General features: G+C 47.1%; 2 protein-coding genes across 4 annotated transcripts; one reads left to right on the top strand and one right to left on the bottom strand.

Moving 5' to 3' along the window:
* The first annotated feature begins 36,762 nt into the window (after nt 1–36,762).
* Nucleotides 36,763–61,638, top strand: CEP162 (centrosomal protein 162). 3 transcript variants are annotated; one of them, XM_078615531.1, is made up of 27 exons: nt 36,763–37,137; nt 39,153–39,313; nt 39,877–40,015; nt 40,819–40,995; nt 41,808–41,943; nt 43,068–43,144; nt 43,526–43,765; nt 44,179–44,388; nt 44,814–44,999; nt 46,176–46,260; nt 46,544–46,823; nt 47,656–47,863; nt 48,590–48,724; nt 49,713–49,843; nt 50,554–50,835; nt 51,193–51,315; nt 51,413–51,525; nt 52,342–52,453; nt 52,822–52,948; nt 53,065–53,228; nt 53,602–53,706; nt 54,069–54,299; nt 54,776–55,467; nt 55,928–56,069; nt 57,141–57,239; nt 58,202–58,336; nt 60,008–61,638. In XM_078615531.1, the coding sequence occupies exons 2-27, from the start codon at nt 39,251–39,253 to the stop codon at nt 60,206–60,208; spliced, it is 4,593 nt and encodes a 1,530-aa protein (XP_078471657.1). In that variant the 5' UTR covers nt 36,763–37,137; nt 39,153–39,250; the 3' UTR covers nt 60,209–61,638. The 3 variants fall into 3 exon arrangements, with proteins under 3 accessions (XP_078471657.1, XP_078471658.1, XP_078471659.1); XM_078615532.1 differs by having other exon boundaries at nt 59,893–60,120; XM_078615533.1 differs by having other exon boundaries at nt 58,643–60,120.
* A 1,704-nt stretch (nt 61,639–63,342) lies between these two features.
* On the bottom strand, nt 63,343–71,023 carry FBXL22 (F-box and leucine rich repeat protein 22). Its single transcript, XM_078615363.1, has 4 exons — nt 70,867–71,023; nt 65,127–65,362; nt 64,693–64,812; nt 63,343–63,854 (listed from the first exon to the last, which is right to left on the bottom strand). The coding sequence occupies exons 2-4, from the start codon at nt 65,351–65,353 to the stop codon at nt 63,437–63,439; spliced, it is 765 nt and encodes a 254-aa protein (XP_078471489.1). The 5' UTR covers nt 65,354–65,362; nt 70,867–71,023; the 3' UTR covers nt 63,343–63,436.
* Nucleotides 71,024–72,089: the final 1,066 nt, after the last annotated feature.

The raw sequence follows: 72,089 nt of genomic DNA, 5'->3' as shown, positions 1-72,089 counted from the left end.
CTACGAAGAGGCTATTGAGACCCAAAGTATATATTTTTAAAGAGAAACGTGGACTTAAACATGTATAACATGAAAGCGAGTCAGAGCGTATAACAATAACATGCATACCTATACAACAAAGGGCATGATAACACGATGTAACACAATTTTTGTTCCTGGGTACTAAGTGTTATTTTGTAATTGCTTACGCACAAACTTTGCTTTTGTGACCAGGACAGTGATATTTTGAAATGTACCTATTTTCAATGAGAAAACGGGCGAATGTATGTCTTTTCGTTCACGTAAAGTCAGAAAAAACTACATATGAATCAAAATTTACATGTATTTATACTAAAGTAATGCAACAATGACTACAACAGATTTATAAGTGAGTAGTTTTTCGAGATTTACGATTATAGTGTAAATCACTTTCACGAATCAGCCCCCTAATGTAGTCTCCCATCATGTTCTCGTTATACTGTCCTTGGTAGCGGCGTTCAAAGTTCAGTATATCCTGGTGGAAGCGCTCGCCTTGCTCCTCCGAGTACGCTCCCATGTTCTCCTTGAATTTATCAAGATCGGCATCAAGGATATGGACTTTGCGGGATATCCTACAACCCATTGTGCCGTAGTTCTTCACCAGAATCTCAACCAGCTCCACGTAGTTTTCGACCTTGTGATTGCCCAGGAAGCCACGAACCACTGCGACAAAACTGTCCCAAGCCGCTTTCTCCCGACTAGTGAGCTTCTTGGGGAATTCATTGCAATCCAAGATCTTCTTTATCTGTGGTCCGACGAAGACACCAGCTTTGACCTTTGCCTCAGACAGCTTAGGCAAGAAGTCTTGAAGGTACTTGAAGGCTGCCGACTCCTTATCTACAGCTCACAAAGTATGTGGGGAATAATCGCCATTTCTGTACTTATGAGGCATAAGCAATTAGGAAATCACACTACCGAGGAACAAAATAAATAAATAAAGTTGTTACACAGTGTAATATTTAGAAGCAACATTCAAAACGAATGAACATAAAGACTCGGCAATAGGTTAGGTAAAGTCCAAGCGTGCAGGCATTTAAACATGTTTCTTATTATATTACTTGTAATAGAGTCCAGCTGTGCCGCTGACAAGCAGAATACTTAAGGTGCGCACGGAGGTGCGATTAGACGCTTTGGGTGGCACCTTATAAAACTGACTGAAACCGGGCTAGACACTTCATACACGAGACATGGGAAATCAATGTGTCACGACTCATGCAAGAGCAGCCCCGGGATTATGTGCAGGTGTTGGTGCACACAGGTGCAACTCTGAATGTCTGCATGCGTGCAAGGCCGATGCTGCCTTCTTTTTGCAGAGCGCGAAAGTTGGCAACACGTGCTGGACGTTGAAGGGAAAATAAAATGACATGTCGTGAAGTTAAGACGCAAAAGCCCACGTGGCAGCCGGATTTACAATTAAATACAATGTCTACGTGCCGTGTCTCCTATATGGCACGAGACCATTAAGTCAGATGCCATGGCTTTTTTCTAAGTGACATCACCAATTACTTCAAAAACCAAATCAAAAAGTGGTTAAAAGGGTTTTTTTTTCATACTCAATTGAGCATGATCAAGAGGGTTTTTTCATACTCAATTGAGCATGCAGCCACGGTCATCTCCATGTCTGCAGCCCTGTGCCAGTGGTGAAAATCCCAAATTATTTTGGCAGGGTTCAGGATATATATTGATGTTATGTCGCCCCCTTAAATTCAACCCCTGATCAGGATAATTGGGTATGTACCCTTTTATCTGGCAACAAAACGGACACCTTTTTTTACAAGGAGTCATGTTTGCATTAACCACAATACCTGCAGTCGGAATGCAAACAAAAAACACAACTCTGATAATGGATGCACTGTTCTTGAAATTGATTGGTCCACACCCGGGACAGCTTTCCTTAGAGCCTAGTCTCACATGGTGCTGGACCAGATGACGCCAAAAGGATTTGAACGTTAAACCCTCCGATTGCAAATCGTGTTAACCGCACCATGGCAATACGGTTATAAACTAAAGTATTGTTGTTTTTATGTTTTTTTTAAATTAAGTTAATTATAAATCATTTCCGCACATGGGCATCAGAGAAGTATAATGTTCGTATGTGACACATGTCAATACAGTTATACGTTATGAGATGTATGGCAATTCACAGGACCCTTATATTTGGACTGCATGGGATGGCTTTTTGAGACGCATAATTCTCGACAGTCAGATTTGTGGATGCGTGGTGATGCCAGCCCCCTTTTTGTACTGACCCAGGGGCCCTGCATTTCAAGTGAACGAGCCTGAGATGTCCAAGCTCATGCCCCCTTCCTGACAGCCCCCCCCCCACCCCCAGCGTCCCTTACCTGTCATTGTTGTCCCAGGATCCGTCCTCTTTGCAAGGTCGCAGTCCTGTGGAAAAAGAACGCGGCCACAACTTCTGGCATTGTGAGATGTTCCCACTACTAGGTTGTGTTTTGTACCTCAGATGTGGCATCCGTAATACCCCACACATGACCCCACGGGACTGCACCAGGAGGGGCAGAGGCACTCCCTGTACCCTGCGTGTTCAACATCATCATTAGGCCATCCTTATCCTTCACTTTTCCATTGGAGTCATTCTGGACCAGCCCTCACTAAAGAGATTGGTTTGAAAAAGCAAGCAGACCCACCGCCCACACACACGACTTTTTTTGGCCCTTTAATTCTTTCTTGTTCTTTCTGCCTCCTTTTTTTGTGGTTGTTAACCCCTCCTAAGCCTGATTGAAAAGGCCCCGACATTCCGTCGAGGTCCCGCGCCGCGTGCCTTTCTTACAGCCCAGGTTGCCACGGCGACAGAGGTTTTTTTTTCTCTTCCTTCCACTGGCCGAGTTGCTCGTCAACCCACGGCAGAGGTCGCAAACGGGTTTTAATTCCTTACCCGTACCCGGCCGCACCAGGGTCGCAAACGGGTACCCGTACCCTACCCTACCCGATACCTGGCTACCCGTACCCGGCCGGGTATCGGGTAGGGTACGGGTATCGGGTACTCGATTTTGCGACCTCTGGGATGAAGCCATGTTGCAGGCGCGGGTGGGTTGATTCTAGGAACTTGAATTGTGAGAAGAGACAAGACGTTGGGAAATGAGTGACAAACGGTGACTCACCAGTGACTCACGGCCTACCCGTACCCGTACCCGGCCGCACCAGCGTCGCAAACGGCTACCCGTACCCGGCCGGGTATCGGGTAGGGTACGGGTATCGGGTACCCGGTTGCGACCTCTGACCCACGGTGCCGGTGGCTGCCGGGCGCGAGCGTGGTGCCACGCCGCTTATAACGCCGCCGTGATGCAGCGAATGCCTCACGGCAGTCGCGTCGCTACCTGGACCCGCGGTGGTGGCCCTGGCCAAGTAGCCCGTGCCGTGCGTTCTGTGTTTAGTGGTGGGATCAATGACGGAGGCGTGATTTTGTAAAATTGTCGGTTTCCAGGGCATTTGGGGCGGGCGGGGAGGGTAGGCGATGGATTTGTGTGTTTGGTTTGCATGGTTGTGGGGCCGTCCATAAATGACGTCACGCACTTGGGGGGGGGGGTCAGACATTTGTAACGATGTGTGACGAAGGGGGGGGTTTAGAAATGTGACGTCACATCAAAATGCGCAACTTTAAATAAATATAGACAACACGTTCTACTTAATTAAACAGACTTTTTAATAGACTTTGAAATACATGTTTTCTTCTACAACATCAGAGTGCATCGGCACATTAAATACGCACTACAATGACAATAGTTTAAAGCGATTTGAAGTATTTTTTTTTTGGGGGGGGGGGCAGAGCTTTGTGACGTCATATTTGAGGGGGGGTCTGACTTTTTGTGACGCCGTGTGACGAGGGGGGGGGGGGTAAAAAATCGTCCAAAATCGCGTGACGTCATTCCACGATCTGACACTTCGCACGGGAAATTCACGTTATGTACGTGCTTATGAAGCTCCTTGTTCTGCATATAAAACCGCACCTCCGATTAGCACGGTTGGCTACGTATATGGTGCGAAAGAAGTTCAAGATGCATAAGTACTGTACGTATATACTGTCTCGGTTTGCACGGTGGTGCTGTATTACTCACTGATGTGTTTTCAGGTTGCACTACGTGTTTGCCCCGCATGATGTCTGACGTTTCGCTCCACATGCTGGGAGCTTTTTTAGGCCTGAATTGAGAATTGCATTGAGCTGAGGGCAGAATGTGATCTCCGTCCAATGAAACAGCACACGAGCTTGGAGCTCGTGTGCTGTTTCATTCAGACTATGTCGCCTCGACGGACCTGGTTTTCACCTGAGGACGGCTGCTTGCGTTGTGGCCGAAACGTCGTGAGAATAATTTTATTATGTTTTATTTGTATTATTTTATTACTTCCCTTCTACGTGACTTTACCGAAAGAACCAAGAAGAACAACAACAACCACAAGGCAACTTAGATTAAGGCCATCATTCTAACTCCGTACTAGAACAAACAAACATGGCCAAACCAAAAAACTTTTCGAAATCTCCAAAATAAAGCCATAAAAGCAATGTAACAGTGATCATAGGAACTGTGACCGAATTTTCACAATAAACGACATAAAAAACATGTACCACCAATTCTAGATTTGAAGTTTTCGTGACTGCAAGGATTCATACTCTTACTTTTTTCGGTAAAGTCACGTAGGTAAAAAATGATACAGCAAATCTGGCTGTGACGGTCCCACCTGATGACGGAGACTTGTGTTGCCTCCGAAAAGTCGTTATTTTTTTATTATTTTTTTAAAATTAATTTTAATTTAATTTTTTACCTACGTGACTTTACCGAAAAAACTAACAGTATGTACCACCAAACCCTGCAGCAATAGCTGGCTGCATGAGTCATGAGTGTGTGTGGTGTGTGTGCGCGCGTCTTATAGATTGCATTGTCGCAATGCGGTGCCCCAGAAAGGTTGGAGAATTTTGGACAGCCGCTTGAAGGAAACTCGCGGTCAATTAGCGCTCGCCGCTGCCAAATATCAGCCCCGAAGCATGCGGTGTGTGACGTCACGCCGGCCTCGGGGAGGAAACCGCGGAGACACTTGGAGCCGAGAAGAAAGCCGGCACCCCCTTTTCTCCCTCTTCCTCCCCGAAGGATTAATCCAGACGAGCCAGTGACGCCGTCTTCGCCGCCGCCGCTGCACAGTAGCAGCAGTTGTAGGGGGACCGAGCCGAGACGCGTTGGAGCCGTCAGTCAGCCTTAGCGAGACGCCACGTTGTTGAAGGCTTTGAGTATAAAGCCAAACAGTGTCTCATGATCGCGTAGACGCAAGGGCTGGGGTCGGAACGTGGACATCCCCCAACGCGTGCATGTGTTGTACAGAAAACAACATTGTCTTATACGATGGGTGATCGTGCAGCCACGAGTGTACAGACTTGCCTCCTTCCCAACTCACTCTGCTCCCCTCCACGCATTCCCCTTCCTCTCCCTGCCCATCTCACTCTACTACCCACCACGCACTCTCCTGCCTCTCTCATCTCACTCCACTACCCTCCACACACTCCCCTACCTCCCAAGATCACTCTACTCCCCTCCACCCACTCCCCTACCTCTCCCTGCCCAACTCACTCTGCCCCCCCTCCACGCACTCTCCTACCTCTCCCCTCTCTCATCTCACTCTACTCCCCTCCACGTACTCTCCTACATCTCCCCTCTCTCATCTCACTCTACTCCCCTCCACGCACTCTCCTACCTCTCCCCTCTCATCTCACTCCACTACCCTCCAAGCACTCTCCTACCTCTCCCATCTCATCTCACTCCACTACCCTCCACCCACTCCCCTACCTCTCCCCTCTCTCATCTCATTCCACTACCCTCCACACACTCTCCTACCTCTCCCTGCTTTCTCACTCTGCTCCCCTCCACGCACTCTCTACTCTAGCCCTGTGTCGCTCATTCTCTCCTGCTGTCCCCAATCTGGAACGTTCTTTCACTTGCCATTCTGTGCTGTCGTCTCTTTCTTTGTTCCTGTTAAAATCAAAGCTCCAAACCTTACTTTGTTTTTCCTTTGCCATTGACTAACTGTCTCTTTCTCTCTCTAAATATATACAATTATCCGTGTAAATATAAATGTGTCTTGAAACCCGCCACAGCCAATTAGTAAGGGTTTCCCACGTTAACAAAACACGCCAATTCGTTACTAGTTCAGCACACCGATGTGTTGGCGAGCAAACCCACAACAACATTTACAATTCAAGTCCGACGTCTCGCCGGTAATTACAACCAGCATCATCAGGCGACAGCAAGAATTTATCAGTGCCATATATAATGATTCCCTCCTATAGCTAGGATGCCCACGTCCCAATGTCCTGTCCAGCTTCTTGAGATGGATATGCGACTAATCTATTTATACCCAACATTGGTTATAGGCAGTTTGAATTCACTCTCCATGTGGCTACACAGTAGGTCGGACAACGGACAACATTGTGTGTGTGTGTGCTGTGTGTGTGTCCTGTGTGTGTACTGTGTGCGCTATGTGTGTGTACTGTGTGTGCTGTGTGTGCACTGTGTGTGTGTACTCTGTGTGTGTACTGTGTGTGTGTACTGTGTGTGTGTACTGTGTGCGCTATGTGTGTGTACTGTGTGCGCTGTGTGTGTGCACTGTGTGTGTGTATTGTGTGTGTGTGTACTGTGTGTGTATGTACTGTGTGTGTACTGTGTGTGTGCTGTGTGTGTGTGTACTGTTTGTGTATTGTGTGCGCTGTGTGTGTACTGTGTGTATGTACTGTGTGTGTACTGTGTGCGCTATGTGTGTGTACTGTGTGCGCTGTGTGTGTGCACTGTGTGTGTGTACCGTGTGTGTGTACTCTGTGTGTGTACTGTGTGTGTGTACTGTGTGTACTGTGTGTGTACTGTGTGTGTGCTGTGTGTGTACTCTGTGTGTGCACTGTGTGTGTGTACTGTGTGTGCACTGTGTGTGTGTACTGTGTGTGTGTACTGTGTGTACTGTGTGTGTACTGTGTGTGTGCTGTGTGTGTACTCTGTGTGTGTACTGTGTGTACTGTGTGTGTGTACTGTGTGTGTGTGTACTGTGTGTACTGTGTGTGTGTACTGTGTGTGTGTACTGTGTGTGTACTGTGTGTGTGCTGTGTGTGTGTACTCTGTGTGTGTACTGTGTGTACTGTGTGTGTGTACTGTGTGTGTGTGTGTACTGTGTGTGTGTACTCTGTGTGTGTACTGTGTGTGTACTGTGTGTGCTGTACGCGCTCCTCGGCAGGCAGCTGTCTCCTTGTGCGGTTTTCGCTTCGCGCTACAACCGCGTAAAGCGAGGGAGGATTGCCGGAGTCATGAAATCGAAATATTTGCACACTCGTTCGATCGTATTGAGTCGCATTGCCGAAGTTTACTTGAATTACCTGAAACATGTTCTAGCGACTATGTTTGACCGACAAATTGTGTCACTCTCGTGGGGTCTCTCTCACTCAGACGGCATGGAAGATCGCTTTTTTCCCCTCTCACGATGTATCTTGAGATTTGAAGGACGCAGGCCTCTATCGTGAATGACCCCGCATCTCGTCCACCATCCGTCTCCCGGAGCAATGCAATCGTGGTGTCTCTCCCGCAAGACCGAGCGTTGTCGCACAGGCTGGGAATGATGAGTTGATATTTCGCAAATTCACACACGCTGGCGGTCGAACTTAAGGCAGAAGCTGCACTAGGCACGAGCGAGTTAAATAGAAGCGGACGGTCATCCACGCGCAGCTCGGGAGGGCCCCTATATTAATACCAAAAAGCACCAAATATCAGCTAGATTTTAGATCACAATACGCGCTGTATGCTTATTCACATACAGCGCCAACCAATCTCTCTCATCTTTATTTTGACTGCATCTCTCATCTCACTGCATCTCTATTTTCGTCGGCATTTGTATTATCCCACTGCATCTCTATCTCTCGTCCATATCTCTTCTGCCCCCTCAACAGAATTTATTTATTTTTCATTGAAAGGGAAGGGGGCGGGGGCGGGGGGTGGAGGCGCTCGACAAAAATAATATCTGTTGAGGGTCCACAAAGAGCCAGCAGCAGTAGCAGCAACGCAGGCTGGAGTCATCCCCTCTCCGTGTTAATCCGCAACATGTGGGTGACCTGGTTGTCAGTGTGTCTGTGCACGCTCCATGCGCCTGGCCGACACTGGGTTTTGGGTTTTGTTTGAACGTCTTCATTATGTCTTCTCTGAGAGTCCATTTAGCCTGAAATGCCAGAAGTGTAATCGGTACCGCTTCTTCTTATTTCGTACGGCTGCTGCTGATGTAGAGGGCAGTGCCACGACTACGATTTCACATTCAGGTTCAGTTTCAGTTCAGTTTCAGTTCAGTTCAGTTTATGTATTAGGTATAGCCCTGTGAGCCATTCGGCTCTTGAATCGGGTGCAACCGCAACAAACAAAAACATGAACAAGAAACATCTCAAAGTGACTACACGCAACAGAAAAATACAGGAAAAAACAGCAGAGTCTTCCAGAAAAAGCACCGCAAATCAACGCTGCGTGCAAAAATCCCAGTGGCGTGCAAGTCAAACAATAACAACCAGGAGATAATTTAGATTAAAGTTATCAGTCTAACTGGTGGTCAGGCCCAGACAACCGCATCTGGCTTGACCAGCCATAATCATCGCTGCGATGTCTCCGTCGTGTGTGTGGCTCGGGCATTGCGTCGTTGTACGTCGTACGGTCTGCCTTTGATGACCACAGTAGCGCACCAGAGAGTTTTTAATTTTCCATTTGTGCAGCGTCAGGTCTCCTGCACGTGGCACGGTACCGCCGCTGGGGAAGATGACGGGGAAGGTCATTAGACACCAGTCAAGCAATCATCATCAGGTATAATGAAATAGCGACATAAAATCTAACCAGAAAAACGATAGTCGCTATTTCATTATACCTGATGATGATTGCTTGTGTTGCAATCGAAACGTCGTATTCTATTATTTAATTTAATTTATTATTTTATCTTTAGACGTGACTTAACCGAAATAACCAAATAATAATTCCTGCAGTCACGAAAGTTTAAAATTAAGATTAGACACCAGTCACTCCAGTCACACGCTCGCCAGCATTTCAGCCCCTTCCTTACCACTTATATCACGACTGCCATGGTTAGTCTTCTGCCACTGATTCCTCCACCCATGTTGGGGACTCACTTTATCAGACTTCACTTTTGACTGAAAACTTTCGTGACTGCAGGAATTCGTCTTTCTAGCACACTTGTCTATTTCGTCTTCACCCATGACGCATTCAACCACCACAGTGCAGGCCCCCTCCGATTAGCACGGTTGGCGACATACGGTGCGAAAGAAGTACACACGCGCATGCAAAACACCTGCAAGGGATGCGTTGACTCTTATCTGTGTGGCGACATGGCCAAGCGGTAGCGCGTTCGCTGCTTGTTGCGGTGGGTTAACACATCCTCATGTGGATCCTGAGTTCTTAATGACGCTCTTGCGAGAAGGCATGCTGTCTCTTGGGTTCATCGGAGACGTCTTGAAGCATTATGGAGGCTGTGCTGCTGCACAATCCTGGATTCTGCCGTCTAGCACCTGTCCTGATTTACCCGAGGCAAGCTGTCCTGGGAAATCTGTAAGCCTCCCCGCGGCATTAAAAGCACCCGTTTTTGTCAGTTGTACAATAGCAATGCGCCCACTTTAGACAATGCAGTTGTACTTTATTCCAGTATGCCGAGATATTCTTCCCATTATACGCTCTGATCTTTTCTTGTTGTTGTCGTGGTACCTACTCACGCCGCACCATTGTGGATGATGTGAGTGGGATAATCCACATCCGATTGTTCTCTCGCTTTTTAGATCGACCCACGGCTCGCCGTAGCCGAGAGACACGGGGGGCGTGGGGGTGCCGATGCTCGCCTCGAGAGGCAAATGAGGATTTGGGGCCTGGGTCGTTTGAAATTAGAGACGGGCTCCAGAGCTACGTCCCGGACGGGCAGTGAAAGGCAGGGCGTAAGTTGAGAAGGCAGGTCAAATTGTTTCCTGAGCCGAGCCTAACTGAAGCCAAAGCCACCCAGATTAAGAGCAGGGCCTTGCCGAACAGCGCGGCAGATTGAGCGGTACGGCACACACGGAGGGCCTATGCCTCGAGCCCGGATTCTCTCCAGAGCCGAGGTGGTGATCATCAGCACTGGAGATAACTTTATATTATACATACATCTCACATTTGTCATGAACGCAGCCTTAAAACAACAACAAAAAGATAATGAGCCTTTGTTCTGGGCAATGCCCCTTTTTTTGAAGGTTTTTGTTTAATTTGTTCTGATGCACTGCTGTTGAAAAAATATCTGAAAAAAAGTTTTACTTATTTTAATATTTCGCTTCAAGTTTACTTTGTCACCTACTTATTGACAATGCAACAGACCAACGAACATTTTGCCAGGACGTCAACATTTTCCTTCTACTTTAATGTCTCTTTTGAAATTTTTTCAATGGCATAACATACCCATTTAAAGCATTACGCTTGCAATAATGTCCCAACATGTTCATGCTGCACCATATTCCAGCATATACCCAGTTTGTTAGTGAGGTTTTTTTTTTTAAACACCGATTTGGATTATACACCGAATTCAACGTGCAATGTTGCCGTGAGGTTGGATCCAACAGACACAACGTTGGCCAACATTTCACGTTTACTGTGCACAGCGACAATACACTACACTGACAAAACACGTGCATTTTTTATTTATTTAACAGTAACTTTTTTTAGTTTTTTTACCGGACACTGAGATGTGCGTGTTAACCGAGGAGCTCGTATTTGCCATCATTTCAATCTGCGTACAAGCGCGTGTGTGTACGTGCCTAGTTTTTATTTCTTGACAAGCCGCGTTACAACAAGCCTGCCTCGCCTTACGCCGCAGCATGTAAACACAGCAACAACAACACACTTTTTTTTTCACCGATTCAAATGTCACCTCTTTGTGTCGGCCCCTATTCAGCCCAGCGGGTTTTACGTTTGGGAGCCGAACGTCAGGTGTGGTCGTGCGCTTGTGACGTACAGCCCGCCGACGCGGTCAGCCGGATGAGCTCAGGTGCTGCTAAGCAAACAACTTCCCCCCCTCCTCCCCCGCAGGTATCAGCCTTTAAAATGCCCTCTCACACTGCCAAACAGGATCATTGGCTTTTTCTCGATGGGCAGAGGTGGGTGGTGAGTGGGGAGGATGGGGGGGGCGAGTGGAAGAGCAGTGGGGAGGGACGTGAGGGAGAGGAGGGACGTGAGGGAGAGGTGTGGTGATTGGGTCAAGGAAGAGAGTCAATCAGAGGCAGAAAGAGCCGTAAAGGATGGGCAAACATGGTGGAGTACTTGAATGACGGGTGTACAGGCGTGGGTCAGGCGGGCGAGTCAAGCCATGAACTCTGCGATTCAGGCTCTTGTCAAGAGGGGGGCTGGGTTTGCTTGTTCACCGCCCCACTCAGTGCAGTTTTGTTGTGCCGCGTCTTTCTCTCTCTTTCTCTCCACGTTGCTCGTTTGTATTCACCGAGCGAGGTGGCCGACTGTCGCCGAGTGCCTTCTTCCATGCACGATGCCTCCTCTCCCAGTCAACCGTCACAGAGAAGCGAGCGTGTCCGCACTGACGTCACTGGGCTCATGGCATGCTTTAAAACGTTGCCACCGAAACAATAGCTGGCAAGAGTTCACCATGGGTTTTTGTTGTTGTTGTTGTTGTAGAAAATGTTTTTGTTTCAGCAACGCAATTTCCCGAAATAAAACATCTCAGTTTTAGAGTAACAAAAAAAAGCGGTCAAGTTTGGCCAAGTTCCCAACGTGAAATATGTATCTACCGTGTTAATCTACCGTGAATCGTGTTATTGCAGAGGGGGGTTTTCAGTTTCGAGAATGGGACATGGGCAAAATATACACCATGGGACCTTTTTTGCCAGTATCAAAGTGTGAAAATAATAATCATATCTTTCATAGATAAACACCAATTCACATTTCCTGCGTTGTTTTTTTACATTTGTTGTGGTTACTCGCAGCGTCGTTGCATCGTCTCCCGTGGAATGAATAGAAGCGTCCTTCAATGGAATTGTAATTGTCATTTCTATAGGCCCAGTGGGCTGTTTTTTCTTCCTTTTTTTCCATTTGATCACGCGTTCCACACAAGGATCATTCAGTCCCAGCAACACCGGGCGGTTTGAGTTGTTCCAGTGAGAAAAACATAAACTGCTGTGGGCGTAAACAAGCAAAATCAATTTTGCAGCATTTACCCGCTGCTCAATTATTAATGTTTAACATGGCCAGTGTACATTTCAGCTCTGAGAAAATAGTGGGGGGTGGGTGGGGGGGGGTGCATGTTGCCACAGCCCACGGAGTTGAACGGCTCTTGAACGATATAGAAGAGTCCTTTAGTTAATGTAACTGGGAGCAACGTCAGAAAAAGGGGAGATCACAACGCCTTTGTTCAATCCCAATAAACCACACCGACGTGGTACGGGCACGTGGGGCAAACCACACGGGGCTAGAACATGTGCTACGTGAAGATAACCGTGGCAATTACGGATGGCACATTCGGTACGGCCACTGTTGGGCGTCGTGGGCGAACGGGCACCCGCAAAACCTGTTGAGAGATATTGCTAAGAAACACCCCACACAATGTTGCAACCCTGGTGAGCACACACAGACAAAGATCCCCTATAGCCTGAACAGACTGTTGGGGCAAGTGCTGTTAGCGAGCATGGCACACGTGTGGGGTGGGTGACCAGCACCACGCCCGGCCGCCTTTGTCTCCCCAGTGGCGATGTTTACACGCCGCACTATGTACTTATTTGAGGATGAGTCGACCTAGGGGAGGCCCAGGACCGGTTCAGATAATCGTCACCGGTTTTGGCCGTGAGCAGGAATCAAACTCGTGTCACCGGGTTCGTAGCGCAGCGTAGCGCAAACCGCTACACGACCGCTCCCACACACAGCCACGCACGGTCAACACACAAACACAGTCGGCACACGCAGTAATTCACGATAGCATTAAGCAAATAACGGGTCACCCGTGTATCAGTAAGCTAACCAAAAAAAAACCCACCACGCTCTCTGTGCTCTTGGCGATGCAGCCAGTCACGGTTGTGCGTCGTGTCCTCGTGTTGCGTTGCCTGCAAACAGTTCGAGGGGGGGGGGCGGTGTGGAGGGAAGGGGGGGGGCTTCTCCGTGTGGTGAGCGGCCACAGCTGGATTGCGTTTAATGAAAAAGCAAAAACATGTTTCGGGTGGATGTTTCATGCAGCCCTGCTGCTGCCCGCTCCCCCCCCCCACTCCACACAGCACACAGATTCCCAGTGACAGGCTACGATCAGTACGTAAAACAATAAACAGTTCGGCTTGCTGTTATTGAACAGGGGGGCCCCCATTGTAAATTACGGGGGAGGGGGGGGGGAGACGCTCGACTGCTTGTGCGAGTCCTCGCTACCCTCGACGTTGTGTGCCACAAGCACGGCCTTGTCTCGTGGGATTAATAATTCAATGGACGGGGGGAGGGGGTGTGGGAGTGTCACTGAATGTGGGGGGGGAGGCAATCGCACAAGTTGCGCCTCTCCTCCTCGTCGCGTTTGTCCATCGACGCAGCGAGCGGCATTTGTTCGGCACCGAAGGCCAAAAAGCTGGGACGCAAACTAGCAACCTTTGGACTCCGCGGGCGTGGTGGTGGTCGTGGGAGGGTGCGAGCGAGCGAACACACTCCCTTTGGGAGGCCTCCAGCGATCATGGTTCTGCGGACGGCAGGACTCGAACGTGAACAAACAATGACAAGGGGGCCCATCACGGAGGAGCACTGCCCGGCGGAGGGGTCAGTTTGGGGTTAGCGCCACGGTCGGTGGGAGGGGTCGTGCGAGTAGCTTGGTTGGCTGCTTCGTGCTGGTCAGTGATGGGGCCAGGGGTTTGGTTCGTTGGCGAAGTGGGCTCCAACCCCAAACTGCTCTCCCTCCCCCCATTGATTGTAATGTTTGTGGCTTTTTTAAGTTTTGGCCACTCACTGCCTGTCCGGCACGGCCAGGGCTAATATGAGAACCCGTCAAATTAAGGCACCCCTCTGCAGTGGACATTGCGTGGTTGGCATGAGTCCTGGTGCAAGGAATTAATTGTAGGTGACGAGATGTTAACTACTTCGCCTGGTATGCAGGAGGCCATGGGTTAGATCCCAACCCTGACGATGCCTGGTGTATAATTGGAGTTTGTGCGTTTCTCTCTGCACGTGGTCGCGTGGATTTTTCTCCGGTCCCTCCAGTTCCCCCCCCCCCACATCCCACATTTATAATCAACGTGCGTTTAGAGCATTTGTCTGCTGCTGCTATAAATGTCCACGCGATAAGCCACACCGTAAGATATATCATTTGTGATAGTCAGGTCGCATCTGAAAAAGAACTACGCAGCTCAGTGGGCCTTACCTGGTAAAATATAAAAAAGTGGACAAAACTAAATGCCCCCCCTCGACCCCCACCGCATTTACCTTTGGGCCCCTGGTACAGTTGCATCGCCTGCACACTCGATAGCTACGCCACCGACTCAGATGCTTCATCATGCCGAACCGTGGCTCCGTGGCTATTAAAGTAGCCACCCCCTCTGCCCTTCCTCTCGCTCACACACCACCCACACACACCACCCACACACATCACACACACCACACACACACCACCCACACACACCACACACACGCAGGACACACCACACACACACCACACACACCACACACACACCACACACACCACACACACACCACCCACACACACCACACACACGCAGGACACACCACACACACCACACACACACCACACACACACACCACACACACACCACACACACCACCCGCCCACACACCACCCACCCACACACCACCCACACACACCACACACACCACCCACACACCACCCACACACACCACACACACCACCCACCCACACACCACCCACACACCACCCACACACCACCCACACACCACCCACACACCACCCACACACACCACACACACACACCATACACACCACACACACCACACACACACACCATACACACCACACACACACACACCACACACACCACACACACCACCCGCCCACACACCACCCACCCACACACCACCCACACACCACCCACACACCACCCACACACCACCCACACACCACCCACACACACGGCCCATTGTTGACTTTCAGCACGAGTTTTGTTCCCGCGCTGTAGTGGACGGACGGAGTCGCTGACTCAGATGACACCGTAATCCCCGCGGGGCTGTGTAACGGGGACTGTCTGTAAATAGTTGCCGGCCCGGGGTCTTTACCTCTGCCCCCCCGCCCCCCACGGTTTGGTTACGTGATGGAATGCTGGAATAATAACGCGACCGGCAGAGGAAGTGTTAGCCGCGCGTGCTCTAAGCCGTGCGCCCTGGCATCGCGAACTAGTTGACTGCTCTGTACCAGCAGCATCACGTGTATATATTTGCATGTGTGTGTACATATATGTATGATGGACGTCTTTCCCACCCGTACCAAGTCAACCGCGCTAATCAGGTTTGTTGTGTGCGTGTGTGTGGAGCGGTGGCGCAGTGGTTAGCACACTGGGGTTATGAACACAGCATCCCGAGTTCAGTTCTCACTAACAGCCAAGAACAGTGAAGATGATCTGAACCAGTACTGGGCCACATCTAGGTCCACCCGGCCTCAAATGGGTACCTGGTGCGGTGTGTAAACATCATCACTGGGGAGACAAAGGCGGACGGGTTTGATGCAGGCACCCCACCTCCTCGAGTGCCGTGCCGGTCTTCATAGGTGCTCGCTAACAGCACTTCCCCAACAGTACCTTCAGGCTATACGGGGAATCTTTGTCTTTGAAGATAGGATGGAGCAGTAATTGGGTTGTTAGCAGTAAAACAACCCAGCTACTCGGACGTAGATAACATAATTTGGCGAAGCAATATATGAACAGGTTCTGAGCCACTCTTGGGTCGACTTGACCTAAAATGAGGATCTGGTGTGTTGTGAGCATTAGCACTGGCTAGATCAGTGTCCATTATGGGACCTCCATTGCCAGTGTCAGAAAAAAATGGGAAAACCTATCTTATAGATGAGTGTTCTTCGCTCATTTTCAGAGGGGCGGACACTTTTGCCAATAAGCCATCATCGGTGTGAGGGCCGCCACACATTTGAAACCAATAGGGGTTTGACAGCAGCACGATGATGATGATTGGGAGTTTTGTCACGTGTTGTGTATTGTCGGTGGCCGCACGTCACGGGCCCGCACTAAAGGCCACAGAGGCCGCCAGTAGCTCGCGGGCCTTGCAGTGAAGAACACTGGCCTAGATGAAGGTGGATGAGAGTGTGCTCTTTCTGACCCTACATTTGTGCCACGCTAGCCTTCATAGGTGCTCGCGAACATCATTGTTGACGTCTTTGTGTGTGCATATAACAGCGCCATGATCCTGGCAAGCTGAGTTTGATGCCTAACGTTGGCGGTCGTTATCAGAATCTAGCAGTTGACAGGGCAAAGGCACAGCAGGATGGTCAACATGAGCGCAGGAGAGACACGGGAAGCCACATCCAGGCATGCGCTGTGTTGGCCACAGAACCCACTCGTATGCCAAGTCGGCCTTAATCGGTGCCTTATAACAGCACTTAGCCCCTCACAGTCTGTCAGGCTAAATGTTGAATTCTTGACCCCTTTTTCCACTGCCACATGCGAGCCGTGGCAGCGTGGTTTTACACTGGATATTAGCGGAGCTGACCCAGAACCAAACCGAGAAATACTATCCACATATAACATCTACATCTGGTTCTGGGAAAAGCAGGGCTGGTTATAGTCATCATGCGTTCATTGTGTGTGGCGTCAGTTGCACGGCTCAGGGTCTGCAGTAGAAAAAAAACAACGTGGCGCTTCGTGAGCCCCACCAGGCTGACCCCCCAGCACGGCTCGGTTGTGCAGTGGAAAAAAAAGCAAGGTATCTGTGTGTGTGTGCGTATATGTGGATGTGCAGGTCGAATGGGGCAAGCGTGCACGCATGCGTATAATGATGTAATGTCTAAAATAGGCGCTAAAGCGGTCCAGGCCTGTAGGGCTGCATTAAAAAAAACACAGATTCCCATCACCGCCCTGCTGACGCTGCCTGGATGTGATTAGAGATCACCCAGTGTGTGAATGTCTGTGTGGGTGGGTGCGACTTCCATCTGTGTGTGACAAAGCATGCGTACGGGTTCACAGTAGAGGCTTCTATGGACACGCACGCACGTGTGTGTGTGGGCGTATGGGGAGCGGTGGTGCAGTGGTTAGCGCGCGAACCCGGCCACCTGAGTTCGATTCCCGCTCACGGCCAACACCAGCGAAGATTATTTGAACCGGTCCTGGGCCTTCCCTAGGTCGACTCAGTCACTAATGAGTACCTGGTGCGGTGTCTAAACATCGCCACTTGGGAGACAAAGGCGGTTGGGTTTGGTGCTGGCCACCCACCCCCTCGTGTGCCGTGCCGGCCTTCATAGTTTGCACGCTAACAGCACTTGCCCCAACAGTCTGTTACAGGCTATACGGGGGGTCTTTGTTTTCTGTATGCACGTGTGTGTGCTCATGAGTGAGTATAAATAGGGAGTGGTGGTTGCACACTGCATCACAGCCACAGCCATCGTGGTTTGATTACTGACGCAAGCTCTTGATAGAAAAAGTAGCTGCACATAAAGCGTTTCACCCAAACGCGTGAGTGAATGAAACAAAAAATACGCAGCGATTAGCGCGCTGCGCTATGAACCTGGCGTCCCGAGTTAGATTCCCGCTAACAGCCAACACCAGTGACGATTTTATATCTGAATCGGTCCTAGGTCGACTCAACCTCAAACGTGTACCTGGTGCGGTGTGGAAACATCGCCACTAGGGAGACAAAGGCGGCCGGGCGTGGTGCTGGCCACCCACCCCCTCGTGTGCCGTGTCAGCATTCATAGGTGCTCGCTAACAGCACTTGTCCCAAAAGTATGTTAAGGCTAAACGGGGGATCTTTGTCTTTGTACTTGACCTGTGTCTGCCCCCCCCCCCCCCACTAGATCAACTCAGCCTTAAATGAGGACCCACTGTGGTGTGTTAAACATCAGCACTGGGGAGACAAATGCGCTTGCCGTGTGTTCTTAATAGCCACACCGTCCCTTAGAGTGCCGTGCCGGCCTTCATAGGTGATCGCTCGCAGCACGAGACCCCAGGAGTCTGTATGGGTCTTTTGTCTTTGTACCTGGGTCGCTACGTGCTGGTGAAAGCCTGTGATCCAGCGCTTTGGAGACAAGGGTCGGTTGAGTACTTAGATTGGGCTATGAGGTGGCCAGAAGATATGAGATATCAGTACGGTACAGGAAATAAGATTGTGAACCGGTCTGTAAGGACAAAGCTCGTAACAAGACACAAAAAAAACAAGACAGCTGACATAACAGACATTTGCTGCTCAGGAGGTAGGGGGATTCAGACCAATTCTAAGCAACAAATTGAAATTCCTCGAGTAGTAAATGATAATAGGATGTTACACTTTAAGTAAAAAGGAAAACAAAACAAGATATCTGAAACCATATAGAGCGTGTTGAAGAATATTGGAAATGAAAAGTTATAAAAATGTTAAAAGATGGAATACACAGAACCACAATAGAACATAGAGAGCACAAGGCAAGTCATTATGAGGGTGCCAGAGGTGGGACAAAGTCATTGTTATGCAAGTCCAAGTCGAGTCGCAAGTCATCAAATTCATGACTCGAGTCTGACTCGAGTCCAAGTCACATGACTCGAGTCCACATCTAATAGGTGGGACAAAGTCATTGTTATGCAAGTCCAAGTCGAGTCGCAAGTCATCAAATTCATGACTCGAGTCTGACTCGAGTCCAAGTCACATGACTCGAGTCCACACCTCTGGAGGGTGCCACGGTTGCGAGATGCTAACTACCTCGCCTGGTCTACAGCAGGTCGTGGGTTCGATGCCGATCCTGAAGACTTTATATATTTGGAGTTTGTGTGGTTCTCCCCGTGGTCGCGTGGATTTTTCTCCGGGCCCTCCGGATTTCCCCTCCACATTTAGAAACACGCGTTTAGAATATTTGTCTACGATAAATGTCCACGTGATAAGCCACTTCGTTGAGCTATCATTTGTGGTCAGCTCGCTTCTGAAAAAGAGCTGCATAGCTCAGCGGTAAAATAAAAAGTTGGGCTAGTTTAATTTAAAAGTTGATTTGTGGGTTAGGCTATGTAACGATCTGACTAAATTCGTGTCATTAAGAACCCTCCACCACATGACCCAGCCAAACAAATTGGTACTTGTGCAAGCGTTCGACAAACCTCCACTTCGCGTTGTTTCAGCTCACCGGTAATTATTTGAAGGACAATCCTCGAAACCAAAGTGAGCGACAACACAAGTCCAATTTAAAGATGCCACGACAGGCAACAGGAGCGTGAAAGCAGAAAATAGTCGCATGGCTGGAAAGTAACAAATAGTCGTCCTTAGGAAGATGGAAACCATGACGTGTGATCGTGACAGATTCGGGAGCGATGGGATCAGCTCGCAGTGCAAGAACGCGATGGATCGTAGCATCGCAAGGCCCGCGAAGAATGTTGACAACGTGGGGAGTCCTTGATCCAGCAGTCGATACGCCGCGACTGGTAATGCTGATGATGATGAAGGCACGTGAGTGGTCTGTGGGTGCGTGGGTTTTACCTCCTACACAAAAGGAAACCCCATCCTTAATGGAATTGTCCAAACATCCCAAACGAGGAACCCTCCTGGACAAATACAAAACCCAAAAGCCTCGAGACTCGTGAGGCTTTTCCGAATAAACAAATGCCAGTTAATCGCTCGCAGGCTTGGCACCTTTCAAAATAATGGTTAGAAAAAGTACATATATTTAAAATGGCAACGGTGCAGCCCTGCAAATTACTTGCCCATTGCGAATGATGGATGCAGGGTATCCACAAGATGAAGCTTTAGAGGGGGAGGATTTTGGGTTTATCTTCCAAGCTGGCTTGGCGTATGAGAAGAAGTGAGGGTCCCCCACACTTAACCCCACCACATGTGACCTGTGCGTCGGCAAACTGTACGTGTGTATGTATGTTTGTTGAACTTCTTTCGCACCGTACGTAGCCAACCTTGCTCGTCGTGGTTGCGGCTGTGGTATACCAATTTGTACGGCTGGGTGAACAAGTGGAGGGTGTGTGGGTGGATGTGGAGGGGGGGTGTAAAGGAACCAGCAATTTGTTTTTATTGCCGAGCCGCGAGACCAAAACGAACAAGAAATGTCTGGGTTGCATGTCCAGCGTGCTGACCATTATACAGCAGCAGCAGCAGCGCTATATAGGATAGGCTACGTTGCAGCTGAAACAGCTATCTTGAGAGAGAGAGAGCAACGTAACGCCACTGTCATTTGCGTAGAATATCATCTAACTAAGACGACAACACTCCGATATAGTCTTAGCATGTGCACTGGCGTCTGAATGATCGGTATGATGTGTATGTACATACGTACATATAGGAGTGGTGGCTAAGTATCCCACCAACGCATTGTAACATGCATAAGGCATGCCGCACACGCGATATGCATCCCATGCACAAATATATACCATCAGAAAGGCAAGATTGCCTTATTGGCGACTCAACACACATCCCCCGTGTAGCCTCTAACAGACGATTGCGGCAAGTGCTGCTCATGTGCACCTACGAAGGCTGGCCCAGCACACGAGGGGGTGGGTGACCAGCACCACGCCCGGCAAGCCTTTGTCTCATACTCTTAGTTCTTTCGGTAAAGTCACGTAGGTAAAAAATGAAATTAAAATTAATAAAAATAAAACAATAAAAATCACGACGTTTCGGAGGCAACACAAGCTTCCGTCTTCAGGTGTCTCCCCGGTTCTGATGTTTACACACCGCACCATGTACTCATTTGAGGCTGATTTGACCTAGGGGAGACCTAGGACTGGTTAAAATATTTTCCACTAGTATTAGCAGTGAGCGGGAATCAAACTCAGGTTGCTAGTTTTGTAGCGTAATACGTTGACCACTACACGACCGCTCCCTATACCCACCCAATATGTACACACATAAATTATACATACGGACAAATATTCACACATGCACACACAAAGAGAGACTTTATTTTAGCACCTCATTAAATGGTTAATATTGACTGGAGGCATTTTAACAGCTCGTGTGAATAACTGTGAACAGTCTCGCAGCTAATAGTATGTACCCATGATTGTACATATAACTCATTTTGAGAGATAATATACATCAATGTGCTCCACACCTGCTCAAACATTGTCTCATTGCATCTTGATTTGAAGCTTTCGTGACTGCAGGAATCCATACTCTTTGGTTCTTTCGGTAAAGTCACGTAGGTAGAAAATAAAAATAAATCACGACGTTTCGGACGCAACACAAGCGTCCGTCATCAGGTGGAAAGCATGGTCTAAACCAGTTTTTACGTGATCTAAAAGAGTCTGCCTCAGCAGCAGACCATGCTTTCCCTCCTGATGACGGACGCTTGTGTTGCGCCCGAAACGTCGTGATTTATTTTTATTTTATTTTATACCTACGTGACTTTACCGAAAGAACCAACGAGTATGCTTTCATTGGGTAGAACACTTGTGCTATGAATCCCTTAACCTGAGTTGTATTATCAGCCACATCAGTGGTGAATCATCGCTGAACCGATCCTATCGTCCCTGGCTTCACCGACCCACATTAGCCAGCGTTATGAAGTGTCGTGAAATATTCACCCATAACTGACATGCTGTGGATTAAGGCAGGCCCTTATCCAGCGATGCATTAAAACAACTTTTGTTTGGGTTAGATCACGTAAATTATAAACCCCCAAAAAAAACGTTATTATAAATAATATTGGGTCGCGAAAGGCTGCGTGTTAAATGCCATTGAAAAAGAGCCGTGAATTATTATTGTTTTTACACAACCAACAGTCTGCAGTCCAAATCAAGTAGAATCATGATCACCAGCCAAACAAACTGTTTTACTCAAACCGTGAAGTCATCGTTTGGCCAAGGAGTTCATGCCTTGAGTTGGAAGCTTGGCACAGATTGTCTGCTTTTGTTAGAGACCGCTCTTTGTGCCGGTGGGCGCATCCTCCTGCGGCTGCAAGGACAGCTTCTGCCCTCGGAGCTCGGACGCTTGGGCCCACATGTGGAGCCGGCAATCGCTGACCTCTTTCATCATCCCGTGACCTTCGACCTATGACCACCCCCGACCCCGGTGACTCCAGCTCACCTCGCGGGGGTTAATTCCCCAGTGCTACCCCATTGTCGGCCCTGTGCCTGACAAAAGGCAGAGACGTTTGTACCGTGTATTTGTTTACACCCACGCTGCCACAGAGGAGCTGGAGTGCAATGGCCTGCCGTGCCTGCACAGTGTTATTTTATGAAAGTGTTTAATGGGATTCATATCGGTGTATACGTGTGTGTCTGTGTGCGGAGAGCAATGGGGAGCAGCGATGCAGTGGTTAGCACATTGCACTGTGGATGCCGGTCACCTGGGTTCGATTCCCAGCTACGGCCAATATCGGTTGCCAGTGACATCTGATTCTGTCCTGGGCCTCCCCTAGGTCGACTCATCCTTAAATGAGGAGTACAAAATGCGGTATGTAAATGTTCCCACTAGCAAGATGTTCTCATAGATGCGCGCTAGTAGCACCTGCCCTAACAGTCTAGGCTCTATGGGGAATCATCGTCTTTGGGCAGCAGTGGCATAGTGGTTTCTGCATCTTGGTAAGATCGTGGCAACTGAGGTTAACATCTTCTTGGTTCTTTCGGTAAAGTCACGTAGAAGGGAAGTAATAAAATAATAAAAATAAAAAATAATATATTATTATGTTATATTATGATTTATTTTTATTATTTTATTACTTCCCTTCTACGTGACTTTACCGAAAGAACCAAGAAGATGAATCCCTGCAGTCACGAAAGCTTTAAATCGAAAAATGTGAGGTTAACATTTTCACCATGCACAATACCAGAGGCTATTGCCATCTGAACCAGGCTTGGGCCATCCTTGTGTCAGCCTAAAACATATATTACCTGATTGCTGTGTGTGAATATCATCAGCACTGGCAAGACAAACAACAGCTGGTGCTGGCTCCACCATTACCGCGTGCCATAACGTTATTAATAGGCGCTTGCTAATAGCACTTGCTCCAGCAGCTTACACGGCCAAATGGGGAACTCCGTCTTTGTGTGGGGTAGGGTGGGGCGATGTGGGTGTGTGTGTGATGTGTCAGTGGTGGCCAAATTAAGTGGACACTGTGAGCCTCTTTAGAAAAAAAAAACACTTTTTTGACAGCCAGAACTTTTCTGGCACCATTCCAATTTTTTGCACAAATTTCTAAGCAACATTTTTTTGTGCCTTGAGACTCTTCGAGACTCTTTGAGCAAATGCTGAGCCACTGCATTTTCTTCCTTTCTTTCTTTCTTTCATGTGCGACTTTAATCTCTCTGAGTCGCGTGTAATGACTGTGTTCCGGGCAGATTAAATTCTTGGGGAGTGGTGGCTTGACTCACGTGCATAAATAACAAAGTTGTGATGACACAGGAAAGGAGCACGGCCTACGCAGTTAACACCACACTTTACTCGATGCACTCTGACCTGGCACTGCAGTGCACTTGCCCATCGCACCGCCCAGCCGTGCCTGGGCCACTGTGAAAGCTCATATTGCATTGACTGATTGGTGCGATGGGTAAGACTTCAGTATTGTCACTTTTAGAGTAGCCAATGGTATTGCAGTCATGAACGAATTTATGCTCTGGTGTATACTCACTTTAGAGGAGTGTGCTGTACTGCCCCCACTAAATTCGTTGCCTCATTGGGGCTGTAAGGTGATACGGAGATGATAGTAGAGCAATGGATTGAATCCATCTGTGCGGGAATTTTAGTGCCATTCATTTGAATACGCGATGTTTTCTGCTCACTCATTGAATGGCCCAGATATCCCAATGCAGGGCTTTGCTGGAAAAAAGTCTTGAGACTCAGCAAGGATTTTCTGAATAAAGAAAGAGAATGGTCATCATTATTATTGGCCGATATGCAGTGCATTGCCACCAGAAATACAGCAATACTCCAACCAATATCACTGCGCCCTGGCGCGTGTCTGATGACCCGATGTCTCCACATACATCTGATATGTGTCGTTGAGCCTTGATTTGTGTCTCGATGTCGTAAATTCAATCTTTGTCTGCCCTTTCGGCTCATGCCACGCATCCATCTGCCTTCGACCGTGCCCCCATTGCATGGCCATTGCGCCCGCACCGCATCCTGAAAGCCCCCGGTCCCTGAGTTACTGCGGCTGCCAACCAGGCCACGTCCTGCCACCTCCATTGCGATCCCCCGCAGCATGTCGGCATCCGCCGGAGTGACGCGGGTTCCCAGGCAAGCAGAGCTCGAGAGAGACACGGACACCGCGCCAAGGCTGATACCTCTGCAGGGCACCGCAAGAATGTGGTGGCGGGCCAGCACTGGGTTGATGGCCACAGCGGGCTAGGTTCTATAACCCAAGGTATGCGGTGTGCATGCATGTGTGTGTGTGCAATGGGCTAGTGGCTCAGGCTGACAGATTTATAAGTGTCGGTAAACAAATCCACGGGCGGCACCCATGGGCTCATAAATATTGGACAAAACCCCTGTCCAAGGCTGAGGGAGGAGGGAAGGAACCCGGGGTTAGGGGGCTGTGTGGGGAGGTGTGCAGGGGGTTCACGGTGGCTATGGGGGATGGGGGGAATTGAATTCCTGAAGTTTTTTCGGGGGGCATAGTTACGCGGCCGTTGCTATGATTTGAGACCCTCCCACACCACGAGCACTGTTTTCTTGTAAACCAGATTAATATCCGAGCACTCATGACACATCCGTTCATCTTTTTCAATTAAAACGCACTCCTTTTATGTAACCAGTCGTGGTTGTGGCCGCATGGGACAATTGTTATTATTATAACTCAATTGTGGGTAATTTATCAAAATTGGAAACTAGCCATGTGACCAGTCACCCAGATAAAATTGTGAAATGAGTAATGATACCAATACAAATTGGCATAGTTTTGTAAATGAGAATCATTTGTGTTCATATCACGGTGGGAGATTGCGTCCTGTAACAATCACCGGGGTTCGCTGGAAATCTTTCCGCCGGTTCTGTGCAAACTGGCTCAGAGGTGAGCTCACCGATTGCCGTGACATTGATCTGCCGAGCTGGAGGTCTAAAGAAGACGTGCTTGCGGAGGTGTTTACGTTAACGGCATCGTCATAGGTGATCGTGGATGAAGTTTGTTAAACCTGTTTGTGCTGACTCTGTTTACAATAATGTTCCTATTGTGGCATATTTGTCATTCCACGAGATGGATTCATTTTAATTTGGATGTTTGCAGCTAAGCAGTGCATCACCCTGTGCTGGAGAGCGACCCCAGAAGACTACGTCACATAACTCATTCTGAATTCGTTTGCATAGGTCTCTCTATTCACACGAGGGGCAGGCGTTTTACATGACCTGCAATTAGTATGCATCGCTTGTCATAAAACTGGCAATGTTACATCGCAAAGCTGAAATTTAGATAAACTAAGTTAACCCCCATATTTATTCTGATCGTATTTATTTCTATGCATTCATTGGTGACTTAGACTAAGACCATGAACTCGTTACACTGGAGAATCTGCTTTAATTACCGATGAGTGAAACCTGGAATCGAAACCAGAATATCAGAGATGCCCGCTCAATGCTTTAATTGTGAAAAATAGGTTAAAAAAGAAAACAAATCAATTAAATCACGACGTTTCGGAGGCAACACAAGCTTCCGTCTTGCTTCCGTCTTGTGTTGCCTCCGAAACGTCGTGATTTAATTTATTTGTTTTCTTTTTTCACCTACGTGACTTTACCGAAAAAACCAAAGAGTATGGACCCTTGCAGTCACGAAAACTTCAAATCTAGTATGTGAAAAAATTAACCGGTAAAACAAAGTTTTTCACTATAAATCCTTTATATGCGTGGCGGCTAGAGTCCTCTCGTCCTCTGGCTTGAGATGGCTGCCACCTATGGGTCAGATGATTGTCTGCCAGCATTAAGCAATTGGTAATTAAATATTTTAAAAAAATTCCCTAAACAGTGTAAAATTTTGGAATTTTTTTTCACGAAAATTAATTGTCACGCACAACGAGTCTGTGTGCAAAATGTCATCTCGATTGGATCACGGGAAGTGGGTTAAAAAACGACCGAAAGATTTGCACGGTCGTAAGCGCGCAAGCAAGCAAGCAAGTGAACTTAATATAAAGGATTTAAAAATAGCTTCATAGCTCATCGTATTCCTCCAGTATAAATATTCTGATTGTGAACTCATAGACCACCCGTTCACCTTTACTAACAACGTTCATAACAACTTTTAGTGTCGCTAATATGGACTCTTAGGCTCTCACAAGCGCTGGAAATGTGCATGCATTGATGGCGTATCAACGAGTGAAATATGTGCGCTGATTACTTCATTTCATGTCCATCGTACAAACTTGGTCAGCTCATTGACGACCATGTTTGAGTGCGTGCAGTGATGGTGGTTAACTCATCATCAGATGTCCACAGCTCCTCCAGCAGGTGACAGTGGAGCACGTGAGCGAGGCATTATCTGCTCAATCTTCACCGCAGGCGCAGTCTGGGCCTCGTCAAGATAGGGGCCCACTTTGCTCAAGTTCGCTTCGCACACTGATGTAAGTTAAAGAGGACATTTTTCACGATTTTCACGTTTCAGAAGGGACGGCAAGTTGGGTAGAATGTTAACAAAGCAGAGAAGGACAGCATATGATTGTTGAGTACAGGTGGCAATACAAATTATCCACACAGAGAGAGAGAGATACAGACAGTGACTCATCGCATGAAAATAAGAAAACTCTTGAGTCTGGACTTGAACAGAGCAATGCATTTTGTCGTGCAGGCGGCTGCCGCTGTTGCTGCTGGTGACACTGGCTCTGCCGCGCCTGCGAAGTTGGCTTTGGGATGCGGTGGGGCCCAAGCAGTGTCGGGTGACCCCTTTCCTCTCTCGCGGTGCGACGATGATGGGCCTGAAGGCGCGGAGGGAATGCACGCGCCGTCTCCCGTTACCGCTCGTTACCATGGCTGAGTGGACGCAGACACAACAATGCGAGGAGGGCCAGCTCTCGCGGGTCAGGGGGTCAGCACTCTTTCCTTTTTCTTCTCACTCTTCCCCCTCCCGCTCGCTCCATCGCCCATATCTCCATCTCCCCATCTCTCCCTTCACTTCTCACACCCATTCCTGCCTTTCTGTCCTCCCCCCCCACCACCACCATCCCTCTCTCTCAGTCTCCCTCCCTCTCTCTGCCTCTCCCATGCAGGATGTATTTTTTTCTCTCTCTGTGTCTCCCGCTCTCTCGCCCTGACCGATATCTCCAAATTAAACACTTTTTGTTTTATTTTACCAGGTAAGGGCCACTGAGCTATGCAGCTCTTTTCAGACGTTACCTGGCCACAAATTATTGTTCAACGAGATGGCTTATCACGTGGACATTTATTGTAGTCAAATACTCTCAACGCATGTTGATTCTAAATGTGGAAGTAAAACCCGAAGGACTCAGAGAAGAATCCACGCGACCACGGGGGAAACATGCAAACTCCAAATATACAGGCGTCAGGGTCGGGATCGAACACATGGCCTCCTGTTTACCAGGCGAGGTATTTAAAATCTCCACAACTGTTTTTTCTACAACAGAGACCTGGGCGAAGTGAAGGGAACATAAAAGCAAACTCAACAACGGTGCAAACAGATGCAAACAATAAATAAACAGTGTCATTAGATTGTGTGCCTGAGAATATTTACGTTGGGAGAAATAACACATCTTGCAGAATACACCTCCAACCCACTTCCCACAGTGCACCTGCCCAGCAGACCAGATTCCGTGGGATTGAACCTTTCAATGGAAAATCCTGGGCTGCTCAGGCAAGGCTCCCGCCAGCATCCATCACGTGGCCAGGGCAATAAGTCTGGTTAAAGCCCGCTCCTGATCCCCAGTGTCTTGCACAAAGGGCCGGGAGTGAAAGCTAATTTAGCGGCTCCATAATTACAAGGCATGCGCTGGAGGAGGGACCCCTTGTTATTAAAAGGCGATTGCTTGATGGCTGATACACTGCTCTATAAACAGGGCAGTGCAAGGAAATTAATATATTTCTAATTATCCCGTGCCGCTGTATTGCTGGTACTTGTAACAGGGACATCCTAAAATACTTTAAAAAAATTGCCTAACTTTTTTTTATTGGACTGATACCAATTATTACATCAGAATATGAATCTTTATTTAGACTGGAGGAATCCGATGAGATGTGCAGTGGGGGCAGGTCAGCAAGTTAAATCTACAAACAATGAAAAAAATACACAAAAGCAAGATAAGGGTAACAAGTGACAAAAGAGATTATTAAATATAAATAAAGTATCGAAGTACAAATTGCACAAGTCCAGACATTCCTGCCGATTTGTCAACACCAAATGCAAGCTTGGGCAAGGCAGCAAAACAACAACAAGAAAAACGGTCCCAGACCACCACAGTCTGCACGCTTTTCTATGCACTTGCACCAACATGGAACCAAGGTGAACATTCCATCCCGCTAAAAAAACGAACAAATACCTCTGGTGTGGCATCATCCCAGAAGAAAGCATGCGAGCATCCCACCCATTGTAAAAATAAAAACTCATCTACATTTAAGCAAGTTCGCTCAGAGTAATGCCCCCGTTCCATGACCTGGAGAGTGTCAGCCATTAATTTTTTTTTTTTAAACAAGAATTATTTGCTTACACAAGAGGTGTCAGCCTCACCTGGGTCTGCCCATTGGGGTGAGCAAACACTGCACTCCAGCTCCCAGCATGCCTCACTGACAAGAGCTCCACATAAATCACACGGGACATTTTTACAGCCAAGAGGTTTTTTTAAACGCTTCTTTTCCCTTTCCACCAAAAGACACTGCATGTGGCACGTGGCAACTGCGGGCGCACTCGCTCGGCATCGACCCGTGGTAGTCTTGAAACCCATCATAACAAAGCGATGCCCTGTTTTCACGTCTTCAACTGCAACATTCCCAACGACAAGATTTGACAGAATGTTATACAAGTGTTAGGGGCTGGGTCTCAGTGCCACATCTAAAATCCAAGTCAAACATGTCGTTGTGGCGTTTGTATACATTCGTGTACATGGGAATGTTGAACTTTATTCACATCGTATGTAGCCAACCGTGCTGATAGGAGATGCGGGGGAAAAAACAACAAACTAAACACCAAGAGCAGTTCTAAAGAAATTAGTTTTCAATCTAGATTTTCAAAGTGCATAGCTCCAGTGGCTTCCTAATATCGGAAGTAAGAGCATTCCAGACGGCCGCAGAAGCGCCTCCGAAAGCGTGTGACGCAAAGACCGTCTTATTCTATGACGAGCCAAAAACCGCTGCTGCGAAGTTGAATTTGTATTCACTACCCTTTTCGTGCTTTGTCCAGTTGAGTCAAGCGAACTTGTAAACAGTATTAATCGTGTTCCGGCTTGAGTCATCTCAATCAACCGCACTGGGCACAGGTAATAAAACAACACATGGGGACATTCAACACTGCGTCCCCCAACTTGATTTGATGTCTCGCCACTGATTACTCTATAGACTTGTAACTGCTTGTGAGTCACTTCCTCCAAACATTCGGTGCCGTATCGTGGCCACTTAAGCACATCGCTGCACAATTCCCACAGCTGACAACACTGTGGTTTGGAGGATTATAGGAACCGCCGCTTTCATTACTGGCAGCCAGTGTGGCGCTGACTAGCTTTACCCATTCCTGCGTGTCACCAATCCGTAATTTCTTCCATGCCTAGGCCTTCTTCCTGCCTCCTACAGATGCCCTCCCTCCAGCGCATACGCTCCTGCCCATCCTTGCGGTTGAGTCTGAAATTCTTGTTTTGGTTATTCTTGCTATCACATTTAATTCGAAACAACCATGAAACCACGAATAAAACCGATTTACCCTAATGCATACCAAAACCTAGTTTTTTTTTTATTTCAACTTACCTCCCATACCTTTCTATAATAGAGCTTCATACTTGGCTTAGCAGCAGATAAAATCCCCCATTATTCTGCCAAAAAAAAACTGACAATGCCACTCCCTGCTGCTTCTCCCCACAAGCAACGGACCCGTGTGCGTGCAGTTACTGGCCTGGACATTACGCAGAGGGTGGTCGTATCCATGAGGCATAAGCGTCCCAGGGTGCCTCCTTGCTCCTTTCACACATGGAGAGCTAAGGCAGAGACACGAGCATTGGAGCCACTGGACATCTTGCCGTGAGATGTTTGTAAGACAAGGCTAAGCGAACTCAAGTTGCTGGGTTCACAGCATTGTGCATTCACTGGGGGTGAGATTAAACGGCGCGACAGTCTAAAGAGGTGATATGAAGCAGATTAACTATCTTTGTACGTATGTTGAACTTTTTTCGCACCGTATGTAGCCAACAATGGTAACCGGAGGTTGCGGAGGAAGGACAATGCAACTTGTCAGTCTTCTATCGATTGCTAGACCGTAGTTTACAGTTCCAATGAACTCTGCTCACCGATGCCTCCACCCATGTTGAGGACTCGGTCTGCAAACAACTGTTTCGTGTTTTCCACACGGCGTTCAACCACCATACTCTTCACTGTCACAATTTTAAAACGTGCTGTTTGTTGCTGGATGCCTGGAGTTTCCTGACCTTTGGGCCTGTGCTCAGAATATATTGGGTGTAGAAGCTGCCTTGATGTGGCCAGCCATCTAACTATGGTAGCCACCTGTTCAGATTTTACCCGGACAGTCTGGGATTTGGCATCTGTGTTTGGGTGGCAGGAATTGATTTGAACTGAAATCCAGTCCTGGTATTGTGTTGAACTTTATTCAAGTTTATTGCATAGTTTTGATAGACCGAGGCTGACTGATACATTACGTGTGGGTTTGGTCTGTGGAAGAGGTGGCTACCCTATCATTCACTCACCCAGGAGACTCAGTGAATGAAACAATCACCCGGAAACAACGGATAGAGTAGGGAACGGGACCAAAGAGACAGTTTGCAGCAGTTAGAACGAGACTTAGGGTCAGGTGCTCCTCTTTCACCACAACTGGAGCGCCTCTCAAATAGGATGTACATGTGTACATGTACATCCTATTTGTGTACATGTACATACCTTGTGTTAATCCACTGCCGGGTTAGGGTCTCGCCACACCATGCAGGGCGTACGGTGTTATTACACCATGTTGGTCAGTGAGGTTTGTGAAGGTGGGGAGCATAGACGTGGCCTCATTGAAGTACAGTACAACGATGGACGTTGCTGCAGTGCTCTCTGCTGTCCACTTCGTAGCACAGCCCCAAAAATACATATCAGAGCCTGGTGTGCATCGTGGTCACCCATCGAATCACTCGGCTTTTCAGGGTCATAGCTGCTTAGATTCCGAGATCTGGTGAGATTGGGCCTGTTCAATGTGAGTTGTTCATAGGCCTCAACTGGCTTAATGCTCGATTTAAAGCTTTCGTGACTGCAGGGATTCATCTTCTGGGTTCTTTCGGTAAAGTCACGTAGAAGGGAAATAATAAAATAATAAAAAGAAAACATAATAAAATAATTCTCACGACGTTTCGGCCACAACGCAAGCAGCCGTCCTCAGGTGAAGACCAGGTCTGTCGGGGAGACAGCTGTCTGAAGACGGCTGCTTGCATTGTGGCCGAAACGTCGTGAGAATTATTTTTTTATTTTTATTTTTATTATTTTATTATTTCCATTCTACGTGACTTTACCGAAAGAACCAAGAAGATGGCTTAATGCTCTATAAAGGATGACCTAAAATAGTTGCACCATTCCAAATGCTAATTTCAATGCATTTAGAGGAAGGCTGAGCCCTTTCCTTCCTGGCAGTGTTCCCACGCCAGCCCCCTAACAATGAGCCAATCTCACCCACGTGTTACAAAAACATAATGTGGCTCACAACGTGAAAAGCCTGCCTTGTATTTACAATGTTACCGAGTGTATTTATTTTTCTTTACAGGATCCGGGCTGTTTTTTGTGTGCCATTAACGATGTGCTGCAGTGTGAAGCCGCTACACTCCGACTATATGTTTATTCTAACGCACTATGTGCACAAACCCAGCAGAGAGTGACATCATCGGTGGCCTCAGTTGCTGGGTGCATGAAGCGGGTTCAGCATCCATCATCATCCTCATCCACAAGCCACGTGTTTGCCTTTTGGCGGCTTGTCTTCATCTCAAAACGGCAGCAGCACCTGTCTCAAGTAGTGGCTCAGTCTGGCACACCGACTTGTGAAATGTTGTCCATGACATTGGAATTATCAGGAAGATTTGCGTTTCTGCAAAAGCTGTCGACACAAGTTCCCTCAACATCGTTTGATCTTTCGCCAAGTTAGTGTGCCATGTCTCGCCATCTGCTTTTCGGTATTCCGTTTTTCTGTCTTTCATGTGTCACTTTCCATCGAATCTGTTTTTGCGAAAACCTCTGTTATATATACGGAGTAGTATCTCTTGTAATCTCTCATTTACTTGATACAGCTATCGTGCTGTGACGGTTCCACCTGAAGACGGAAGCTTGTGTTGCCTCCGAAACGTCGTGATTTTCATTTTTATTTTTTTATTTAACTTTTATTAATTTTAATTTGAATTTTTTTACCTACGTGACTTTACCGAAAAAACCTAAGAATACTCTGTTGAGGTATCCTTCCTTGATATCCACGTCATTATAATCTGTTCTGCTTGATAATAAGACTTGCTGCCTCTTGTTTCATCCATTTGCTGACCGATTCATGTTCATACTTTGATTTACCAGTTAATTTAGAAATAGAAATGCAATTTTCCTTACGCACAATATCGTATCAAAGGTGGTGAGAAAATAGAATAAGTAAATACATTTATAATGGGTAACATTGCCCGTGGTTCAATTGTAAATAACAACAGCTTGATGCACTCATACTGATGAGACCATTATACACTGAAATGCTGAAGAGCTGTGTAATTTAACAAAAAATACAAAAAACCACGACTGCCACAATGGTTCCGCGTGAAAATGATTTAGTTTAAAAGCCACCACGCAAATCATTTCATCCCAATTGGGTAAGGCAAGAATATATACACTGTACATTGTTCTCACGCACAGGGCTGCTCGTCAATAAATGAGTAAATATATAACCGCATTGAATAAGCAAGCTGGAGAGAATGTTCCCACGAGATAAGGAGGTCATCTTGGCTCTTGCCCGCACCTTCTTAAAAAAAGGATTACATCCAAGGCATGGCCTCACATTCAAACAAAACAGCATTTATTGAAACCCAAAGCCAAGAAAAGTCAGCTAATCCTTTTGTGTTTATGTTTAGAGACGTGCATTAAAGATTTTAAAGTGTTTCCCCGTGGACGCAAGCCTCAAGGCGACTTTAATGCTAGTCATTTTAAAATGTTTCAGTCATGGGAGTGGCACAAATTGACACATGGGTGCATGCTTACGAATCCTGCCACACACGCCTGTGCTTTTATACGTGATCTCGTTGAGGAGGAGCCCTTGCATTTGAGAACATGTGCGGATTAATTACGTACTTTTTTATCTTTAAGAAAAGTGGGCTTCGGGCAGGATATGTCCCAAGAAGGGTTGATGGAAGTTGGCTGAGACTAAGTCACATTGGGGATCACCGTGGAGATGGAGCGATCGTATCATCCTGTGTGAAATCGCTAAGGTGGATCATTGCATGACAGGGTCGTGATAGATGGCTACAGCTCGGAGAGGGCTTCACCCAGAAGTGGACTGAACATGGCTCACGTTATAATGTCGGTACGTTGACACAGTGATTTGTGCACTGCAATATAAACCCGGTAGCATGAGTTTGATTTCTGACCATGGCTAACAGTCAAGTTCAAGCTTTTATACTGGTAGGAACCTCCTGGTTACACCAGCCCACAGGGGATTATTGTGTCCGTCCGTCGTGCAGGGAGGGGCTGGGTGGGGAGGGAGGGGCTGGGTGGGGATTGGAGGGTGGGGAGGGGCTGGGTGGGGAGGGTGGGACTGGGTGGGGAGGGGAGGGTGGGGAGGGGCTGGGTGGGGAGGGTGGGGAGGGGCTGGGTGGGGAAGGTGGGGAGAGGCTGGGTGGGGGTGGGTGGGGGGTGGGAGGGGTGGGGCTGGGTGGGGAGGGGCTGGTCACCCCGTGGTGCCCTTATAAAACTCAACGTTTAACCTACTCACGCCGGCTTGTGCCCGCCCTCACAGTGGGGCATATTTGCGGAATACACCACGCCGCCGTTGACCCTGGCCATTGACCGAGCAACCCAACGTTCCTACCAGCTCCCTCCGCAGGAATGTGTTTTTTTTAACCAGGTGAGAATTCTATAGACCAGGATAGTCTAATTTGCAAGTGACATGGGTCACCAACATTACAAAAGCAAGAAAATTGTATAATAAAGTAGAGCAATGAAGCAAATAGACATCAAAACCAAAACATAAACAACTATTACATGAGAAATCTAAAATATTGAACAAAGTTAGATTTTAAATTCCCTGAGGTGAAACATAATTTGCTTGGGCAAATCATTTTTCGACTGATCATAGTATAATTACAAAATTGAGTTGCACAAACATTAAACGGATTTAGGGTTATTATAGTTATCATATGTAAACAAAACAATAATGAGTGTCGTTGATGATAATATGAATCATAAAGTAAATGTGCAGACTGTGTCTCCTTCATATATTAGTCCCTCCACATAATTCAAACAAAGTATTTCTTATTTTTGGTTCTTTTCGGTAAAGTTACGTGAAATATGAACAGAGAACATCTTAAAGCGACGACGCGCAACAGAAACATCCTGGATAAACCAGCAAATCTTCCAGAACAAAAAAAAAACACCGCATTACAACGCTGTGTGCAAAAATCCCAGTGTGATGCAAGTCAAATAATAACAACCATAAGACAATTTAGATTAAAGCTATCAGGCCAACTCCGCAATAAACATGGCTCAACCATATGTTTTCGAAATCACCAAAATAAAGCTATAAAAACAATGTAACAACAGTAATCATAGGAACTGTGATTAAAATTTAACAATAAACGTCTGATCAGCAAAGCCAGGCATGCCTCAATCAATGACAGCGAACTGCAGATGTTACAGGCAAGGGGATATGGGGTTCCAATTCGACACGAAATCACGTAGAAATGCACAACCAAACGTAAATTTCAATCACAGTTCCTATGATCACTGTTACATTGCTTTTATAGCTTTATTTCGGTGATTTCGAAAACGTTTTTGGTTGAGCCATATTTGTTTGTTGTAGTACAGAGTTCGACGGATAACTTTAATCTAAATTGTTTTATGGTTGTTATTGTTTGACTTGCATCCCACTGGGATTTTTACACACAGCATTGACATACGGTGCTTTTTCTGGAAGACTTTGCTGTTTTTTCCTGGATTTTTCTGTTTGCGTGTAGTCACTTGACGATTTTTTTTGTCATATTCAGTTTTTTTCGGTAAAGTCACGTAGGTAAAAAATAAAATAAATGAAAACGAACTAAATGTTTAATAAAAAAAAAAATGAAAAGAACTACATTTTTCATTTATTTGATTAGATTTTTTACCTACGTGACTTTACCGAAAAAACCTAAGAGTATGAATCCTTGCAGTCACGAAAGCTTCAAATCTAGAATGTTTTTGTCACTTTAAGATGTTTCTTGTTCATGTTTTTGGTTGTTGCGGTTGCACCCGATTCAAGAGCCGAATGGCTCACAGGGCTCTACCTAATAAATGAAAACTGAAAACCATTCGCTTCATTGTGGAGAATATGAATAACAAGATGAATAAGCATACAATGTATAAGATGAAGATGATGTACACGTATATACTGTATATATAAGATAGCAAATTAAGTTCTAAGGAATGGACAGTTCAGTGTCAGAAAGTTACAACAAAAAAGACAAAAACCGATAGGAGTGCAAATTATAGGAAATATAACCATAAAAAGACAGTATATAAGGACAAATTGCACAAGTAAATGGTAGTGTTCATCTTCTTGGTTCTTTCGGTAAAGTCACGTAGAATGGAAATAATAAAATAATAAAAATAAAACATAATAAAATAATTCTTGCGACGTTTCGGCCACAACGCAAGCAGCCGTCCTCAGGTGAAGAACAGGTCTGTCAGAAAGGACGGCTGCTTGCGTTGTGGCCGAAACGTCGTGAGAATTATTTTATTATGTTTTATTATTATTTTATTATTTTATTATTTCCATTCTACGTGACTTTACCGAAAGAACCAAGAAGATGAATCCCTGCAGTCACGAAAGCTTTAAATCGAAATTTAAATGGTAGTGCTTGAAAGAGTAGCTTAGACACCCCATAAATAAGGCATCTATGGCTCCCTCTAGTGGGAAACTCCCCCAGAGCCAGCAATTGCAGGGCTGCGCCTTTGCCTTGACAAGTTACGCCGTGACGCGTTGCGTACGTCGCCACGCGGCTACGTGCTGCGTGATGACGTAATCACGCAACGCGATTGGGAGGTGGGGCGCGACTAAGTCACGTGCCGCTCTTTTAGCCAATCGCGTGCAGATGCCGGTGACGTCACGAGCGGCGGGTTTTTTCCCGCGAGACTTTCGGTTGTCAGGTCGTGAATCGATTAATCGATTACTGCGTGTTTAGGTTTCGGGTTGTCGATTCACTCGTGGGATCGTGGCGTGCGTGAGAGTCAGTTAACATAGAATAATTCGCCTCATATGCACCGATGGATCGGAACGAACGAGACAGGCAAAAAAAACCCGAGACAGTACAGACGCCACGGAACAAACTAGACGTGGGAATCGGTTGCGGAATCGATTCCTCATCAATCTTCAGATAATCGAATCGCGGGGGATGCGGATCGCCGTTTGTTTTGTTGAGCGGCCCCTCCCATTACAAACATCAACGTTAGTGACAGCCAACGTGTTAAAAGTGTCAATTACGATGGCAAATAGCCGCGTAATTAACACGCGTCGCCTTATTAAGTGTTAAAAGGGCGAAGCTGTAGTAAGGTCGTGGTAATATTAATATTTTGTTGGTGATAATAGACAGAGTACGCGCTCGCTCTCATCACAGTGAGGTGATGAAGACGATGATGATGGTGGTGGTGACGGTGTTCTTCATTTAACCAGGTGAGACACGCGTACACTCACTCCACTGCTGGACTAGTTTGAGGTGACTTTGCTATAGATGCCCCCAGGGTCTGGAATGTTATCGCAAAATAAACTACACCTCGGATCATTACTTACAAGACCTAGATTTGAAGCTGTCGGTAAAGTCACGTAGGTAATAAAATAATATATGAAAATAACTAAATTAAATGACAATGTGATAATAATAAATGAAAATAATTAAATTAAATCAAAATTAAAAAACTAAGTTAAATTAAAATCACAATGTGACGTGCGGAGCCATAGGAGTAGAGTACAATAATGTGGGTTTTACTGCACAGCAGCCTATAGCACCTGGTATATCGTACTGCGTTGATCACCCATCCAAGCACTATCCAGGCTCAAACCTGCTCAGCTTATGAGATCTGATAACAACAAGGGGGCTTGCTCTAGGTACATTAAACTTAATGGCCAACTTAAAAAAAAACACAACAGACTTGGCATCTACATCATGAGACCTCCTTTGCCAGTACCAAAATATAAGAAAGCTGTCTCTGGTGTGGACCAATCAGTTTAAAGGACAATGCATATTATCACTGTTTTTTTGTTGCATTCTGACCACAAATATTATGGTTAATGCAGACATGATTCTTTGTAAAAGGTTTCAGTTTTGTTGCCAGAAAAAATAGGAAAAAAAATATTCTTATTTTGGTACTGGCAAAGGAGGTCTCATGATGTAGATGTTTACCTCGAGCCCTCATTACTTTGATAGTGCATTGTCTTTGAGCTGTCCTCTGGTCTAGCACCGTTTGAGACGAGGCTCAAAAGAAAGCTGTCTCTGGTGTGGACCAATCAGTTTCAAGGGCAATGCATATGTTATCAGAGTGTGTTTTTTGTTTGCATTTGACCACACATATTGTGGTTAATGCACGCATGATTCCTTGTAAAAGGTTTCAGTTTTGTTGCCAGAACAAAAAGGGGAAAAACCTATTCTTAGACTTGGCATAATAACCGAACAGCCAGAGATTGGAGTACCGTACGTCCAACGCAGAGATGGAGCGTTGCAATCAATTCAGGTGCTGGGTGCATTGTTAACATCGCAGGGTCGTGGAAGGGTGCCGACGGTTAGGGGAGGCCTTCATCCAGCAGTGGATTGCCCATGGCTGATGATGAATAACGGACTTCAGCGTCAATTCCCACGGTTTGACAAAGGGATGAAGTACATTTAATCGGCCAATCTTTATTTTATGTGCATCGGTGCACATTACAGCAGAACGGGAACGGGAGAGGGAACTAGCATAACAGACTTTGCATAAAAACCAGACGTGAAATAAATCGGTAATTGATGTAATTTAATCAGTTGATGAGCCCACTGAATTGCATGCATTGCGTCCTTTTTCAGCCAGGTGAGAGCATTTATTGACGTACATATAATCAAATACCTGTCAACCCCTGATCAGTGACTACCTTATTACAGACCAATTCAGACCTTATTGCTCACCCTGTACCCTTATAAATCTCAACGTTCATCCTACAAAGTCCCATCACTAGGGGGAAACACAAACAAATATGCAATTTTTGCCGTATTTAAATGGCTGTACGCCGTATGAAAACTCAATTTCCCTGTACAAGAATAGGGGTGGGTAAACCATATGGGTTACCAGGTATGTAATCGGATCAGGGCCCGCACCAGTAAATGAGACCATAAGCCCAATACTCTGATCCCTCGAATGGTTTTTAGCCGCAGCAATTCTACCGGTTTGAATGGTGTATTGTTCTCCCCGTGGTCACGTGTACCGTATTTTTCTCCGGGTCCTCCGATTTTTCCCTCCACATTTAGAATCAACAACATCCGTTTAGAGTCTTTGGCTGCTATAAATGTCCACGTGATGATAATCCACTTCGTTGAGCTATCATTTATAGCCAGTTCGCTTCTGAAAAAATAGTCATACAGCTCAAGTGGGCCTTACCTGGTAAAATAAAAGAAGATTAAATAAAAGATTAAATATATAATCTTGAATTCGGTGCCTTTGTAGGTGGATGCTTGCCTTGGTTCACTGCCACCGTGGATGATGTGGCAGTGCCGTCGCTGCCGAGTGCCGAGGTGAGCAAGCAGCCCCTTTCCTCGGCCAACATGCAGCGTGGCCAGCTCACAAAGGAGGAGCTGGATGAGCAGTTTGAGAAGTTCATGAAGGAGGTGAGATTCTGCTGCTGCTGATCTGCGAGTCTTAAGAGCCGGGCGCGGTGGTGCACACCGATTGGATGCAAAGGGTTGGTGTATTCTAAAAATTGCTGAGCTAGATGGTGAAACGGCTGAGTCTCAACAATCACTCATTTTCAAGATTGTCAATAAAGTTTGGTCTATTGCCTATTCCCACAAATGAGTGTGAGTCTGGAGCTGATATATCTACCTGCAAATCTATGCATACAATGGGGTGACTCAAAAGTCTACACACAATGGTTCACAAGACCATTTTCTGTACTGCAATATCCTGGTCACCTCGCAGTTCAGCGAGTTTTAGAGTTTCACAAGTATGCAAGATCCACCAACTTTCACCTCCACAGATCTGCGTAGCCAGGCATGCACATTCACACCCTGCTAAGAATCAGAACTGACATCACGAATAATTTCAATTACTTTAATTCGTCCATTTGGTTCCAGAGAACAGTATTTTTACAGAGCATCGTGTGCGTGTTGCTTTCGATGTCACGATTGTAAAGTGGCTTGCGCATCGCTGCGACGCTTTGTGTCGTTTAAAGTCGCTGTCCGACGAATCTGATTTCACTCGCTCCGGGAGAGCGAGCGCCGTGGGGAGCCCGGAGCGCTCGCGCGACACAGCCTCAGCTGCTCCAGAGCGGCGGCCCTGGTGGAGCGATGACCGTGACGTCAATACCACAGGTCAGAGCCTATTCACTTCTTCACGTTCACCAACCTTAATTAAATCTCTCACACTGTCGCTCGAGAGCATCTTAAGTGCAAAACTAAGGGGCAGGGAGGAAGCTTACCGCCCAACATGGAACTCCTTCACTACCTCTTTTCGAGTGGGCATTATTCTTAAGAGCATTCATTTGGGCATTTAGGCACCCCCCCCTCCCTTTTTTTTACAGGGGTATCAGAGGTTAGGAAGACACCAGGGTTGCAGAGTTTATTGAAGCAGTTTATTGAAACATGCGGTTTAGACAGGTTTTCATTGCACTGTAATCCATAATTTGTTTGTGCCGGTGTCAACCTCCTTTCATATCCTCTGTGTACCTGAATCGTCTTGTTAATAAAATACTTTAGAAAAAAAAAATATCTCGCACTGTGATGGCTCTGGCAGCCAGTACAAGTTGTCCTATAGATTGTAAGATTGCATCTTGTGACTTTATTTGTTGAAAACAGCTTTCGTACAGCCAGGTAAAGTGGTCCAAAAAACATGCGGAGGTTGGCATCTTAGGTCCTAATGTAGTCATTCATTTATTGAGGAATACAGTGCATTGTCATGAGTTGGGGCCTCAATCGGATTCAATAACCAATTTTTTTCCTGTTTGCATTATCGTGTATGCGTTATTTCAACATTGTTGTGTCTGTGTGATCTAGCACAAGAAATATATCATTAGCATATAATTTTCATACGTAAACATGTATTTTCCATTCAAGATTCAATGCATTTATCGTGAACATAGGAATATATTTGTGTCGCTGAACTGTTACATGCTTAGGGCTGAGCGGGGCCACACGGAACTTCCTCAAGTCGTCCCGCGCCATTGTGGAGGAAGAGTCTGAAGATGAGGAGAAAGGGCAGCAGCAGCAGCAGAGCAGCCAGAGGCTTCCCCGTCAGGATGTCCGCAGGGGAACAGCTTCTGTCTCCATCAGTCGAGACAGCCTTGAAGTGGACGGTGAGCTTGTCCTCTGCACACCTTCACACGTGTTGAGAGTGTCAAGTGGTTAGATAGATGTGTTTGATCAAACCACACACTGTATGGTGATGTTATATCTTTGCTAACCACGCCAGGATTAACGCAAAGTATGGGTCTCTTATATTTTTTGTTGTATATTCATTTATGATGATTTGCAATTATTGTGATAGCTGTGGTTGTAAATTTGTATAGATTTGTAATTAATTATAATTATAGGACAATGCCTATGACTAAATTACCCTGAATGCACCCGATCTCATCCGATTTTAGAAGCTAAGCAGATTTCAGTCTGAATAGTGCTTGGATGTGCAACCACAATGCATATAACTGGTGTTATACACTGCTGTTGGGCTATGTTATGGGCAGCAAAGTGAAGAATATCAAGTGTCACACTGTAATCTTATGCTCTCATGTCTATGCTACGTTCACCAACCCACGATAACCAGTGTGGTGAAGTATGGTCACAACCCCCACAACCTGAACAGCATAGGAGAGCCCTCATCTAGCAGTGGATTGATAAAAGAGGGCTGTACATGTGCAAAACAATTATTAGGTGCTCTGCATAACACAGTGTCAGTTGGGCATGACAATGAACCTGTGTATTATGCACACAAATCACAAAGTCACTTTTATCGTTAGATTACGGAATAAGTCACAAGTGATATTTGCCACCAGTGTTGTGATCCACGAGTGAATATTTTTTTAAGTTCAGTTTTATCGTTTGAATGCGTGCGTGTGTTAATGCCGTGTGACCTGCGCTTGTGGGCTCGGCTGGGTGGCGGCTCGGGCAGAGGATGTGGCGGCGTTTGGGTTGGACACCCTGGAGGAGCAGGAGGAAAAGGAGCGCTTCTTTCGGGAGCTGAGTCGAGGCGGGGTATCCACGCCTCACGATCTCGCTCAACAGCACTCGTTGTCTTCGCCACCAGGGTGAGAGTTCCCTCCCACCCGTTTACTCTGTCCTCTTAAATTTCGATTTAAAGCTTTCGTGACTGCAGGGATTAATCTTCTTGGTTCTTTCGGTAAAGTCACGTAGAAGGGAAGTAATAAAATAATAAAAATAAAACATAATAAAATAATTCTCACGGCGTTTCGGCCACAACGCAAGCAGCCGTCCTCAGGTGAAGACCAGGTCTGTCGGGGAGACAGCGTTTGAATGACGCTGTCTCCCCGACGGCTGCTTGCGTTGTGGCCGAAACGTCGTGAGAATTATTTTATTATGTTTTATTTTTATTATTTTATTACTCTGTCCTCGTTTCTGAATTATCAGGAATTCTCAAAAATTTGATCCGAAGTCACTCAAGTAGAATAATAAAATAAGGTATTTGTGGGGTAGAGTACTGGTACAATGGCGAGTGCATCGCGCTACAAACTCGGTGGTTTGATATCAATGGGATCTTTTGCCAGTATCCAAAATGATGAATAATAAAAATTGATTTTAGCCTTTCTGGCAATTCCGATATATGCATTGTGGGGTTTGCATTGTCTTTCTACTGTTTGCCTTTTGGCGTTTTCTGGTCTTTCACTGGTGAGACAAGGCTGTCTCCAGTATAGGCCAATCAGTTTAAAAGAAAATGCATGTATGATCAGAGCATGTTTGTTTACATGTTTTGCCACACGTATGTGTGGTGAATGTCGACTTGATACCTTGCAGAAGGTATTTATTTGGGTTTGAACATCTTAACATCGGTGGTTTGAGCTTCGGTCAAGGCTAACATGAGATTTCAGTGACATTTGAACCAGTTCCTGCCTCCCCCCCTTCAACCCACACTGACCAGTGTGGTGAAGTCTGGTAAAATGACCCCCTTGACCATCACAGTCTGGTGAGGCATTCATCCGGCAGTGGAGTGGCATATATTTTGTAATATTTTAAATAAAGTTTGTGTATTTAAAATATTTTTTTTCGTTGTGCCTACAGTGGCACAAATACCATGTATTTTAAACACTTGATTCTTCTACCCTTTTCTGTTATGTCTCTGTCAATGACTATTTAAACTTTTACAGTGAAACTTTCTGTTGAGGTTATATTTGTATTCAATGTTTATTTCCTGCAGCTCAATACGAGAGCGAAGGCCCATCTCAGATGATTTTGACGACAGCCAGACAACAGTGAGAAGGACGTTCCCTTCAGGTAAAGTGCACTGGCAGCATTGATATCATCATCATTATCATGTATTGCTTTAAATTGCAACTCATGCAAGTACAAAACAAATCCCAATGTTCCAAAGAAATGTAAGAAGCACATTTGAGCAAAGCACTGCACATTGTTCCTGCACATGAACTTAGAATTGACACATTTTCCCAAGGCAGCCAAGGACATTGTATACACTGGAGGAAACACAATAAACGGACACATAGGACAAGTAATGCAGTGTAACATGAAGTGCAGTCGGTACTTTTTAAGTCATTTAATATTCATGTATTATTTAGTATCAAAACATTTAAGACAAGCTTTTAAAATCATAAACATTTTAATGAGGAAGCACCTTTCATCCTTTCGTATCTTATACAGGTCTGCACAGCGTTGACGTGGGTCAAGAAAGTTCGACGGGCATTTCTCAGGCTGCACGGGATGTTTCAGAAGCAGCAGAGCATCCGGAAGCAGCTGCAGCGGCAGCAGCAGCAGCAGTGAGACCTGAGATCACAGGGCAAGCAGACAGTCTGGGCCACCCCGAGAGTCCAGCTCCACCCATGAACGGGGGGCCAAGGAAGCCAATTGAAATCCCAGCACCGACCGGCATGCTGGCAAAAGGTTTGTGGTCTGAGGATAATGCACTGCTGTGATCTTTAAAATTTCTAGAATAAAATTGTCAGCTCTTCATCAATCCATTCAATTGCTGGATGCAGTCATGCCAGAGACAAAACACCTGTTATGCATGGTGGTTGCCCACCAAATCACTATCCAGGCGAAATCCTGCTTCTGACAACTAATTAGATCGAACGCATTCTGGGTAATTTGGTCAAAGGCCTAAAGAGTACTCCACAAGCTGGCATTGTTTAATATAGCTACCATTATTGGTAGTACATTTTGTATGTTAAGCTACATCACTGGGACTTCAAAATAACCCAACATTGTCTTCAAAAAGCTCATAAAGAGCACTTTATTTTTTTAAGTTGTCTCATACAGTACATTTATTTCTGTGTGTGTATGTATGTTATTTCCAGTTGCCCTTTTGGACTCAATGGATTCGACGCTGGACACTCAGAAGCTGCTTTTGGATATGAGGCCGACTCTGGACGATCACTATGAGGATGATTATGAAGAGGACGATCATGAGGGGGACAATCACGAGGAGGACAATCACGAAGAAGACGAACGTGAGGAGGGCAAGCATGAGAAGAGTGACACTCGCAATGCCTCTGCACTCACTGCAGGTGCTTGCTCCTCCTGGCCTTCACTCCCCTCGCCGCTTCACCCACACAGCGCTCTCGGTTGTGTTTGATAAACGAAACTATAGACTAAACAATTTTTATTTTATCAGCTAAGGCCCACTTAGCTATATAGCTCTTTTTCAGAAGCGACCTGGCCACAAATGAACGCCCTATGAAGTGGCTTATGTGGAAATTTTATAGTAGCAGCCAAATACTCTAAACGTATGTTTCTAAATGTGGAGGGAAAAACCAGAGGACTGGAAAAAAAATCCACATGGCCACGGGGAGAACATGCAAACTCCAAATATAGAGGCGTCAGATTCGGTATAGAACCCACGACCTCCTGTATACTAAGCGAGGTAGTTAATATCTCGCCACCGTGGTGATGTCTCTGATGCCCCTCCCCCAACCCATCCCTGCATCGCCAGGACCATGGCTTGCAGAGAGTGGCAGCGAACTGGACTCGCTGTGCCGCGTCTACAGAAGCGCTGGCCGGCTGACGGGAGGCAGCGAACCTGGGCAGCCGATGCGTGACCCCACCAGTCATCCCACGGGTCACCCTGCAGGGGCAAGCTTGCATGTACAGCCACATGGACTCTCTGCCACTGGCTCTGGTAAGTCTCCTTAACTGTCCTACTCTGGCTTCGTACAATGAAAGATTTAGTAAACAAATTATAGATTGTTAAAAGCAAAGTTAGAGTTTAGTTATGCATTCACACTTTTGAATGAACTTAACAATGTGAACCCATTATAATAGAAAACATACCGTTATGCATTTATTCTGCTCTAGATCCAACTTGCCAGTGTGTTTGCCCTTGCAGTTATCCATGTTTTCACGGATCAGCAAATCAATTCGTTTCTCACCGTTATTTTGACAGATTTCTTCCCCCCTTCCTGCCTCCAAAAATTCAAGAAAAATGTAAACAACCGATGTTTTTTTTTTTAACTACACGCTTCACATTTTACAAACGAGATGAAATTGCAACCCGCCATCTCAGCTGGCATCACGCCTGCAAGATGCTTTACCACGCATCCCTGCGGCGCGCGCCGGGCTGTGTGGGGGTTTGCGTTTCGCTCGAATGCACGTCCAGGGTGGGTATGGCGAGCAGCCCAGTTGCGCAGAAGCAGCATAAACCACCCCCAACTGTAACACCCCCCACCCACCCTCCGTCCCGTTATGGTAACAATTAAGAGGGGGAGTCTATCTCACGATCTCACCCCCTTAGGATCTGTCACCAGAACACTTTCAGATTATCTTAATAAAGTGTGGGTTTTATTATACGGTAAGCACACCCCTTGGGAGCGAGGATAGGCATCTGTATATCCAAAGTAGTGTGCTTATATATAGAATATAAACATGGGAGCATATAAGTACAACAATGGGGTTTGCTGTACTGCCCTGTGATTGGTTTCCCATCCAAGCACTGTACAGGCTCAAAATCCCGATTAACTTTTGAGATATGATCATATCAGGCACGTTCCAGGTGATTTGGTCATGGGAAATAGTAGTAGTAGAGCATTATCTATGATCAGGTAAGAGCTTGTTGTGGCCAGGAGTCGGTTTTTCAAGGGCAAACCGGGTAGAAGTTGGGAAAATGGAGTGGCACTTTATGGGCAATAGAGTGGATGTTTAATGGAGAGACTGGTTCCTGCTATGATAATATTGGGTTTCCACCACTGGATAAGGCTCTCATTGTTGACGAGTACTACCCGCATTGTTTACATTAGTAAGGAGACACTGTGACTTTTAATTTAGACTTGTCAATCACCCACCTATTATTTTTCTGCAGAGGAGGCTCCCACACAGGAAGAGCTGATGAGGAGAATTGAGAGTGGAATGCCGTTTGCGCGAAGCTTCGATCTGTTGCCTGCCAGGTAGGTGGAAGCTTCACTGCATTATTTATCTCCCAGCTCATGGAATAAAGGCATTTACATGTCCTTACCCCTATACCGTCCGTCTCCTTGCTCATGTTCATGGTTACGGCACACCCCATTTACATGCCAATTCCCATGCCCTCTGAGCCCCGAAATATGTTTTGCCCCCATCTTCTTCAGCTGGGCTTGTGTAACCCCCACTGTGATATAAAAAAAATCTTATGCTCCTCGCATTGGAAGGCTTGCCGACTACCGCAACATTGTCACGCCCGGTGCCATGCAGGTTGCACTTAGAGGGCCCCTCCGATGTGACCCCGGAGGAGTCGCAGCTGGAGCCACCTACGGCCCTGACGATCGCCGCATCCTCAGACACCCAACTCGATTTGGTGGGACCAGGCGGACGGCCTCAGGTTGACGGTGTGGCACGCGGTGGTGGTGGCGGTGCTGGTGTTGCGGGAAACCTTGTGGGAACTGCCGACCCGTGGGGAACCGTGGCGTCGACGCGCAGGAGTGAAGGCTCGTCCCCACAACGGGGGTCCGACGTGCGACACGCGATCCAGCAGGTAGAGTGGGCACACGGCAGTCATGCCCATCCGCACTGTGCAGGTTAATACCTCGTTGCGGATCTCCATGTGCTCCCACATTTAACCTTCACCACGTATCCGTGTCATATGGTAGGTTTTCTATGTGGAAAGCTCATTTTAATGATCAGAAATAAAATATTATATTTCATAACATTTACTCTCCGAATAATTGCACACATTTTCGTTTGTATGCTACAGTATGTGCTACAACATAAACAGTACCTTTAGAGCTAGTAAAGTAAACCAATGATGATTCCTAGTACTGATGAAAACGTATTTAATAATTCCATATTGGAGTTTTGTGGTAAGGCATTATACATGTACAGTACTTTGTCATTCCACTGCTGGAATTCGGCACCTCCATACCCTGTGGGTCTTGGGTGTTATCTGACGGTTCACAACGCTGGCCACTTTGGTTTGGTGAAAACGGGGCAACAGTGGACTTTGCCACACTGCCCTCTGCTGATCACCACGGAACCCTATGGTCTATAGCGACCTGTTGTGCACAGTGGCTTGCCCATCCATGCACTCTGCAGGCTCAACATTGATTTGAGGCTTTCGTGACTACAGGAATCCATACTCTTTGGTTCTTTCGGTAAAGTCACGTAGGTATAAAATAAAATAAATCACGACGTTTCGGGCGCAACACAAGCGTCTGTCATCAGGTGGGAAAGCATAGTCTGCTGCTGAGGCAGACTGTTTTATTTTATACCTACGTGACTTTACCGAAAGAACCAAAGAGTAAGGCTCAAAATTGTGCCCGGCCCTAAAATCTTTAAAACGAGCCTGCATGTTGCCTTGCGGTGTGCAGTCTCCCAATGTAAGACTTCAGGAGAGCAGAACAGCCAGAGTCGTGGAACGTCAAGTCGCGGAGTCCCGCAAGCTTCGAACCTCCAGCCCGTATGCCAACGTGAAGAGCTCGGGGTATGGCCGTTCATCCAGCCCCGCCAGAGTCGAACGGCCCACGAAGACTGGGCGGGCATCCACCAGGCACACCCGGCCACCAGCGACTCGTGCAGGTGACCCTCGCATCTGATACATCCGAGTGAACTACAGTCAAAGTCTCAATTATCTGTGGTCATAGGCGGTGGAAAGTGTGGCCCGTGTAAAAACTAATCTGTGGATAATGCAAAACATACAATCATACTTCACAATGGTGGTCAATTTCGGGTTGGTGAAGGGTGCAGATTAAATCCTGCCCCTCATTGGGTACTTGATTAGTATGGGTCCTCCCCCCCCCCCACTATCCAGTGCAGATTCTCAGGTGTTCATGGCTCTCGAGCTTCTTTGTAACATCAAGGCAGAGCCCCGTGGATGAAAAGAACGTGAAAATTAGGGCATTAAACCATATTTATATATTTATTTCTTGCCTATATAGAAAGGGCATGAATACTTAGAATGCCACATTTAGTTTTTATTGATATTTAAAGTAATCGGTTTTTTTTTTCAACACGCTTATAGCCACATGTATACCGAGTCACTGACCCCCGAAGAGTGAAGAGCAGCTCATAATAAATCCAGCACACATGATGTACTTTTTAAATCGCAAACACAGTCAATCCACAACTCCGGATAATAAACCCACGGATAATCGAGAGTTAACTGTACTGGCTAAAGCTATACTCGATTCCGTGGCCGCCCGGGTACGACGGACATGCTCGTGCACGGGGTATCTGTTGAACGGCCCCTGGTAAGCGATGGCGGTGTTTGTTACGTAGGCTTGAGTGGCACATCTTTTACTGCAGCTGGGGGAGCCGAAAAGAAGAGCCGTGCTCCCATGCACTCGCCATCCAGGGGCAGGACGCATACAAAGACCGAACTGCGGTTGAACCCTGCCTCCACGTTCAACGCCAACCCTCGTCGCAGAGAAACCCAAAAAGGTGCTCAGCACGAAAGAGTGACGGAGGAATTTACAATCGGTGGGGACTCAGCATTTAATATTAATAGAATAATTGATTAAAATTATTCTAATGCTCAAGATACATGCGTCAAATAAGACTATGAGGAATAGATTATTTAATGAATCATAAAACTGTTTAGCAAGTGGTATTGTTATGCAAGATTAATTAATGAGACAAAACAAATGAGGCAGACAGTTTTAATGAGACCGTGCAAATGAGTCAAAACATAATTTCGTTGAATTGTGACTCCATTCCGTGATAATTGTTTGAATTACAGGGTGGCATGAATCTTTACATGCCCAGAGGGAACCTCCGCTAATTTGTGTTGAAAATGTATTAGCAGCTGTGTTGGCTGCCTTCAATTATGACCAGCGGTGAAACTATAATCTTTTAGTGTGCATGCATGAGTTTTTGCTTGCATTTATGTAGGCGTGTGTGTGAGGAGCAACAGCGTAGCAGTGAGCATACTGCACTGCAGACCTGGCGGGCCGAGTTTAATTTCTGGTTTTGGCTAACAGCAGTGTGCGAGTGATACCTCAGCTGGTCCTGGGGCTCCTCTAGGTTGACTCAGCCTTAATTGAGCGCCCGATACAGCGTGTAAACATCAGCAAGGGGTGACAAAAGGTGGCTGGCGCTTGGTGCTGGTCACGCCACCCTCTTTTGCACTGTACATAGTCAACCGTGAATTCAGAGTTACGGGGGAAAGACAACAAACTAAACACCAAATGCAGTTCTTCAAAAAAATGCGTTTTCAACTTAGTTTTAAAAGTGCATAGCTCCAGTGGCTTCCTAATATCGGAAGGAATAGCGTTCCAGATGGCCGCCGAAGCGCATCTGAAAGTGCGCGATGCAGTGACCGTCTTTGTGACGGCATGCTGGCCTCAAGAATAGAGGCTCGCTATCAGCACTTGCCTCAACAGTATGTGTAGGCTGAGTGCGAGATCTTTGTGTCTTTTTTTTTTTTTAGCCGACCTCCCGCCGGTGCCCAGGGCGGGCGTGTTTGTGGACGACGACTTCATGTCGTGCGTGCGCTCGCTCGCTGGCTACGTGGACGGGCGCGTAAGGAGTTCTCTGCTTTGCGACTCGGCTGAGAGACAAGTGAGAGCGATTGCAGAGAGTCACTCGCACTCTCCAAACATTTGCCGTTGCTTATGCAGGGAAGCCTATGCTGGGTGGCTCTTTGCAGTTGGAATTTATAAATACTTTCAGCTACCATTATTCACAGTGATTTGTTTATTGTTACCATTTTGTGGTGCCAAATTATTCCCACAGTGATCAAAGAGGGCTTGTCCCCCCTTAAAGCCCCTGATGCATTAGGCAATGATGGCTCGACTGTACTGATAATTCCGAACAATTTTAAAATTGGTATAGAGTTGTCCCTGACCTGCTGCTGCTGCTGTATAAAATTATAATATGGTCACAATTTTTTTTATTTTGAGTTAGTGACCTAAAACACAATTGTGTGTGCATTATACACACAATATGGTGATATCATGTGCAAGGCAGATCCTATAGTCACATTTGCACTTTTTAGCTGTTTATAAATAATATTTTTCATCTCTTGAGTTCCACCACATTGTTTAGCATGGAGTCCGACATTGGGTGCATGTGCTGAGAGCTTCTTCAGAAGCAGAAAACATCGGAGAGTTATAGGACACAACCATGGATACCAAATGAGTATTGTTTTTTGCATGTATTACTCTTATTATTGTAACAATTTAGCTTTTCCAAGATCGCCAAAGGACATGTGAATCCCCTAGTTAATACAGAAGTGTGCATTAAAGAGCTTTGCTGTTGCTTGTGTTTAGGCCGACCACCTCTTTCATGGGGCCTATCCTTCCTCCCCTCCACGAGGGGGAGCCTCGCCCCCTACGAAAGAGCAGCAGGGCGGTCCCACGGCGGAGCTCCATCACGGGGATGGCCACACAGGCGCGAGGGAGAGAGCCGGTGGCTCTGTGCTTGTACAGGAGCCGAGCAAGGAGCTCCGCGATAGGTGCACGGAGTTCCTCCGCCGTGAGGAGCAGCTGAATGCGGAGCACGCGAAGGAGATCGCTGAGCTGAAGCAGCAGAACTTTGTTTTACATGCAAAAGTGAGCCTCCATTTATGCTTTGCTACTTTGTGCACAGTTAATTCCAGAATAATGATTGTAATGATTCACAGAAGGATGAATTAAATTGTAAAATGTGTTCAAATAGAAAAAAACTAGGCATTTTCTTGGCCGTGCCATTAACATGTTGATGCTGAAGGAGGACCATTTATTAAAACATTAACTTAGTAGACATTTTTTTTCTTTTGTTAGGGAGTGTAATCGACATAAGTGCTGAGTTTTTATTTAAATTGGGTTACCGTTCTCCATTTAAATAATTAGAGTGGATGCGATGAGCATCCCTGCATCGTCTAGCACAGCAATGCCTAATCGTTCGTCTGGCTGGACTCGCCATGTCAGCTGGTCGGCGAGGAGAGCGCACGGACTGAGAGGCAGACTCCGGGCGACACGGTGGACGAAAAACTGCACCACCTGGAGAAGGAGCTGCGTCAGCAAGAAGTCATTATCCAGGGCTACCACCAGGTGCCGGGGAGCTTGCAGTGTCACTGTAAACGTTGCACGTATCATCGTCGCAGTGTTGTCTCCATTGATGGTGCTGTCGTGCAATCGTGGCTTGCAGGAGAACGAGCGACTGTACAAGCAGGCTAAGGACCTCAAGACAAGGAACTGGGAGAGTGAGCAGCGAATGGTCCATGAGAACCAGCGGCTGAGCGCAGAGCTTCTCAACCTAAAGTGAGTCGTCCCTGTCGACCCGTCGTCTAACGGCGATCACAGTGAATGTTGCGATATTGCTAATGCGGTAGCGAAAAAGCGATATAATGGTACAGAGCAGTCTCTTTCAATAGCAATGAATAGCATTGTATGTAATGTTAACTATTAAATACTGTAATAATGTAAAATTACATTTTGGTTTCTTTTCATATGCAAAAGATTACATTGATGAGAAAATGGCCCAATACCCCAATCTAGGATCATCATGAAAGCCAGTGTTGAAACTGATATTTCATTTCTAAATAAAATATATTTATAGGTATCTGTTATTTAAAGTGACCTCTGACAGCATAGATTTTCTGAAATGTTTTTAACCCATAGATTAAATTTGATGTAGCTGAAATACTATCAACCCCCGTGGCTGAAGGAAGAGATTGATATCCTACTGTCAACTGACATCTCTGTAGCCTTGATCCAGGGGGCGTAGAGGATTATATCGTGCCACAGACATCGTCACTTTTAAACTTAAGCACTATGGCCATCATTACTTCTGTTAAATGACATGAATACGTGGAGGAAATCTACACCCACACAGACAGGTTTCAAATGAAATTGTTGTACTGCTATCCCCAGGCCACCTTTCAGCCTAGCAGGTTTGGGAGTTTAATAAATATAGATGAACTACCTTTTGACTCCAAAGTGCTGGTTAACTGGTGTGCACCAACACCCCTTGGCAGTGAAACTTCACTCGAGGTGTCTTATGTAACCCGTCATCGGGCTGTGTGACCGGTGGCCTCTTGACACGTCCCCAATTGACTCATCGCTGTGTTGGAGCAGGGAGGAGCTGGCACAAAAGAAGGAGCAGATTTCCCGCCTGAGAGAAGCCGTCGCTCCCACCCAGAACCGGTCGGTAACTGGCGACCTGGAGGGGGAGCTGTCAAGTGCGCAGGTGACGATCGACACGGCGAATCTCTCTTTCGTTCAATTATCTCGTTACGACTTTGTTGTGGTGCACGCTGGTCACCAGTAAGCTGGAGGCTCCAGTTGCGAATAGGGTTGGTGGACCACTCAGGGACGGAGCCTGTGTGAAACACTACCTATCCGATGGGCAACGTTGTGTCAGTAAGAGGCAGCCTTGAAAGTAGTTACTTAACGTATGTGTGAAGCAAGAGCTCATTAATTACGCAGCCCTGCTTCATTTAATTGTCAAATTATGGGAGGAGGGAAATGAGGGTGGATGTAAATCATTACATGTCTTGAGGAAATGTATGTAAGATGTTTAATCAGACTCATCACCTGAACCTTTGAATTGAACAGCGGGAGCTGGATAAGTTGATACAGGAGGTGAGGAGCCTGAAGCTGGCCAACCAGAGCCTGGAAGTGGAGTTGAACAAGGCCAAGAAGGAGTACGAGAATGCCAAGACACAGGCCACCTACCTGTCAGGTGACATCTGTTAACATTGAGCTCTCTTCTCCACTACAATTGCGAATGAGGTTATTGAAGGATGATGCAGCATAACATACAAATAGCTGAAAATAAACATGCGCCGTGGCTCGCAGGTGACAAAGAGCACGAGCTGAAGGTCGTGGAGCAGCAGCACCGGCAGGAGGTGGAGCGCCTTGCCCGCAAGGTGGCGTGGTACGCCGAGAACCAGGACATGCTGGACCGCGACGCAGCGCGACTCAAGGCTGCCACTGCGCAGATTGAGGCTCTCAAGCAACAGGTGGGGCACCGGCGCAGAACCGATATACGTACTGCGCCACGAATGTGGATCACGCGGAGTGTTGTGCACGTGTCTACACACACACATTCACTTCTTGTGCAGAGCTGTGAAACTCTGTGTGTGCATGTCAGTATGCACACAATAGGCCACACACGCACACAATGTGTGTGGCCTGGCAACTCCCAAAGCCATTTCTGTTATGTCCCGCATGTGTTAAAGGAGCCTTTCGGAGAGCTGTTCTCTCTTATGCAATTCGTTAAATGCATTGTTCTTTCGTTGAGAGCACTGGCTTTGGCAGAGATACCAAACAGTACTGTGGGTGTTACAAAAATCCATCTTTATCTGAATACTACATCCGACGTGTGCTCGCCAGGTGGAAGAGCTGCAGGCTGCCATTCGGGACCGGGGGGAACAGCGCCGCAGGAGCACGGGTGAGCGAGCGGCTGACGCCCGGAGGATTCAGGACCTGGAGAGACAGGTGGGAGAACAGTGCGTGGTGTGTTGAGACAGCTCGGCCGTGGTAGATTGTGCTGTTGGGAAGTGTAGTGCGGCACGGGAAAAGACGGCACTGGGAAAGCGGACGCACAAGGTTCGTTGTGGTGTAACGTGGAGAGTGAGGCAGCATGCGCTAAAACACTGTCGTCAAACTGCAGTGCTAAACAGCAGAACTGAATTAAATTCAGAAAAGTTCTCAAGCTTCATTGATGAAAGTGTTAATGTTGGTCGTCATGGGTGGTGGTAATGCTGATGCCAATCAAACTAAGATGACAGTGGCATTAATGATGGTCAGGGTTTTCAATGATGGCGTCAATGATGATGATGATTACGACGACGATGCAGGTGCGGGAGATGGAGGATATCCTGCGCCGGCGCCACCCCAACTCTCTGCCGGCGCTCATGTACGCGGCGGCGTCTGCGGGCGACCGCGCGCTGGGTTCGGACGCGGCACCAGGCGGCTCAGCGGAGCTGCTGGAGCGCCGGCTGCGCAAGCTGGAGGCGGAGTTGGAGGCCAAGGACGAGGAGGCCAAGCGTGGCCTGCGCGTCATGGAGCAGCATTACAACAAGATGAAGGTGAGTGAGGTGGCCGTGTAACTCGGGGACCTGGTACTGCCTCAGACCACTGAGCTGCAGCTGCTCAGATGATCGGGTTCTTGGTCACCAATGGTCATACAAAACACTGTAATATTAAGTATTTGTTGTCACTTGGTGTTTGTTTATTCTAGCTCTGAGACTTAACTTTTGGTTTAATTGACATGCAGCCAAGGTATTTGATGGTATGCTTCTATTGTGGATAAAGAGGCCTATGAAAGTAACTTTAGTAGTTCTGTAACATCTTATTCCAGGGCCATTCTCTGACACGAGGTAGTGCACTGCTTTCTGCGAGAGATCTGGATGAACATTTTGACATTTCGTGACACGATGCCTATAGCACAGTTGGAATACGTTATGGATGAAAGCAAGAATGTTATTATTGAATATCATTGTTAACATTAAATTTTTGTCGGGCTGTGTGCCGATTTTGAATTTCACGATTCTTTGCCCTGCAGCTGCAGTACGAGCAGAGGATCAAAGGGCTGGAAGAAGTTCTTAGAGAGCGGCCGCCTCCCTCCTCCGGTGCCGGCTACTCGCCGCACTCGTCGCTCGACCACCTGTCTGTGCTCAAGGCCGGTTACGAAGCTCGCGAGCAGGCCCTGGCCGCCGAGAACGAGCAGCTGCGGCGCCAGCTGCGGGAGCTGGAGGGGAGGGGCGCCGCTCCAGAGGGCCACTTCAGAGACGGCGCTCGGGACGCAACGGACCAAAGCCGCCTGGAGGTGGCGGTGAACGAGATGAGGAGGAAGAATGACGAGATGGAGGGAACGGTGGGGCGGGCGGCCGCTGGCGAGACACGGCCGGGCAGACGTGGCGGTAAAAGCGCCCGTCGCAAACACGGCAACGTCAAGAAGCGTGTGCAGTTTGAGGGTGAAAGGTCGAAAGGCTTGGGTATCACAGAGGCGAATGGTGACGCGACTGCACAGGTGCTGAACCTATACAATGATGACAAGAGTGGCAATGGTGGTGGTTGTGGTGATGGTGAGGAAGAAGAGGTGGAGGAATCGGAGGAGCGTCACCAGCGGGGTGTGGAGTCGCCCACGCAGAGCGCTCGGCTCAAGGCGGAGATGGAGCGACTGGCGCTGGATGCAGAGCACCAGCGGGTGAAACTGCAAGCCCTGCTAGCGCGGGCTGAGGCAGAGACTTGCAGGTGATGGGCACTATGAAGAGGACGCTGCTAAAGCTCACGGGAATTTCTGTCCGTAAATAATTCCTGATTAATGGCATTTGTTACGAGTATGGAGACCCTTGTCTGCGCGTGCGTGCTTATCGTATCTTATCAATGTAATTTATATAGCGCCTTAACCAAGCGCTGTGGGGAATGGTGTGTAGCGGTTAGTGCACTTCGCTATGCTTAACAAGTGATATGTGAACAGGTTATGGCCCCTCCCACCCCCTAGGTTGACGCGGCCTTAAATGTGTACCTGGTGCAGTGTGTAAACGTCAGCAGTGGGAATACAACGTCGGTTGGACACAGTGTTGGCCGCACCACCTCATGCGAAATTTTATCCTGGATAGATGGTCATGAGCAGCACTTTTCGTAACAGTTTTTGGCGCTATAAAGAGCGATCTTTGTGTGTTTTGTACGTTTGTGAAATTAACGTGTGCAGGTCCAGGGAGGAGGCAGCGGCACAGATGGCAGCACTGAGGGATGGCCACAAGAGGGAGCTGGAGCGCTTGGTGGCACAGCAAGCACTCCAGCATGCCAGCACGCGCACAGCCGAGCTCGCCAACCAGACCAGCGCTCAGGAGGTGAGCGTCTCGCTGGACTGGACTGCTGGGATCTGGGGTTATGTTGACCACAGTGCCACCTGGCCGGGTGATCATTCATAGGCGTGGTCTGTGTCGTGCTCCGCCAATCCTTTGTATGTGTAGTGGCATAGTGCTGGCTGCTGGCGAAAAAGGGGAACTGCGGTGTACGGCAGTACTCAAGTCAGCAGGCCACGATATACACGAGAGGGGGACATCTAGGGGAAAGGTCACAGAAGGGGCCCATCGGAAAGCCTCAGGAACCCGCTAGTAGGTTTTCTGAAAGGGGGCGTGGCCGGGATGGAGTGAGGCCACGCTGAGAGTATAAGAGGGGCCCCTGTGGAAGTGGGATCCCCGTCGTGCTGCTCAAGTCCGTCGTCGTCACCATTCTTCTCGTCGCCGTCTCCGTGTTTATCATCCCGGGGCGCTGCTAGTCAGACAGTCTACCAACTGTTCTAAGTAGTGCCGCCGACAATAGACGGTCATAATAATAGTGTGCACCCACGTAGGGTGTTGTGTGTTATCCCGATGGTGCTTGCTAAATAAAGAAGTGCCTCCAAGTAGAGGCCGACCGAAACTGAATTTGACTTTCGGCCGAAACTGAAAGTAAACCGAAAGTTTACTTTTTGGCTTCGGCCGAAACAGAAACTATGCCGAAAGAGGCCATTTGCCAACTTTCGGCGCCGAAACCGAATTTCGGTCGGCCTCTAATTAGCAGACCATGGTTGCGGCTGTAACCTCGCTCCCAAGCTGCTGCTGCTGACGTGTGTGTGTGTGTGTGTGTTTGCAGCCTATCGCATAAGATTGCCTAGCGCCGACTGACCGGCTGATAGGCAGAGGGATAGACGTAGCACTAGCGTTATATTCTAAAAATAAATCTTCGGTTGACGAATGACGACCGAAAGTCAATATCAGTTTTGGCCGAAACCGAAAGTAAACCGAAAGAATTTCGGTCGGCCTCTACCTCCAAGTCTTAGTGTCTCCGAGTTGAGTCTCTACATATGTACGTACGTTGAACTTCTTTCGCACAGTACGTCGCCAACCGTGCTAATGGGTGTTGATGATGCTGTGCAGGTGATGATCGCTCACCTTCGACAACAGCTATCGGAGCTGCAGGTGGAACACGAGGAGCTAATGTTGTCACGTCGCCGCGAACAGACGCTGCAGGACCAGGTTAGTGTGCCCTGACACCAGCGTGCGTCTCGTTATGCTTTAAGACTGACATTGAATAAACGATCGAACAAATTGTACTCTTGCCGAGAGCAGCGTTGTGTTAAACTCTGAACACATTTTAAACATGTGTGCCGCTTATAGTCAATACTTTTCACTTCATTGGGCAGTTAACTAGTTGAAAACCCATTTGACATGGTGTACATTTATTACAAGAAAGACAGGAGTTGAATACGTGGAGAAAATCCTGGCGCAGTGGCACAAGGAGAAAGTAAATCTGGCAATTAAATCATATTTTTTCACGACTCTTTGTCAATCCAATACTGAATACTTCAGCACGCTGATCAGTGTGGGTTGTTGAAGGAGTGCCGGGTGGGCTATCGCCAGTTCAGATATCATTCTCCACTGATGTTAGCCATTCCAGGAGTTGAACTCAGGTTGCTGGATTCATAGCACAGTGAGCTAACCACTGTGCCACCACTCCACACTGTAAAGAAGAAACAAGATGGGAAAAAGAAGCAAACGTTATCTGCCGCGCACTTAGGTTCTTCAGTTTGAACGCAGGCCTGTATGCCCAGTGCAAGTGACATAGCCAGCATTAAGCGTGCCGTGTGTGCGTGTGTGTATGTCCCTCGTGGAGAGCGGCAGTGTAGCGGTTAGCGCACTGCGCTACGAACCCAACTACCCGAGTTCGATTTTCCGCTCATGGCCAATGCCAGTGATGATTATCTGAATTGGTCCTGGGCCTCCCCTAGGTCGACTCAGCCTTAAATGAGTCTCTGGTGCAGTGTGTAAGCATCGCCACGAGGGAGACAAAGGCGGCCGGTCGTGGTGCTGGCCACCCACTCCCTCCTGTGCCGTGCCGGCCTTCATAGGTGCTCCGCTTACAGCACTTGCCCCAACAGTCTGTTAAAGCTATTTCGGGCATCTTTATTCTTTGTCCCTTGTGTGGTGCACGGTCACAGGTGGTGCGCCTGCTGCAGGAGCTGGGGGAGGCAAGGGAGACGGACACCCCCGAGATGAAACAGTTCCGCGCGCTGGAGGCCAAGGTGGTGATGATGGAGCAGCGGCACTTGCGCAGGGAGCAGGAGCTCACGCAGGTGGGCTACTCTACTTGCCCCCTCACGACTGGCAGCTACACACTCCAACTACTTTACGCATATGAATGTATTCGCGGTACACCGGTGCGCGGTATATACATTTTTTATTTTTTTCGCAACAATGATTGATGTTTACGCGATTCGCAACCCTGGTCAGAAATCTTGCGGGGTGCTTCAACATCAGCTCTCGTGATGTAGAAGCGGTCGGAGAAGACGAATGTTATGAGCAGCTGAACACGAAGCTTCACAGTCTGTTGCCATATAGAACCCAGCCTGATGACATTTGACTCCTTGTTCCAAAGGCAGATTTGACTCGTGCCCTGGACTTGGCCAGACGGTTCCTCGATTCATTTCCGGAATCTTTATTTGGCGGACGGTGGCATCAAAAGATGATGACTTCATGGCACACGTTCGAATGGGAAAGCAGCTGCTGAATCTAAGGCAACTTCTGATGGAGGGTCTGCAGCTCACTCAAGGGCAACACCGACATCGTCAGACTGTTTTATGAGGACCGGTGTATTATACTGCACCGGTGTACCACCAATACTTCCATATGTTGAACTTCTTTCGTACAGTTCGTAACCAACCGTGCTTATCGGAGGTGCGGAAAATACAGTCAGCTGCTGGACATGCCCCTTTGATCCCTATTCATAGTCCAGTGCCTGGGCCCCTCCTGCTCGTGGGTGCCTGTGCAGTTGCACTGCCTGCACACTTGATTTATATGTCACTGGTAGGGCCTCACTGACAAATGTTGTGTCCTGTAATATTGAGCATTTTCCAAACTGCAGTCCTAACATGGCAACATTGGCCATCACTGAAATGTTAAAGCTGTGAGCCATACATATGTTACAATCCACACGCACAAATAAACATGAAAGAATAATAACTACATACTTGGAGTTCATGTACAGAATGTATGTGTATATGCTGTGTGCACGTTGTTATAACCATTACCATTTGTGTTACATGTTAGTGTTAGAGAAAGCAGATATCCCAGAACTAGATCACGTCAAGTATCTTGGTCCACAAGGTCAGCACTATCCTACCCTCTCTGCCATGCCAGAGGAATGTTTATCACAAAGTCAAACGAATATTTAAATTGCCAGAGCTGGAAGTTAGCCAAATTAAGTTCATAACCAAATTTAATATGATGGGGTTTTTTGTGCTTTGGTTGGTGACCGGACTAAGGTCCGATTCATTACACACAAAGTGCTTGCCACAAATGAACCTCAAAACCTTTCTGATTTCAAGGAGCATAAGCTATCACGTGACCTTCGGTCATCCTCGCAGCAGCGGATTTTGGCTCGCCATCGAATTAAGGCGGTCACTGCATTGCGAGCTTTCAGATGCACTTCTGCGGCCGTCTGGAAGGCTTTTCCGATATTAGGAAGCCACTTGAGCTACGCCCTTTTAAATCTAGATTTCAAAACTCGTCTCTTTAGAACTGCTTTTTGTGTTTAGTTTGTTGTCCTTCCCCTGCACCTCCAATTAGCACGGTTGGCTACATACGGTGCGAGAGAAGTTCAACACACATACATATTACAATTTAATCGCAGGTGGATTCGAACCCAGGATCTGAGCAGTGCCAGCTCACCTGTCTTGACCTCTGAGCCACCCGGTCACCAACCCCTCTCCGCTGACCCTGCCAATGGGCCCATCCCCCCTAACCAGCTGGTGCAGCGCACGCGACAGAGCGGCGAACAGGAGCGCAGCCGGGAGGCGGCCGAGTGGCGTCGCCAGGTGCTTCACAAGAACGCGGAGCTGGAGCGCTTCCGCTCGGAGCTGGACTCCATCCTGGAGGTGCTGCGGGAGCTGCAGAGGCAGGGGGTCGTCATCCCGGCCATGGGCGCAGCGCGCACGGGTGCCATCTGACTCCCAAATCTTCACAAAGGCGGCGCCTCAATAAGGGGACGGGGGTCGCTGTCGCACACACCTGTGTCACCGTCCACCTGTTAGATCGTATCCCACCCCCTGCTAAGTATCCACGTGTGCCCTGATGGAGATGAGGAGCCAGTTATCTTCATTGTAACGTTATAATAATTCATACTGTAAAAACAAGTGGTAAATGAGTGGATTGAGAGATGCTGTCGTCAGAATGGTGGGCCTCCATCTATACACAGAGGATCCGGGTTCAGTCCATTAATAGGGTAACAATGTCGGTTTTTATATAATTACTCATTGCACATCAATATATAGTACAAATAAAAAATTGTTGCAAACCTAAAAAAAATATTGTAACCCTAGCTGACCAATTGAACCCCATTCCGTCATGCCTTCCCAGTGCCTTAGCCCTTTGGCTGAAGCATCTCCTCACCAAGTGACACCGTTTTTTTTCTTTCTTGGATTTATACAGAAATTATCCCCCCACCTGTATTATCGCGGCACAACCCATTTTCCCACATCTCCGCCAGCTTCACTCACCAGCCCCACCACTCGAGCGGAGGAGGTTCCGCCACTGTCTTATCAACTCCGGCGGTTGTCATCGCGCCCGCCGTGGGACTAATGTAGCTACGTGCAGTGGCTCGTAAGCTAGCTACCTTGAAAGACACGCAAGGCATTTGAATTATTTCACAGGTAGGAAGAACAGGTTCCACACTGCCCACCAGGGATTATTTGTCTGTCGTGCACGAATGCGCTGTCCAACCAAGTTCCTACCTGCCCACTCCGAAGGAACGTGTTAAAGGAATATGGAACACAAAAACAAACAGCTCTTATGTTGTAAATATCTACGAAACCACTCTTTCTCGGGGTATCCGAAGTCACGTTTTCTGCAGGGGATGTTACTTATAGCTGCACAGCTTTAAACTGAAATGTTGTTTATATGAGATCATCTTCGCAAGAGTTATCGTGACCCACTGTTACTTTAAAATCACTTTTCAGGCGCCCTCCAGTGACACACTGTTGCATGATCGAGTGGGGGTGACTGCTGATGGCTGTGCGTGCACTTGAAAGTAATTTTCAAATGTTCTTTTCTCATTCATGCAACTTTTAATTAATGTTTTACAGACCAGGGCACCACAGTCTGTGCATCCATAAAGCTGTTATTTTGCATTGTGTGTTAATTTTTTATGTCCATACCAAGGCAAGCAGGTGGTGTGTAATTGAAGTTGTTAGCTACAATGTGAATAATGATGCATTTCTCACTTCATGTCCTCTACATTACACCGTCTATTGAGGGTGCGCTAACAGGGGTTCGCAATGGTTCTTTTTATAAAGTGGTTTACAGTCATTATTTTACCTCTGTAATCTATATTTTGTATTGCTATATTTTATTTTTTAATAAAATTATTTTTTGAAGTGAATGGTTTTCTGGTGCGTGTTGTATTTCATGCTTTATGGAAGTGTGTTTGTGAGTGGGTGTTGTAAAAAAATATTTCGGGGCAGCGAATTATATATTTTTTACCAACTTTTAATGTGTAATTAAAAAAACATGTTAACAATTTCTAACTGGATGTGCCCACGAGATTACTACTTAGGGAATTCATAAAAATATGTGCACTATATTGTTTACAGAGCAATGCAAGATAATTGCATGCACAGGTTTGGATCGTGTGGGTGTGCTCTATGTGTAGGTGTAAAGTGTAGTGCAAATAAACAACGCGGTTTTTACCTTAAATTAATTACACGTTCCAATTTTAGTTTTTCATCAATTTATTTAATTTGTATGTTTATAATAATAATAAAAAAATGGAATGTAGTTCTCAATACGGACAGATTTCCAACTTCCACGTCGTAACTTAACATCGCTACTGACGTTAAGTCTGCCTTATACTGGTAGGAACCTTCTGGTTACACCAGCCCACAGGGGATTATTGTGTCCGTCCGTCGTGCAGGGAGGGGCTGGGTGGGGAGGGAGGGGCCGGGTGGGGAGGGGAGGGTGGGGCTGGGCGGGGGGTGGGCGGGGTAGGGAGGGGCTGGTGCCCTTATAAAACTCAACGTTTAACCTACTCACGCCGGCTTGTGCCCGCCCTCACAGTCGGGCATATTTGCGGAATACACCACGCCGCCGTTGACCCTGGCCATTGACCGAGCAACCCAACGTTCCTACCAGCTCCCTCCGCAGGAATGTGTTAAACAGTAAATATGGAGTATGTATGTTGGACTTCTTTCGCACCGTACATAGCCAGCCATGCTAATTGAAGGTGTGGGGTAACATGTTTGGTAAAAGCCCTCTTTCAGAGCACAGAAACAGGTAACTACTGAATGTGTATGGTCTTAGGTGATGTTCTGTTACAGGCAGTAATACATGACAGTGGTTTGGTTATTTTTATTTGATCTATGCTTATATATCGCAACTGTTGCAATCTGTTTAATCAGTTTTTTTTATCACCGATTATATCCCAGTTCTGTTATAGAAGTTGTCAGCATAAGTACAAATATCCTCACCGATCTCTTAAAGTCTCGCACACCATCTTCCACCATGTCAGGGATTGCTTCTGGAAGATCACACACGTTTGATTGTGTCACCTGGCAGGGCAATGCAATTGCATCCTTGAGCAAACTCTGCAAGGTTCAAAGAAGAAAGGTCGCAGCGACAGTGTCATGAAGACAGATATTGAGCGAGACACTTGAGACGTGGGAAGAGACAGTTTCGGGCACGGAGAAACAGACGCCAAGAGATATGGAGCCAGATAGGCACAGCATTGGAGGCCTTTTAAGGAGTGGGGCCCACCTCCCCCTTCTGTCCAATTGCCAACTATTGAGTACAACGTTCAGAGTTATTTATAGTCCCAGACTGCGTACTTCATAATCAGCCCTGCTTCAACAAGTCCCACTGAGCGGCAGGGCACAGACACGTCCCCCTTCACCTGCGGGACAGTGGATCGGCCTTCGCATCACGTCTCCTGTGACTACCTGGCACCTCGAGACATATTGCATGGGAGGCGCGGGATAAATAATAGTAATAAATGCTGATGATGAGTATCCAAGCGGAGCTTCGGCTCTGCTCAGGGCAGTGGGTGATCAAACCATCGTAACTGAATTCGGAGCTCTGTTTGAATCCCGGTCAATTAACCAACAGATCCCATGACACCATGCGCCTTCTGGCCGTTGGTCCGGGGCTCACGTGGAGGATCTGTCTGCCACCCAAGCATCGTCTCGTTATCTGAAGCCCTCTCCGCCGAGCGGGGCGTTGTGCTCCGTGAGCCGGTGTCCCAGGTGTCCCCCGTGCCCCCATTGGGAGCACCGAGCCTTGGGTCTGCCGGGTGACGGTGGCCGAGGAGGAGGTTCGTCGGGCACGAGTGCTCCCACGCGGTCTCCGCTCAGCACCTGCAGGGCCGGGCAGACGGCACGGATGTGCGCCAGGCCTGCCGGGGTGACGTTGCGGCACCAGTCGGCGCGCACGTGGGTCAGCCCCGGGGCGAGGCGCCCGGCTTCCTCGAGAGCGGCGTCCGTGAGCGAGCGGCAGTTGTGCAGGGACAGCGAGCGCAGTCGGGGGCAGCGGCGCAGCAGCGAGCCAAGCTGCTCGTCCGTCACGTGGGCGCACCCCGCCAGGGACAGCCGCTCCAGGTTTGGGCACCTGATGGACGCAGGCCCCACAATACCAGATCCATTGGCTGAACCCTTTAAGGAAGATGCAACCCAACAAAATAATTACTCTAGCTCTTATATTTTTTTGAAATACGTTTATATATTTCCCTCCAAATGTATCCCAATTGTGCTGTTAGAGTCAAGTCACCCCGCAAGAGACAGCCGCTCCAGGTTTGGGCAGCTGATGGACGCAGGCCCCACAATACCAGATCCATTGGCTGAACCCTTTAAGGAAGATGCAACCCAACAAAATAATTACTCTAGCTCTTATATTTTTTTGAAATACGTTTATATATTTTCCCCCAAAATGTATCCCAATTGTGCTGTTAGAGGCATATTATGATTTGGAGTATCCATTTGCATCTCTCCCAGAGAAGTGGAAACCTTTATGTTTGGAAATGGTTCACCGCCATGGGGAAATAGCATCCGGATTAGTGGCAATGACAGTTTGGCTTTTCGGTAAAGTCTCAATTTTGATTGATAGATTTCATCCCTATTTTTCTCTACCAATTATATTACATGATAATAGTTTTTCCCCCTTTTTTTCTGGCAACAAAATAGGTGTTAAGATGTTAAAACACCAAACTGAAACCTTTTACAAGCCATCATGTCTGCATTCACCGCAATGCTTGTGGTCAGAATGCAAACATTACAATTGTGCTCGTGGCATTATAATTACATTCTACTGGGAACTCTCCCAACGAGCAGTGGTTAGAGACCAACCTCTGGAAGGTTAATTTGCAGAACCGATGCTGGGGGGATCAATAAATTGCCTGACTGCATTCGCATTTGTGCTACGGTGTGGTGAAGTGCGCGGGTGTGCTTGCCTCCGGCTGACTTGCAGCAAGAAGTCTCCCACCACCCTCTCATGCTGGCAGCACATGGCTCTCTGCAGCTCCGTCTGTCTCCACGGCTCAACGTTGCAAACCTTCACGCGGCTCGAATACCTGCGGGAAAGTGGCCACCATCAGCACAGCAGCCGCCCCCTACACCTGTTCATGTGTGTCGGCCTGCCTAGAAGCAGGGCACATAGTGGGAGCATCGAACAGTATAGGTCGGCCACACTCACACATAGCCAGCGAGAGAACTGCAGTTTTGGCCTGTGGTGTCCAAGTAATCCAGGTGTTTCTTAACCACATCTTAAAAATAATGGGAAGTCCGGACACTCCAAAGAGCCCAGCGACCCCATAGGTCCCAACGCAGTTGCGCCACATGCACACTCGGCAGCTACGCCACTCCACGTCCAGCCTCGGTAACGAACCAGCACACGTCCAACCGGCGAAGTGCAGACCCCAGCCGGTAGTCCCCACGGTTGAGCTCCACCAGGGAGCCAAAGCGCAGGTCTGTCCACAGGGCGGGGTCCTCGTACACGGAGCGCAGGCGCGTGCACGCGCGGGACAGGCTGGCGCGGTCCGCCCGGCCCAGGAACGAGAAGAGGTGCAGCAGGCACTCCTGGTTCAAGTGCAACAGGGTTGGGCGCTGCTCCATGCCGCGTGCCTGTAGTGAAGCCAGCATAGGTGGGCCAATGAGATAAACATGAAGATAGCCAGTGTGGGTGGAAGCTCGGTGGTTCAGGGGGCTAATCGAACAAAGACGGTCACCGCATCGCGTGCTTTCAAATTCGCTTCTGCGGCCGTCTGGAATGCTCTATTAGGAAGTCACTGGAGCTATGCACTTTTAAGTCATCGAGATTGAAGACTCATTTCTTGAGAACTGATTTTTTTTATTGTCCTTCCCCCGCACCTCCGATTAGCACGGTTGGCTACGTACGGTGCAAAATAAGTTCAACATACATACACATGATTCATCTTCTTGGTTCTTTCGGTAAAGTCACGTAGAAGGGAAGTAATACAATAATAAAAATAAAACATAATAAAACAATTCTCACGACGTTTCGGCCACAACGCAATCAGCCGTCCTCAGGCGAAGAATGAAACACCACCAAGCTTGGAGCGTATATTTAAGCTGGGTTAGAGGGGGGGAGGTGGGAAGAAGAGCGCCTAGACAAAATAATTTGCATATCAAGAGGAATTCAGCATATGGAAAATGCGTAGGAGGTGGGCTGGGGGTGTTCCAAATCAATACTATGCCCGTGCATTATGCAGGATTAGCAGCTGCTAATCCTGCATAATGCACGGGCATAGTATCAATACTAATACTAGTATCAATACTAATACTATGCCTGTGCATTATGCAGGATTAGCAGCTGCTAATCCTGCATAATGCACGGGCATAGTATTGATTTGGAACCCCCCCAGCCCACCTCCTACGCATTTTCCATATGCTGAATTCTTCTTGATATGCAAATTATTTTGTCTAGGCGCTCTTCTTCCCACCTCCCCCCCTCTAACCCAGCTTAAATATACGCTCCAAGCTTGGTGGTGTTTCATTCTTCGCCTGAGGACGGCTGCTTGCGTTGTGGCCGAAACGTCGTGAGAATTGTTTTATTATGTTTTATTTTTATTATTTTATTACTTCCCTTCTACGTGACTTTACCGAAAGAACCAAGAAGATGAATCCCTGCAGTCACGAAAGCTTTAAATCGAAAAATACACATGATTATTTATTACTTGTATAATGAGAACAGAACCACTGCAAATTAAGAAGCACAATTGAACAGAGCACTCGCGCATAGGTAACACACGTGAAGTTAGAATCACAAAAACTTTTCCAAGACAATAACATTATGAACGTTGTACTCACTGGAGTGCATTATAACTTAAATCTGTAAATTGTGAGAAACCTCGTCACAACACAAACATTGCCAATGACAGATTTTTCATTACTGTTGCATGAGGCAAGCTTATTGGTGGCCATAGTGTACAAGTCGAGTTTGAGACGTATTATTATTATCATCAACTATGATCCAGAGTGATTTTTATTTTGGTTCGGTACGTCGCAAAGATCGAGCAATCTCGAGAGTGTGAGTGCCGTGGACTGAAAGGGGTCGAGAAGCACTGCGCCAAGCCATGTCACCACCCTGTGACATGCCCTTGTACACGTGTAGTGTAATAGCGCTGGCTGGTGGACAGCAGCGGCAACTGTGGTGGACAGACACAGCCCACACGCCGGTGAGGGCGTGAGCACTGGGTGTGTGGGCAGAGGGGAGGAACTGGGGTAAGGGTCACGGAGGACCCCGTCTGGAGGACCCTGGAACTTGCTAGCGGGTTCGAGAAGGGAGGCGCGGTCAGGGCAGAGCCAGGCCGCGCTGGGAGCATAAAAGGAGCCGAGAGCGGGGGGCTCGGGGCTGCCGGTGCTGGGAGTGGACTCGTCTCGTCGTCGCTGTCGTCTCGTCGCCGTCGTCGCTAAACGTCTCGGCTACACACTGCGCTACGAAGGATGGTAGTTGGCTATCTCAGTCAGCGCCGTCAGTGTTAGACGGCTAGAGTTGTGTAGAGGCTAAGCTGAGCTACTGTGGAGAGTGTGCGGACGAGACCGTGAAAGTTGTTTAATAAAGTGCCTCCTAGAAACGCACTATGCTGTGTTCCTGGTGATCTTACTTTCATTCCTGGCCACAGCTAACAGGAGTGGCAAGTAATGTCTGGACCAGACTTGGAGCCTCCATTCATGAACCTTTGCACTTACTAGCTTGGCGAAGTACAGTTAAACAACCCCAATTACCAATAGGGCCTTCATCCAACAGTGGATTTACAGGGACTGGACATTGCACTGATGATAAGTTATGGCAACTGTGATGAATGAAAATGTTATGATTTACATCTAACAAACACTCTTTGTAGGATGCAGAAACTTTTTGAAAAGTGTTCCTCGAGTATAGATGTATGTGTGTGTGTTGAACGTATTTCGCACCATGCGTAGCCAAGCGTCCTAATCGGAGGTAGAGAACTATTTAGGCAAATCAAAATAAGTTTATTTTCCAAGGTCATTCTCACAGGATGGTGCACTGGTAGCTATAAGGATGTAACGCGTAGATGTGTTTGTTTCACGGTGTGATGATGATGACGATGATCGCCCGCCCTTGCTTGTTGCAATGGACTGAAAATTCCGGGGCCTTTGCATTGGTTTATATTACAGCGAACCGTTGGAATTACAAGGGGCTAGGCAAGCGTGGCTCCATGCCCAGTTGTATCAACAAGGCGACTCGGTCGCTATCCATGTTCAATTTCAGTTGGTGGCATTTTCCGTATTTTTTTTCGTTAAGAAAAAAAAACACAATGACGTCCCCCCCTGTTCAAGCGAGAGACGCTGGAGGAGGGGTTCGAACAACGTCTCGGGGATGAACAAAAAAATAAACCAGGAGCCATCATCGCTCCGACAAACCCACAAAATCCCAACATTTACCGACGCTGCATAAACATCGTCCGTCGGCCCTATAGATGGAGCCGTCCTCTCCGTGACCCTGCCCGCCTTGATTCAGCGACTCGGGCTGTTCGCTAAAATGCCTCGGCCCTCCCACATCATTTCCTCTCGCGGGGCATGTTCCGTGACTTCTTGTGGTTGGCCGAGTGGACACTGAGATATCCACGTTTAGAGACATTAGTCAGTACTAGTTATAAAAAAAAAATGCAAACGAAGAATTATTTTATCATGGGCGCTCCCTTGCCAGTATCAAAATATAAGAATGGGTTTTACCCTTTCTATATTTGCAGTAGGAGAAGCATCATATCATTATTGTAAGTGCGATTTACTCGCAAATGTTTCTGGTATTAACTAAATTACTTAACATCCGTGTAATATGTTGACTTTGATTTACATATGAACAACTCATCCACAATGCCCAATCTAGGCTGATCTCAGAAGATAAGCAGCCTTGCGCCTGTGTAGTTGCCACCAAGCATCACAGGTATTCTAGGCTGCGGGGCTGCTTTGTGGACAGGAGTTGGTAGTGCAGCCAGTTATTTTGTTGTACTGTTCTACTATGTTGCCGCATCAATGCTCCCCAACTTCGCTAACCCGCACTGGCCAACGTGATGGATCATGTTCCAACAACCCCCACGAGCCACGCGGTGTGGGGAGGGACCTCATCCAGCAGTGGATTGACAAAGAAGGCTGTACATTTAAAGCAAGAATAGTTATTGTTTTTTTATGTTTGATTCCTGAGATGTGTTTTTTTTCGTTGATGTAAGAGGTCTCCATAACTTTCCTCCACTAATATTAAGATTCTATCTTTGTACTGTGTTTTTGTTTCCATCTCCCCAAGGGTTATTGTGAATAGCCAATCGTAATCACGATGTATGATGGTGAAGATTGCATTTTGTCACAACGCAGTCGTTCAATACATATACATTTTAAGGAGGGTACTGCATGGGGATGTTTGACCCTTTTTAGTTTCACAGTATTCTGCGTGGGAGAGGGAAAACCAGAGTACGTGGAGAAAGACCCGCTCATAAGAGGGCGATAACACGAAAAAAACGCGTGCACAACCGATTTGCTCTACTGCCACCCTCTGACCACCTGGTAGCCAAGCAGCCGGTTTTGAGCTTCACAAATATGAAAAAATAAAGAAAAGGGTTTTACCCTTTCTGGCAATAAAACAGAAGGTGTTAAGATGTTCAAATACCAAATACAAAGATTTTGCACGGAATCAAATTCGCATTAACCGCAAGTACTTGTGGTGAACATACAAACAAACACGCTCTGGTGTATATTCTTAGGTTTTTTCGGTAAAGTCACGTAGGTAAAAAACATTTAATTAATAAATTATAATATTTTACCTACGTGACTTTACCGAAAAAACCTAAGAATATGAATCATTGCAGTCACGAAAGCTTCAAATCTAGAATTAACGCTCTGGTGTAGGCCAATTAGTTTTAAAGACAATGCATCAAATATTATCAGAGCGTGTTTTTTTGCATGTTCACCACAAGTCCGTGTGGATAATGCGAACTTGATTCCTTGCAAGAAGGTTTCTATTTGGTGTTTAAACATCTTCACGCCCATACTCTTTAGTTCTTTCGGTAAAGTCACGTAGGTATTTTATTTTCTACCTACGTGACTTTACCGAAAGAACCAAAGAGTTTGGATTCCTGCAGTCACGAAAGCTTCAAATCAACATCTTAACACCTCCTGTTTTATTGCCAGAAAGGCTAAAGCCTATTTTTATTTTTTCATACGTTGATACTGGCAAAGAAAGGTCCCATTTTGTAGCTTCACAATTGTCCGCATGATTAAACCAATCATCGCCTCCAAAGCTCTGGATTATAGGCGTGACCCGTAAGTCACCGCCACTCTCGTTAAGTCACGATGACCAAACCCTAATGAGCTCAATTACCGTATTTACGTAGCCATATTAGCTTATCTAACAGCTCTCGTTTATTGCATATAAACGTAACAACACACTCGCATGTACACTCTACTGCTCCACTCCTTAACCAGAGCGCGTGCCACGTGGACACTGCCTGGGAAATGAAAAGACAAGCCACAATAGCGCAATTGTGGCCCTGCAACTTGTGGACAAAATAGTAAAACCACTGCGGTCCACGTTCTTTCAACAGAGGAATGGAACAAAACTCCACGAACTCTCTTCTGAAGCCCTCTCGTCGCGGCTATCATGCCTCAACATTGCCACCTAGCCCGTATGCATACAAAGACAAAAGATCCCCCGGATAGGCTTAAGAAACCGCTGGGGCAAGTGCTGTTAGCGAGAAGCACCTATGAAGGCCGGAACGGCACACGGGGGGTGGGTGGCCAGCACCACGCCCGGCTGCCTTTGTCTCCCTAGTGGGGGTTTTATACTGCACGTATAACACACACACACAAACAAAATGCGTGATAATGTGCTGACAGTGGTGCACAAGCGAAAACAACAAACAAACTCACACATTCATCAATAACACTGCCCTAATAGAAAACAAATACTGTATTTAGTTAACCATTATATAGGCCACGAATCAGGCACTATGTATGTGAGAAAGGACCATTGCCCGAAACGTCACCTCCTCTATATACATGTTTATTTTTGCTGTTAGGGCAGCGTTACTGACGTGTGCGTGTGTCAAGTTTTCTGTATTGTACTTCGCGAATATTACAGCAGCCATTACCTTCGGTCCGGACTCTTGAATGCAGCTCCAATGCTTGAGTGTATTGGTGCATTGGGAGTGTTTTTCTTCTTCTTCTAACGATTAACAAAAAAGGCTTTGGCTAAACAGCTGCCCCAGCCACACAGCACGCTGGCTGCACGACGGTCAGCCTGTATATGGTCACGGTGTGCAGAGGTATTTTTGGAGTGAGTCTGCCTCTGCTCACGCAGTTCCACGCCGGTCTCTCTCTCTCTCTCCTGGATCGTGGTGATTGATATCTTTACCCATGCAGTGTTGTGAGTGTATGTGTGGTTCGGAGTTGCGGAGGTGTGCGCGTGTGCGCTACGAACCGGCGGCCCGAGTTCGACTCCTTCTCATGGTCACCAACACCAGTGACGATTATGTGAACCGGTCCTGGGCCTCCCGTCGGTCCCTCGTGGCGTAAACATCGCCACGAGGGAGACAAAGGCGGTCGGGCGTGGTGCTGGCCACCTACCCCTTCGTGTGGCGTGCCGGCCTTCATAGGTGCTCGCTAACAGCACTTGCACCATAAGGCTGTTAAGGCTATATGGGGGATATTTTGTCTTTGTGGCTCTGTGGACACCACGAGGCTACACACTATTACGTGTCACCTTACTTTAAATAACCATCGTTATCCATGTCATAATCTGCATAATCGTAATGGTGTATTGTCATCATCGTCATCATCATCATTATCTTCATTGCGTTAATCATTATTATCAAGTCATCATTATCTGTGTATATTTTATCATCACCATCATGCGTGCCGCTGTCATCATTATCAGCATCATTCTCACCATCATAATTGTCATCATCATCAATCCATCGCCGTCATCATTTATGTATCATCATCGTGATTGGCTTCCCCATGATCGTTGTGCATGTCATCATCGTCATATCCATGATATTAATCATCAACGATCATCGTCATCATTATCCACATCCACTTTATCATTTAATCATCATCATAATTACGATCATCATCATAATAATCATTATCAGCCAAGTGTCGTCATGTATGCTAACCCACTTCATTACGAGTGTTTGGTTCTGCATGAAAAATCTTCCCAACCACTTTTATGTCAACATGAACATGTTCATTTTAACATCAGATGATGGTGATGATACGTATCCAGAAACAAACCAAGACGAATTAGCAGTCACCGCGCGGTGTTTACATCACCGCAGACTCGCCTGACCCACGACCACCACTGTTGTTGCGC

This window comes from Lampetra planeri, chromosome 47, assembly GCF_965212315.1.
Source record: "Lampetra planeri chromosome 47, kcLamPlan1.2.h2, whole genome shotgun sequence".
Lineage (NCBI taxonomy): Eukaryota > Metazoa > Chordata > Hyperoartia > Petromyzontiformes > Petromyzontidae > Lampetra > Lampetra planeri.
This window is presented reverse-complemented; position numbering and strand designations above follow the sequence as displayed.

What these genes read in the sequence shown, in the direction of transcription:
- CEP162 (XM_078615531.1), top strand. Translation starts at nt 39,251, where the DNA reads ATGCAGCGTGGCCAGCTCACAAAGGAGGAGCTGGATGAGCAGTTTGAG. An exon ending in TGCCTCTGCACTCACTGCAG is followed by an intron (nt 44,389 to 44,813) that starts GTGCTTGCTCCT and finishes CTGCATCGCCAG; the next exon opens with GACCATGGCTTGCAGAGAGT. An exon ending in ACTTTGTTTTACATGCAAAA is followed by an intron (nt 50,836 to 51,192) that starts GTGAGCCTCCAT and finishes TCGCCATGTCAG; the next exon opens with CTGGTCGGCGAGGAGAGCGC.
- FBXL22 (XM_078615363.1), bottom strand. Translation starts at nt 65,353, where the DNA reads ATGGAGCAGCGCCCAACCCTGTTGCACTTGAACCAGGAGTGCCTGCTG. An exon ending in CGCCGGTTGGACGTGTGCTG is followed by an intron (nt 64,813 to 65,126) that starts GTTCGTTACCGA and finishes ACTTTCCCGCAG; the next exon opens with GTATTCGAGCCGCGTGAAGG. An exon ending in TTGCTGCAAGTCAGCCGGAG is followed by an intron (nt 63,855 to 64,692) that starts GCAAGCACACCC and finishes TGCGTCCATCAG; the next exon opens with GTGCCCAAACCTGGAGCGGC.